The sequence below is a fragment of the Salvia miltiorrhiza genome, chromosome 1 (assembly GCF_028751815.1).
Source record: "Salvia miltiorrhiza cultivar Shanhuang (shh) chromosome 1, IMPLAD_Smil_shh, whole genome shotgun sequence".
Lineage (NCBI taxonomy): Eukaryota > Viridiplantae > Streptophyta > Magnoliopsida > Lamiales > Lamiaceae > Salvia > Salvia miltiorrhiza.
In genome coordinates this window covers 60,666,881-60,731,513 of record NC_080387.1, presented here as the reverse complement: position 1 = coordinate 60,731,513, position 64,633 = coordinate 60,666,881, and the positions used below count along the sequence as shown (strand labels likewise).

Genomic DNA, 64,633 nt, shown 5'->3' with positions numbered 1-64,633 from the left:
ACAAAATTGTCGGATGTTCCTTTAATGTATACACATTTATCACATTCATTGATTTTGAATCCGTTTGCCATCATTGCTTGGTCAAATTTCTCATGCCACTGTTTGGGAGCTTGTTTGAGTCCATACAAAGACTTTACAAGTTTACAAACTTTCTTTTCTTGACCGGGAATCACAAACCCTTCGGGTTGTTCCATATATATCTCATCTTCTAAATCTCCATTTAGAAATGCTGTTTTTACATCCATTTGGTGTATCTCAAGATTATATAATGCTGCTATAGCAAGTAGCATTCTAATGGATGTAATTCTAGTGACTGGAGAGTATGTATCAAAATAATCATACCCTTCCTTTTGTTTGTAGCCTTTAACTACCAAACGTGCTTTATACTTATCAATAGATCCATCGGCTTTATATTTCTTCTTAAGAATCCACTTGCAACCCAAAGGTTTATTTCCCGGAGGAAGATCAACAATAAGCCAAGTGTGATTGGATAAGATTGACTCGATTTCACTATTGATAGCTTCACGCCATAGATCGGCATCAGGACCAGACAATGCTTCCTTGATTGTCTTTGGTTCGTCTTCTAAAGTATAAACTACGAAATCCGGACCAAAGGTTTTCGCAGTTTTTGTTCGCTTTCCACGTCTTGGTTGCGGTGTTAGTTCACGTGTTGGTCCGTTATTCTTAAGCGAAATTTCATCATAAGTTCTCTTTTTCGAACTTATGTCATTCTTCTCTTTCTTGGGGAATATTTTTTCAAAGAATATGGCATTTCTTGATTCTATAATCATTCCCTCATTCATATCGGGTACTTCCGATTTGTGTACCAAGAATCGGTACGCACTGCTATTGTTTGCATATCCAATGAAGATGCAATCAACAGTTTTTGGTCCTATTTTTATTTGTTTGGGTTTAGGTACTTCAACTTTTGCTAAGCACCCCCACACTTTTGTATATTTATAGGACGGCTTCCTTCCTTTCCATAATTCATATGGAGTTTTTTCTTGTTTCTTTTGGGGTAATTTATTCAAAATTTTATTAGCCGAAAGAATAGCTTCCCCCCACATGTTATGTGATAGGCCTGAGCTTATCAACATAGCATTCATCATTTCTTTCAATGTTCTATTCTTTCGTTCTGCAACACCATTTGATTGTGGAGAATAAGGTGCAGTCGTTTGATGAATAATGCCATTTTCACGACAAAATTCCTCAAAAGGTGCAACGTACTCGCCACCTCGATCACTTCGAATCATTTTGATCTTGGTGTTAAGTTGATTCTCAACTTCACTTTTGTATGTTTTGAAAGCTTCGAATGCTTCGTCTTTGCTTCTCAAAAGATACACATAGCAAAATCTTGTGCAATCATCTATAAATGTTATAAAGTAATTCTTTCCACCTCTTGTTTGCACAAGTTTTAAATCACATAGATCGGTGTGAATCAATTCAAGAGGTTTCGTTGATCTTTCCACTGAATGAAAAGGAGATTTTGCCATTTTTGCTTCAACACAAATTTCACATTTTTGATGTTGATTGAAAGACATCTTTGGCAATAAGTCTAAATTTACTAAACGACGTAGTGTATTTAGATTTGCATGTCCTAATCTATCATGCCATAAATTAGGAGACTCAACCAAGTAAGAAACATTTTTCTTTATTTCATTGTCACGTACAAGTACAGGGATAGCATTAAGCTTGAAAAGGCCATTATCTAGGTAGCCTTTTCCTATATAGTGACCATTCTTGGTCATTACAACTTTGCCTGCTTCAAACACTAGTCTAAATCCGGCGTTGCACAAAGCGGATCCTGAGATCAAGTTCTTGCGAATGTCGGGAACATGCAGCACCTTCTGTAGGGTTATCTTGAGTTCCGACGTCATCTTGAGCACAATGGTTCCAACTCCGATGATAGAGGATGAGGTAGAATTGCCCATATACAGCTTTCTGTCGCCGGAGAGAGCTTCATACGAGGAGAACATTGTTTTGTCGGCGCAGATATGCCGGGTAGCACCGGTGTCGATCCACCATCCTTTTGGACTGCCGACCATGTTGACCTCGTCTATGACGGCACACAAGTCAAGTTCGCCTAAGTCGAGGGGCACAGACTTTGTCTCCGTCACGTGGGCTTGATGGTGACCATTGTGCTTGTCTTTCTTCGGTTTGCGACAATCTTTCGCCATGTGGCCGGGTTTGCCGCAGTTGAAGCAATCTCCTTTGATCCTCTTCTGACCTTTTGAGTCGGGATTTTTGCCTTTGAACTTGCGTTTCTTCTTGTTGCTAGACTCGGCTAGGTTTGCTTTTGCCTCCATGGAAGTTTTGTTCGTCTTGTTTTCGGAGATTCTATTGTCCTCTTCGATTCTCAAGCGAACGATCAAGTCTTCAAGTCCCATCTCCTTGCGTTTGTGCTTGAGATAGTTCTTGAAGTCCTTCCAATGTGGTGGTAATTTCTCTATCACCGCGGCCACCTGAAAAGATTCAGACAATTCCATACCTTCGGCAAGAATGTCGTGCAGGATCAGTTGAAATTCTTGCACTTGCTCCACAACGGTTTTGCTATCGACCATTTTGAAGTCTAGAAAACGACCGACTATGAACTTCTTCAAGCCGGCATCTTCTGCCTTGTACTTCGTCTCCAAGGAGTCCCATAGTTCCTTGGACGTCTTGGCGCTAGAGTAAACATTATAGAGAGTGTTGTCTAGCCCATTCAGAATATAGTTGCGACACAGAAAGTCGCTATGATGCCATGCATCATATGCTATCCGCAGTTGCGAATCAGTCTCGTCTTCCCCCACAGTTGGAGGAGATTCATTCACAAAACGAGCCATATTCAAAGTAGTAAGATAAAACAGCATCTTAGACTGCCAACGTTTAAATTCAGAACCTGCGAATTTTTCCGGCTTTTCGGCAGCAGCAGGTGCTGGAGCATGTGCAACGTTGGTCGGAACTGGTGGAGCATTGTTGTTGGGCGGAACATTGTTGTTGTTGGTGTTGCTTCCTGTCGCCATCTTTTCACACTAATTTTGCCTTACGATTGTTATTGGGTAGTGTAGAAAATAGGATGACGATAAAAGAATTAATGCAGAACCGAGGCGAGATAAAATCTCTCTCCGTAAGGCAAAATTACTTCCGCTCTTGTGCTTGCGGATCTATAGTAATTGCCCCCAAGATACAACGGTATAGGGTCGATAGACGATTCCTTAGCACTAGGAGATCGTTATCCGGTCGAACGGCTCGATACTCGGGACTTGAGTATGAACACTAACTAGTATGATAGGAGATGATGTGAATGGAATGAATTGAACCACATCCTGGAGGGCCTATTTATAGTATGTAGAGGGGTGCGGTGGAAGGGTGCGTCTGTTGGGAAAAGGCCTTGACCGAACCATCACAGCCATTCGGTCAAGGGGTGCCATGACCGAACCATTGCAATGGTTCGGCCCAAGCAGCCGCCCAGCCTCATCCGCCATGTCATGGAACCGCCTGTGCCACGTCAGCGTCCGCCCACCCTGCCACGTCACCCGAGCCACCGTTTCATTTGTCAAAACTAAAGGCTCCTCAATGCTCCTCGCGACGACGCGAACGAGCGAAGTGCAAAGTGCGCCTACAAAGCGCCCATTGCGACAAGTGCGACGTGCACGTGCTCGGCCTCGGCCTCGGACTCGGACTCGGAAGGTGCTTCGCACCTTCCTCGTAGGAATCGAGTTTTAGCCTTAAAAGGCTAAGTCAAAACCTACTTGGGTGCACCATAGGTCCACCATAGAGGAGCACACTTGATTGTTCCTTTATGGTGGAGAGCACTTTATAAATAGCTTTACACTTCCTTAATTTTCCAATGTGGGATGGCACTCCACATTCCCATCTTCAATGGCTATCTTTGGGCATTAATTACTCATTCAATTCTTAATAGATTTGAACAAGTAAATATACCAAATTAATCTACTCAAAATGTAGATTCCAAATATACCATTTAATTCCATTAATTACAAAGTAATTATGGACTAATAAAGCCATTTATTCCAACAAACACAATGCTCGATTGCTAAACGTGGTAACAGATCGTTGGAAGTAGCGGCGGCTGAATCCCAGAGACCGTCATGAGCAGGCAATGCTCCATAGAAAGATCCCATATCCTTCAATCTTTCTGCAAGCAGGGTGAAGTGTCGACCTTTATCTTGTGCCACTTTCACAAAATCTGTGAAAAAATCTCTTGGCATTGCCTCTTGCTTACCAAATCAAGCAATTATGTCCTGTACAAAACATATTCAAGAGAGACTGTATTAACACCACACTGCAACAGACCAATACATCGATAAAATCAAATGGTGGAAGCAATTTTCTTGTATTTAAGTTCTACAACCAGCAATGTAAACATCCTAACATTCTTGAAAAAAAAAGAAAATCAAGTTCTTATAACATAATTTATGGAAATAGTCTTCTCTGGAATCAATGATGTAAGACGATCCTGCACGTTTCACTTGACACCCTTCTTGTAGTACATCAAAACAGGAAGAATGACAATTCAAAAATAAAAACAGAGAACTAATATCACTAAACACCGCGAATTCAAAAAAAAAATCCAATCTTCAACACGGATAAAAAGGGGAATTGCAAAAATAGCACAATTTCACAGCAAGAAAGAAATTCAAAAATCAAAGCAGAGAATTGATATCACTAAACACCGCAAATTCAGAAAAAGAAACAGAGAGGGGTTTTTTTATATGTTGTATTGGTTGTGAAAAAGGAAGAGAGAGGAGGGTTTTATCTGCTGTATTGGTTGTAGGCTGCTACAGGAAGAGAGAGTAAGTCAGAGAAACGACGGGAGGGAATCGCGGCAGCGCCGACTTAGGGCTGGAATGTGACGAATCACGGCGTGGGGGAGGAGTCTGGTGTGGAGACGGGGCGGTAGCGCCGACTTGGGGCTGGACTGCGACGAAATTTATCTATGCTTCTTCTCCCATTAAACAGTGCTTCAAATTCGAAAACAATTGCAGAAAAAATGAATAGCAGTTGGAGAAATCTATATATTTAAGAGAAATAGTCGTTGTTCCAAATATATTGTGACAGAACCGTGAGAGAAGAGTGAGATAAAATCGGTGAGAGAACCGTGAGAGAACCGTGTTAGAGTGGGAGAGAGAAAATTGTTGTAGCTAGAGAACGTGTGAGAAAGAGAGAAAAAAGTTAACTGCTGAAAATTGTGTGTACATATAATAGATAGATATAAATTTGCCCTTTATGTTATTTTATTTGCTAAATTGCCACAAACTGTGTTTTCATATAATAAATAGATGTTAAGCTTATAATTTAGTTTTTGGCAACTGCCCACTAAGTACTTTTGTACTTAGCCCTGCATATGTTTATGAATGTGCAGGTTGAGCTGTGATGAACGATAAAGTGTTGCTGAGTGGAGCTTTTGTCGAACTTAGAATAGGCTCAGAAAGGATATGTGTCTGCATACATGTATCTCAGTCTTGCCTTCCGCTGCAAACACTGATTATGATTTAGTCAAGTCTATAACTATATGCCAATTACTCTTCAAAGAAATATCTAATGCTTACTCGGGTTCATCGAGTATTTTTTTTTAATTATATGCGTCAATGCTTCAATGTCTTAAATTTTATTTCAAGAATTAATGCTAGATATTAATGTCTATAATCGAGTTATGAATGAGTCAAATGTGCCCTTTCTAACCCCGCTTCTTAAATCCCTTCCCTAGTCACGATTTCCCGGATTAATTATCTCTAATTAAGGCCGGTCGTGACACACTAACACGGTCTTGGAATGATACTAACACTATTTTGTTTTACAAATGACACTAACACTACATGTAAATGACATTAACAGTGTATCAAAATATATAACACTAACACTTGACATTAAGGTAGGATAATCCAGTTGAATTAGATCTGGGTCAAGATCCGGGATGAATACGACCTGGGTGTACCGTACACCCGGATGTATAAGAGATTTTGTGTTGATTTATATATGTTTGACCTAAAAAAAGTAAATTTTATCTAACTCGGATTTCATTAAAAATTGGCAAATACGGAAATGTACGTGACAAATAAGGGAAAATTGCACCTAAATACACAAACTTTGTCGAAAATTCATATTTGACGCGAAGTTAGGATTTTACATTTTAATACACCAATTTAAGAAGTTGTTCAATTTTGACACAATTTTGAATTCCGGCGACCGGGATATTGACGTGGCAGCCGGAATCGCCACGTCATCGCCATGTCACACACACACCCCACCCTCTCTCTCTCACACCCCACTCTCTCTCTCTCTCCACACGTCAGCTTCCCCCCCACCCCCCCCCCCGGTCGGACCCCTCCCCCTCCCCCAGAACTGCGTCGCACCGCCGCCGTCGAGCCCCCAGCCGCAAACCTTCCCTCCCGCCGTCAGCCACTTCCCCCTCCCAGAACCGCGTCGCACCATCCGCCACTTCCCTCACCGGCTTCCCCCACCACCATCACTCTCTCTCACCGCCTCTTCCATCGCCGCCCCTGCTCTCCCCACCACCACACCTCTTCCTCCACTTCCTTCACCCCTGCCGCTGGGCGGCGACATCTCAGCGGAGCTCCGGCTCCTGCGGAATTTCAAAATCGTGTACCTCCGGAGGCTGAACGGCGACACGGTGGTCGCAATGTGGAAGAAATCGGAGGCGAATTCGGGGGCTGGGCGAGTGATTTGCGGCGGCAGAATTGGGGGTGAGAAGAAGGAAGCTGCATTTTTTATAAGACATCTTTAAGATATCGTATAAGACATCTTTAAACCCGTAAATCGTAAGATTTTTATGGAGTTCGAATATCTAATATTTGAATTTGGGATAAAATTGCTACAAATATTAAAATTCATGTATTTTTTTACACCTTTCAAAGTTCATGTGCAAAACTAATTAAACTACCCCCAAAGTTGGTATATTTAGGCGTTAATAACCCTTTGTTTTTTAATTTAAACTAACAAACTTACAAACATATGCCTTTTATATGTGAGTATTTGATTTCTTCAATTGTAACCAGGCTTTGACCATTTCTTGGCAAAATATTTAATCAGCAATTATCCGACACATTCAAATTAATTGTTAAGACTTTCCATGAACATCTTCCAAGTGCCATGCAAGGACGGCTTTTCCTAGTACTGATAAAAAAGAAAAGGACAAGAAGCTTAATTAAGACAATCAAATATTTATCTAATTAAACAAACCTCTATAAATACTAAAACGCAAACTGCAAATGCACTTCATCATAAAGATTTAGAAACAATAATAGTATCAATTTTGTGATCGAGCTTCTGAATTTGTTGTGCATCAATCATGGCTAACAACGTAGTTTTATTAAGCCTGCTACTGGGAGCCCTGTGTCTTGGCTTCCTGGCATCTGCCTTGGAACCTAGTCCTTTGCAAGATTTTTGTGTAGCTGATGACACTGCCTCAGGTATTAAATTCATTAACATAGTATGATATATTGTTGTTTTGGCATTAAACTAGTATTGTATATGCTCACAAACTCGTATAATCCAAAAATTTCAGCAAGAGTGAATGGGCATGTCTGCAAGAACCCTGGATCAGTTGGCGCTGAGGATTTCTCCTTTAGCGGCCTGCATATGCCCGGCAACACCTCCAACCCTAACGGCTCGAGGGTGACCTCGGTCACTGTTGCCCAGTTGCCGGGGCTCAACACCCTCGGAATCTCCATGGTGCGCATTGACTACGCCCCGTGGGGAATCAACCCTCCCCACACTCACCCCAGAGCCACTGAGGTCTTGACCGTCATCGAGGGCTCACTTGAAGTAGGGTTTGTGACCTCCAATCCCGACAATAGCCTCATCACCAAGACCCTTCAGAAGGGAGATGTTTTCGTGTTCCCGATTGGACTCGTTCACTTCCAGCGCAATGTGGGGACTAAAAATGCAGTTGCTATAGCCGCATTGAGCAGCCAGAACCCTGGGGTCATCACCATTGCTAATGCAGTTTTTGGGTCGAAGCCCGAAATTAGTAGTGATATTCTTGCCAAGGCCTTCCAGGTCGAGCTGAGCGTTGTGCAGAAGTTGCAGGCTAAATTTTAGAGAGCTGGGGAGTGGCTCCAAGCTAAACTTTAGGGTGATTTGCAATGGTGGTGTGTTGTAACTCGTTTTATTGATTTGATTGTTAGTTTGTGTGTTGCATAGTGATTCTACTGAGTGATGTAATTAGCAATTATTCATTGTAATTGGTTTTGATTCGTTGTTTTGTTAGGGGCTATTCAAAATCTGTTGCACGAAAACAAGAGTGAACCATCTCGAGAAAAATAATTGACAAAAACTATCATAGGAAACAACATACCAAACACTAACTTTCTATTGCACAAGGCAGAAACAAAATTTGGAGATTTTTATGAATGTACACTGTGACTGCTAGTACAACAAAACTTCCATAGAAATCGCAGTAACTACAGTTATATGTTTCTAACCATGCTATAAGATCTGGTGTTCGGATGCAACACTAATGATGCCTGCGTACCTTGGCACGAAGCTGCTTCGCTTAAGCACCAATCTTTCATTTATAGAGCTACCGAACCTGTAAACACACACGAACTTCTGAAATCTTGTAGCCACGGTCACAATGCCAGGATCATTTGAGGGATTCGTCATGAAGAAGATTGGCCGTAAAACATAACCCTGATAGGTGGAATATAAAAGAAATTAGAATTCCGCATTTGAAGTATGTTCTATAAAGGAAGGGACCATCCTAGATGAGCTAGAATATGAAGTCAACTAAATAATGGTAGATAAAACAAGATCAAGAAGAAGAGGAAACTGGGAGTAATTAGTAAACTGTGAATATATTCTAGGTATCTAGTAGTTCTTTGGCCGTTTCCTCCCTCTATGAATACATTCTAGGATTTTCACCATTTCATTACTGTGAAACCATCCAGAGTAATGATTGTTGTAATTTGTAAAAGATAGTTCGGTACACCATACCTTCCACTTAAGAATCAAAGTGAGACCCGAAAGTGAGAGCATGGCATTCGAGATTTCTCAAGTTCAACTGCATGAGCAAAAGATTTACTTTTAGTGACAACGATCTACTGAAACATATACATACCAAAGATTTAAGATATTTGGACGCAAACTTCCTAAATCAGAATAATTGTAGTTTATGTTGTAACATTTTACAGAACTTACCATCACAGCTGTTCCTGTCTCAGAAAATTTAGGAATGCAAACGAGTCTTACCACTTGTCCATCAGATCCTGCATTTTAGGGAAAAGCCCCAATTATCCCCAATTATATTTCTCCGTTCTAGAGCAAAAAACAGCAATAGTTAGAAGGAAAATAATATTGTGAAACATTACCCTTGAACACGCTAGCATCAAATTTGTCTTGATTCCCAACAAAGTAGACATGAGGACACATCTCGATGAAAAATGGATCTCTATCAGTAAAAGGATAACACCCTGCAGTAAGAGGAATAATATTGAATTGGACAATCTTCATAAACATATGTGCTTGTGGGATAAAAATATAATACTCATATCACTTGGCTATCGTTAAGAATCTGAAATATGACATATCTTTATGCCAAACCCTTTATTAATCAGCCATTCATACAAGGGAAATTGCAGAATAAACACCAGAAATTGAACAAAGTTGAACTATTGCATGAAGCAGCATTAACCTAGAGTATTCGGGGCTGTTGGTGCAATGTGTCTCCATCTTAGTGTCCTTTCAAGGAACTTCAGTTTACTCGTCGCATCAGAATATTTTGCAAGATCGTCAATGTTCTGGCCCGATGTCCCAAGAAACCTGAAGTATGTTCAAGATTGTGAAATTGACTCCTTACGATGAAAACTTGGTCCAAATGGTATTTTTCCTACCTCACATTGTCGAGCTCAAAGGAATGAGGGTTAGTGCAGGATCTGAAAGTGTTGAATTCTGCTGATCCAGGAAAAAGGCATCGGTGCAATGGCTTACAAACAAATGGGATAAAAAAGTTAAAGTTAATAATAACAGCCTACGTGAATGAAGCGGATCCACCAAAACGTGATTAACTTAACAGACACCTGCTGAGGCAACGCAAAATTTGCTGGGTCAGCTTCTCCCGGCATTATATCCACAGGTATACCTGCAGCAATCTGCACGTAGCATGAGGTATTAAAAATTGTAGCTAACCAGAATTTGTGTTCAAGGAGAAGTATAGACAATACCTGAGTAAGAAGGATATCGAGCTCTTTTATGGGCTCTGACAGTTTTGACTGATCCCTAGGGCCCAAGTTCTACCAACCAAAAACTTTTAGATAAATTAAATAGTAAACTTCAAGTGATAAATTATCGAGACAATGACATCTAGGAAAGATCATCTTACAGTATGCTAATGAGCATAGAGATTACCTGACCATTAAGAAGCCCGCGAGCAAATTCAACAGAATTACCAGCAATAACAACTTGAACAATCTGAGCTGCCATTCCTTGTTCCTGATACAAAGGTAAATCACAGGCTTGTGAAAATCAGATGGATTACCATTCAGTTATGGATTCCCAGATAGGTGATACAGAGCAGATAAGAAATATGCTACCTCTTCATCTCCTAGATGTCCAGTTATATGGTCTACAAAGAGCTGAAAATGGAGAGGATTTGCTGAGGTGCTCCCGACACTTAAACCCGATACAAAGACAACAAATTTATCTTCACCTGTTCCATTTAATTCTATAAGTTGCATAGACTCATCCATAGAGAATTAGCGGTGTTCCAATAAAGAACGATATCTATCATGCAATAATCATGTAGGCCTAAGAGAAGTGACAAATTTATCTTCACTTGGTTGTATCATTATGTTTTATGCATTCCTTCACCCAGCCACTCATCAGAAGCAATGAAAAAACTGACTATGAATGCAGCTTAAACAAGAATGATTGTCATGAATCATAGTAACATGGAAGTGGTGTGGCTTCTACCAGAGGTAAGTGGACGATCTATCTGGTGAGGAAGGCCAGCTTCTAAGACATCTTGAACCTCAAAATCTCCAGCTCCTGTTTCTTTTCCATGCAGTGCGACCACTATCCCTTCAGAAATTTCAAACAACAAAGGTTGAGATGCTTTACAAGCAAAATTACACTCACTTCCCTCCGACCAGCAAGTATATGACCCTAAAATTTAGACTCAGTTCCCACCTACCAGCAATTATATAGGCTGAACTATCAGAAAAATAGTTGGATGTGCAGACTATGTAAAAAATTACACTCACTTCCCACCTACAAAGCACATTCCCAGACTGCCTACTCTGAAATTCAAGGGCAGCTACTCTTACCTGTTACATATACAGAAGGCGAAAGAAGGGCCCCACGAAGTTTAACTCTTCCACTCTCGTCTTCAAGAACTAGATAGTCATCTGAGTGCACAAAATTGTGGGGTTGTACAAGTGGAATTGCTGACCTCTGTGTATCGTACATTTAAAGAAACAAAATCAAGATGTAGAATGAGGAATACTACACACAGTCAATCTATATTCTATAATGACCCGGTACCTCCTTTGAATACTCATCAAGTATAGAAGGTTTTAGCTTCATGTGCTTATACAGTGTTCCAACAATAATACACTCCTTTTCTTGCTCCAGTTGCAGCACAGTACAACCTGCATCAAATAAAAGTGAAGTATATTTCAGTCCATGAAAGCTCAACAGTTAGGCAAGCGCTCTTAAATATGAAGGCTGAACCATACTCGTTAACATGTGATATATGTCAGAAAATATAAAGAAGCATTAAACAATTTACGCTAAAATCTAAGGCAAACCAATTAGCTGCCCAAAATAAACAGTATATATCAGGTTACAAAATCTCTTCACTTCAGTCCTCCAAATGAATAACTGAAACTCAAGAAAACGAAATCATGGTTGATGCCAAACACGGAAATTAAATCGCTTCTACAAGTATCTCACCTATTTCACATAACAGATTAATTTCTCTAAATATGTAAAGACCCAAAAATCCCCACCCAAGCAAAAGCAAGCGAATTTGAAGAAAATAAGAGCTGAAAATCAACAAAATCAGGAACTTTACTCAAAGAAATAGAAAAAAATAATACTTGGTAAATGGGATTTCCAGGTGGGTAAAAGAGAGTAAAGCATAGTTCTCATAAGGTGAAGCCTTGCAAAGTAAATTTGACTGTATTGTTGCCCTCTGTAAGTCTCCTTCTCTATCAGAAAGGTCTCGTCCTGCAATAAAAAGAAAAATGCCCCAACAAAATCCCCCAAATTGTAAGTTCAACAGTACGAAAAACAAAAGAAGGAACAAAACAGCCTTAATTTCATGGACACGGAGGAAATTGAGCTAGTTCTAAGGAAGAAAACTGGAAAAAAACTATCACGAAAAAGAGAAATAAAGTATTTTTCTTCTCGAAATTACCAGAGATTTGTATGTCGATTGTTTCCTCTGCAGTAACCCATTTTCGGAGTCCACTTCCATGGCGGGAAAATAGTCGCGAAAGTGTAAATGCCCTAGTTTATAAGGAGGATAGGAGCTGGGGTGGCAACTGTGAAAAATAAAAAACATTGGACCAAATTGTAAATAACATATTCTTGAGTGACCGAACTGTGAAAACTTTAAATTCGGGGGGTGGACTGCAATTTCTGCCCCAAATCGTGGTTTATTCCGTTTACTTTGACTGAGGAGAAACCTCTGCAGTCTGCAGCTCCAAATTTTCAAGTTTTATGCGCGTATATCAGTATATGTATGTAATATTTGTGTGTGTTTGTTTTACAAAAGTTCGAGTTTTTTTTCTTGCATTTGCGATTAGAAATGGATAATCATTCGCAAACGAAGTACCAACACGCGGCGTTCGACGGCAGCAAGCTCGCCGATTCGCCGGGTTCGTACACCGGCGATTTCAGTTTCGCAAAGAGCACGGATCGGCGATTCGCCTACTTCCGCCAAGCGTCTCTGCTGCGTCAGAACGCTGCCGTCGAGCCCCACACGCCGCATCATGAGCTGGCGCGCAGCGTTTCGAGCATTGATATTCCGCCGGGCAGTTATTTTCCGGATTATAGGTTTTCGAATTCGAAGGGAACGGGTGATGGAGTCTCCGCGTTTTCCTTTGTTTCGTTGATTTTGGGAGGATTGAGGTCGGGAAACAAGCAGATGAGGCGCTTGTTCGTGCTGATTTCGCTTAATGTCGCGTATTCTACTACTGAGTTGTTCGTCGGCCTGTTCTCCGGGCGTATCGGTATGTATGTTCGGGTTTAGATGATTGTTTTTTATGTCGAATGTTGAATGAACCTACTTCTTTTTGCTGTTACTAAATGATTGATTTGTGTTAAAGATGGCGATTGGATGTGTTGAAGCAGTGATGCAGTGTTAATTGAGTTCAGAGTCTTTCTCTTGCTCGGTTTTTAGATGGATATAACATTTGAGAATTTGAGTTCTGAATTTTGTGGCTTTCAAATTGAAATGTATGAAGGACATCAAGCGTATCTATTTGGTATTTGACTGACTGTGTTTCTTGATGCATATTTCTGCTGCATTACTATTGAATGAACTCGTAATCGATTTTATAGACTGTGATTATATAGTCAGAAATGAGTTTTTAAGTGTGTGTTATATTTGAGATGAAGCTTAATTGGCTGGATTCTTGTTGTTCATTGATAAGCTTCTATAGTGATTTGCGTCCTACGTGTGGTTTCAGGCTTGGTATCGGATGCATTCCATTTGACTTTTGGCTGTGGCCTGTTGTCATTTTCATTGTTTGCAATGGCTGCTTCTCGACAAAATCCAGATCGCACTTACACATACGGGTAAGAGTTGTAGTATACTATATGTTTTACTCTCGCTTAACCTTTTCTGGATTAGAACTCAAGCTACAGCTAAGGGATGATTTGTCGTGACTGGGGAATCCTTCTACTATGTATGGATTGCTCGGTCCTACATGATCTCAGATGCTTTACTCATCCTAATAATCCAAGTTCTGATTATGAAATATGTGAAATTTACGCACAAATCCTGCAGGTACAAAAGGCTAGAAGTTTTATCTGCTTTTACCAATGCTGTAAGTACAGTACCTTACTTATTTGTTCTAGGTTGATTGTTGAATTTTTCTGGTGTTGTTTGGTGTGAATTAATGAGTATCATCTGCAATTAATTTATTTCTTTATCTTTATTTTCCTTTCTGAATATTTGTCTCTCTCCCCTCTCGCTTTCTCTCACCCTCACTCACTCGCCTGTATGTTGCTTGTTTAGACAGCTATTTCTTTTATTTATGTCGTTCTCCTTAGCTGTGGAAGCACTTCACGCGTTCATACAAGATGAGTCGGAGCACAAGTAAGTTTGCATTTCATCATATTTCTGATATCTAAGGTTCTTCATTTTATTGTAAACTTCAGGCAACTCATTTTGTTATATGAAATATAATGTTTATGTCACTTAATGCAAATGAACACTTGAGCCTACCTAGTGCTTACCACATCATTCTTCTAAATATAATTACTTAAGGGTGAAAATTTCTCCCAACATCAGAATCTTGCAACCTGTATATCTTCATCGTCTGCATGTTTCTATATTTATATAATTTTGTTGGGCTATATGTTAAAAATCATCCCTGATCTATTTCATTTTCAGGCATTACTTAGTCATCTCAGCTGTCGCTAATTTGCTGGTAAATCTCATTGGTGTTTGGTTCTTCAGGAATTATGCCCGAATCAGTATTGGTGCGCTTCTTGCCCATGTTTGAGTTATTTTCCTTTTCAAACTTCCTTCATATATCTTTTGTTAACTTCTATAATTTTGGAGAACAAGTTCTGCTATTTCTGTGGAGGCCTGCCTTGCCTTTCTTTAGCCAACATCAGTTAATTTTTCAGAATTACATCCCTTTTTTAATCGATGTGAACTAGAACAAAATATTAATGTAGTGATGCTTCTGCTAGGTTTTACTGATATGATGAGTACACGTCACTTATAACCAATTCGTTGAAAAATTAAGCTTGTCAACGCTACCAACACGCTGTATCATCTCATGGCATGTAATTGAGATCAATTCCTATTTATTTTGCAGCTTACAGAAAAGCTGAAGATATGAACTATCACTCTGTTTGCTTGCATGTTCTGGCTGATTCCATTCGTAGGTATGACAAACCATGCATCTTTTCCTTTTTCTGGAAATGATTGTTTACTGGAATTGTGTTGTTAGATATTAAGCTCCCATACTTCATTTTTTTTCTCAGTGCAGGGTTGATCCTAGCATCCTGGATGCTTAGCCTTGGGTAATCTTCTTGCAATCTGCAGAAAATACAGTTTACTTGAGTTCCATTCTTGCTCGATTACTCATTTTATACTTGAAACTTTTGTTGTAGGGTTGCCAATGCTGAAGTCCTGTGTTTGGGACTAGTCTCAGTGACAGTTTTTATGCTCGTCATGCCACTTTTCAAGGCCACAGGCGGCGTCCTGCTACAAATGGCACCACCTAGCATTCCCCCTTCAGCTTTGAGCAAATGCTGGAGACAGGTAAACTCTCATCATCATAGTGTACATCCTCTCGAATAGTTATCCCAGAACGCATCATCATGCAAACACTCTCTTGCCATTTTTATTAGGTTAGTTCACGTGAAGACATTACAGAGGTTTCTGAGGCTCGTTTCTGGGAGTTGGTGCCAGGGCACGTCATTGGATCCATTTCACTACAGGTATCGTCTCTATCTATCCGCCTACCCAAATCTTGTAGGGCTTATTGTTTGCTTTCTGTTGATTCTCTTAATGTTGGACTGCATACAGGTGAAGGAAGGAGTCGATGATCGCTCTATACTCCAATATGTCCATAGTTTGTACCATGATCTCGACGTGCAGGATTTGACAGTACAAACTGAGTATGCTTGACTCACAGTTTTGTACACTATTAATCACCTGAGACCAGTGATTTACAGTTGAAAACCAGTTTTTGTTTTATGCAGAGGCAAAGAATTTTATGCAACTGTAAAGAACTGTTCGGCTTATTTAATGGTAGGAGCTGCCACACTAGATTCTCAATTGCTTTTCTGTATGTTGGCTTGTAATTATTTGAAAATTTTTGTAGATTTCACAATATTATACATACATGCATACATACATACATGAGGGTTTTTATTGAACAAATTTTGAATTTTTGTCTCATCAATTGCAGTTGTATCATTTTGAAGGATTAAGATATCAAAATAAATAACTTCTAAATTTATATTTTTATTTAAAAAAAAAGCGACGTGATAGTATAAGTAAAAACTGCACTTCCGTGGATATAAAAGACGAATGCACAAGAAGAAACCCAATGGGAAGTTTTCATTTTCTTTGTGGTCATCATCACTGAGAAAATCTGGAATTTACCAACACACTAGCTTTAACTATTTTGCAATGCCAGTTATTTTGCTATGCTATTAACAAGACAATAGCATAGTATTTCTTACGTATTATGAGTCCAGAAATTCGTTTCCAGCTTGCAAGCCATTTACAATAACAACAACTTGTGCTCACTAATAGTTATTACAGAACAGCCAAACCGGATGTTTGGTTCATCTCTTCACGCATATAACTAACATATATATTTGAGAGTGGAATGTGCTATTTTTTCCCAAGCTGACTGTTTAGGAACTCCAGCACTGAAAGGCGCTGTGCAAGCAACAACAAGGGTTCAATCATCAAATTTAAGTAGTGAGAACTCAGGCTGGTGAAAGTAAAACTACAACCGAGAAGGAGGATTCATACCCGTTTTTCGAGGCCAACTTCTTCAGGACTTACTGTTAATGATTCTAACAGTTTAATGGCCTCTTGGAAACCTGCAACTGCTGTGTCTTCATCGCCCAGATTTCTATCTACATCAGCAACTTTGGCAAGGGATACAGCAACATCTATGACCTGATTAAAGAGAAACATTAAGTGCATAGTAGATACATTGCACCACGAGGTATTGCATAGATAGTCCGAAGACATAAAATGATTCAGGAAAAAAACATATCACAGCTATAATCACCCTACTAATGCTGTGTTGGTTGAATGGAAAAAGATATACAAAGAAACAAGCATCAATAGAAAGACCCAAACCGATTAAGGCAATAAGGCTTTTTCTTGAAAGCCGTCTGCCTTTTCCTACAGTTCTTTTGGCTCAATACAGACAAACTTTTCATAAGTCCAACCTTACGAGTCTGTGACAATAATACTGATAATGGGTGAACACCAAAGTTCAAGCACTTCATGATTTGAATAAATTGGTAGCTTTCTTAATCAACTTCAAATTGATTCAACTTTATGTTAACTACTAGTATAACTTAAATAGCTGAGCCTTTGAAGGAACAAATAATCACAAGAAATGGAAGCAGTTGTTTTACGTAGGCCCACCTGAGAAGGAACAGTTGAATTATTCTTGATCGCACTGCGGCGAACATCCAAGGCCTGAAAATAGTAGGACCTCGTCGCTTGTAAATCCCCTTCATAGTATTTCAGATCTCCAATTTTATTTAGAGAGACAGAAAGTGTGTGTATTATCTGCACAAATGCAAAAAAAAAAAAAAAAGAAAAAAAAAAAAAAGTCAAGCTACATTAAACTGCAGTTTCAAGAAAATCAACAACTTCCAGGTTGAATAATTTTGTCTACCTCCAAATCATCCTTTGGAACTTTCATAAGGAAATTTACACTCTCCTCAAAGTAAGAAACTGCAGAACTAGCATCACCAGTAGTTCGACTGAAATAAACAGTGTCGTTCATAGATATGTTATTATACACACATTTGAAGCATCTTTCACAGAAAACAATACTCCTATCTAAACCTAAGGTTATTTTTTAATAGGGAGGACATACCAGCAATCACCTAGCATACCCAATACAGCACCCAGCTGAGAGCATAACTCGGGAGTATTTCCACTCTTTTGCAATTGCTCTCTAACATCTTCAGCACATACACCAAGCCTTGATTTTGCACTTTCTATGTTATTGGCACGAAGAGCCTACACATATGACAGAGACCACGTAAGGGGAAAACAGCTAAAAAGAAGCACAAAAGTAACAACATGAACCATTCCCGGCAAAGGGACTCAAAAGCTCACCCTCATGGCCTGCTGCATCAGAAAATCACCTCGTTCAAATGAGACATCCTCATATATTACTGTTTTGGTATCAGCTTCTCTTTCCTCCTTGTCTGTGTCAATCTGAGACCTCTTGATCCTAGCATGGCCCTCAATGAAGCGATCAACGGTCTTCTGAAGATCCGGATCATCCTCGATCTTCTCAATGTCAGCGCCACATAGAGGACAATCGCTGAACCTTGAAATGCATACTCTGGTTTTCATAAAAAGAACCCATCAGCTTTTTTTTCCTAAAGGAAGCAACCAAACACTACTGTCAGAAGAGTTAAACAGGACGTGTTTTGCTAGATAGTGCTTACTTGCAGAACACATGGGAACAAGGCACACATTTGCTGCATTGAAAAAGAAGTGCTTGGCAAACCATGCAGCTGAGAGGACCCAACTTAAATGTCTGAGAATCATATCCAAACGGGCATTTTGGTGAAATCACTGCATTTTGCTGCGACTTGTTATCAAAGGGGCATTTTGCTGAAATCGCTGCATCTTGCTGCAACTTGTTATCACTAGACGCCTGCTGTTTACTCTGGTTTTCACTAGGTTTCTTTCCAGATGCATCATCAGGCCGAGAAGCCTTGTTAAAAGGGCATACAGGCGTCATTGTGATCTGCAACCAGGAAACGATCAAAATATTCCGAATTACAATATAGATCTCCAAATTCTAAACAGAAATACTGCAAGAAGAGCAATTTATAACCCATTATGTACTCCTTGAACTTTTTCCTTAGTATAGCGTGTTTCAATTGTTAGCTAGGCCCATCACTACAATTTGTGTCTCGTTGTATCATAACTCCAAAGTGGCAATAGTGTAGGTATAACAGAAAGGAACCAAATTGAATGCAGATTTCACCTAAAAACAATTACCACATTTTCTATAGCATGATTAGCATCCCCACTAACACCCTTGCTAAAGAGTAAAAGGAAAGCTAGCAAATTAAGATTCTGAGGTGGGAACAAAGAAAAAGCTTGCTTGATTACATAACAGGAAAAAGTAAAAGGAAGCATTAATGCGAAGGCATCACCTAACAACTAATCAAGAGCTACCCCAAATCTTGATATCCGTAGCAAGAAATTAGGTCAAAATATAATACAAAAGCAAATGGATTCCGAAATTGTGCAAGTAAGATTTACAGTTAGGCTTCAATTAATTCAGCTAGAAGGGGGCAACCGCCACTCACCTAAATTCTTGAATTTTACTCGAATTCCAGATTTTTCTTAGCTTCTTTGATATCAGATAGATATACCAGTATATTTTCTGAACCAAAATGCTCACTTACCAGAATCTATAAGGGGAAGAATGAAAAGGGAGAATTTTCTAAGATGAGGAAAAATCATGCGGAAAAGAAAATATCCTTTTCCTGTTGTACTTCGTCGTTTTGAAAAGTCTACATAACAATAGTGTTTTTCTTGATGTAATAATTCTTGAATTATTGAGCTTATCCGTTCTAAGCTAAGTTTATTGGGCTTATTCAGGCCCACATTCTCCACTTGAAAGTGCTCATACCAACTGAAGAAGGTGATCGTTGTTGCAACTTTGGCCCAACTCTATAAAAATTAATTAATTAATTAATTAATTAATATCAGATGTAAGCAGACTAACTCGACTCGAAATAAATTGATAAAAGAATATGTAATATTTAAAAAAAAAAAATCACACATTAGGAGGTGGATGTTCGTAATAATAGACGTAAATTGTAATGTATGCGAGTTGATTCTTGATCAATTGAGGCCCTGTGTAATAGACTAATAGTGGTTCTTTTTCAAAAAGAAGGAAAGGTACAATATGCTTAAATGAAGTGCCGCAATAAGAAAATTGTACTTACATATTGGATAATTTGTTACAAATCCAGCAGAAAATTGGAGAAGCAACTCTCATTATGGAGTTATAAGTCTAATAGAGAAACACATCTTTGGTTACATTATTCAAATTTATGTCTATGCAATCATTATTTGGGAATGTTCTTACTCTATCTGCTTCTCTCTCTCCATATGCAATTTTTTGAAATTTTGGAGAGGTGTTGGTGTAAAAGTTTTAGCAAGTAGATAACCCTAATGTGTACATGTCCAACTTTTCTTTCTATGTTTGCAAGTTGTTATATGAAAATGGTAATAATTAATATATAAATTATGACAGCTTGAAACAGTCTTCAAAATGGTTCTTGTTAAACTTGATGAGAAAATGCATTTGTAGAAAAAGAACAGGAGTTGACTAAAAGAGCTACACCAAATCAAAGACAAATACACATCAAGATTAATAATTGTTCTTTATCAAACAAACTAGCATTCAGCTGAAGTGGAAAATATTTGCTTCAGTTGAATTTTTGATTCAGATGTAGAAGACCACCGGAGCTTGGGGCTGCTCCGGTGCATCGTCCTGATACAAGCCCAGTTTAACCTCAGCCGTCGCGCAGAAGGTGTGGACGCGAAAACTGCACTCGGCCTTATCACAGAGATAGGACCAATGCTTAGAGCTGAGCTCTCTTGAGCAAATCTTGCAGCAGTAGTCCTTTTCATGTGTTGTTTGGAAAGTGATGCTTATCTCGTGCTCGTGGCTTTGGTGCTTCACCTTAGGGGGCAGGTATGCGCATGGCACATGCAGATCGACCTCACACAAGGCGCAGCAGTAGGAGAAGGTGCTGCCGGCCACACCACAACCGTTGCACAAGAAGGAGCCGCTGCAGTAGGTGGGAGTAGGCATGAGGATGAGAGGGTGCTGCTTGTGGGAAGGGTGCTTTACAAATCTGTTTGCATTGCCGCAGTGCTCGTGGAGGAAGAATTTGCAGCTCCAGCAGGCGAAGATCGAGTCATGGCAGAGGAGGTGGCAGCCGTGGCAGTGGAGCTGCTGCCCGGCTTGGACTTTGTAGAGGGTCAAGGTGTGCTGGTGGCTGAAATGCTTGTACTCCATCTCTCTCTCTCTCTGTTTTCTCTCTCTCCGGTTTATATAACCAGTTGAAGAGCTGAATCAGTCAAGGTTTGAGGCAGATTGAAGATTGGAGTTTGGTTGTGACAGCTTGATTGATCATGGACCTAGCTGTTTATACATAACAAAATCTTATTGCAGAATTTTGGCATTGACTTGAAGAAAAACTTCACAAAACTATGTCCCAACATGTGTAGTTAGTTGACTTTGATCTTGGAATTTTAACTAGCCATCAGAGTCAACCAACTCTAGTTTGCTTGCTTGTTATGTTGTTACATGAATCAAATTTTGTATACAAGTAATTCAGATTCTTGAAATGTATACAGTTATGTCATTTATCATTTTCCTTCTCTCTTGCCTTCCTATTTCTTACCCTTATCCCCTGCTTGATGTATACAAAATTACCAATTCTGGCAATCAAGAGATAAAAATTGGACTTTCAAGAATAAGTTTCCCACACGTGAGTTGACTTTAAGCTTCAAATTGATATCATGATTTGGCAATTAATCGGAATTCATGTGGGAAAAAAAAAAAAGAACATCCAACTTAGAAAAAATGATGGATGGATAGAAGCATATTAGAGAAAATGGAGGCCAGTATGTGATGGTATCCAACAAAAAGATGGGTCTTTCCTCATTCCCCGTCTTACATGCTCAGCTAGGTAGATGATTTTGTACAAGAATCTATGTCGGCCTACACATTGGCCAGCTGAAGCTACAACCTTAAAAAATCTCAACATTTTTTATGTTGGCCTGCCTGAAATCTAGACTTTGGTTGTTGCTTGTTGGGGAGTCTCTTGATTCCATCGATATGGGCTTGCCAAATGGTCGTTTTATGGACTGTATCATCATATCTTAATCCTTCCAAATTTACACGAAAACATAAATAAAACTCCAAAGCTGCTTCTGCTTTCACAGCAACCTTTTCTCATTTCAGTTTCTGCGAGATTAAGGTTCAAATTCAAACAAACATGGAACAGCCAACAACGTTGTTGAAACACTTCAGCCATGAACATCCACTAGAATATGTTGAGTCGAGTTTTGATGGAGATCGCGTATGCTCAGCTTGCAAACTTTCTATAATGCCAAGAAATTTCTTCTATGAGTGTAAGCTCTGCAGATTCTCCCTTCACAAGGTCTGCTACAGCATGCCTAAAAAGGTCATGCACCCTGCTGATCCGAATCACTGCCTCAAGCTCTTGACCTCGTCTACTGTCGCAGAAAAATCAGACGAATGTGAGGCGTGTGGGAGGCACATTGCTGGATTCCACTACAGCTGCACCAAATGCTCCCTTTACTACCACATGCTGTGTGTGGCATTGCCCCTCTCACTCAAAATGGAGTCGTCCCACCCTCACGTGCTCAAGCTAGAGCTCAAGCCTCTCTATGATTTCGAGTGTGATGTGTGTGACAGGCCTAGCTACAATGGATGGTATTACCATTGTAGAGTATGTGATTTTGATGCACATGTTTCATGTGCTGTTGAAGGGACTCAGCCGCTATTGAAGGATGATGGAACGAACGAGTCCAAATCCCACCAACACGAACTGATGGAGCTGCTCTCGCAAGGGATGAAGCGTGTTGAGGTTCATGATCATCATCTCCGGCCTCTAGATCAGTCGATTGCAGTCTCCGAAGCTTTCACTTTGCCAAGTTTTCAGTTCAGCGATGCTTGTTTCTCCCTTGATATATCGAAGTCTATTCCTAGTGAGAGAAACAGAAATGAGGCTGGCATAGAAACACAATGGACTCGGTGTGATTCTAAGCAAAATAGTGAAAAGCTTCAACTTCTCAAAAGGCAGAGTTTCAGTTTTGGTGTGAAGGACTTAAAGAGAGAGGTCACTCTAGCGCCCTCCACCGGAATCTGTACTCCCGTTTGGGATCAATTGGGACGAGAAAACGGAAACAGAAACGCGAAAGCAGCTAATGACATGAAGCTGTTTACGGGTCGGGCTACAGAAACAGAAACTGTAAGAACTGCTCTACCTTTATCTATTTGGCTACAATGTTTGGTTTTGTGTATGCACAAGGCTGATCTTTCAAGTTTTCTAGGTGAATCTGAGGCGTCCATTTTGGTCGAAACTTCTCACGTGTTTCTGATGCATTCAGACGTTGGAAGATGCTGCAGTCTTGACAGATGTGGGATACGAATCAGAAATTCTAGAAACATTAGGATTTACATTGTAATATGAAATTCTAATGTATTTTGTTTAAAACTTATTGTATAATGCAAGTTCATTTTTTCACGGATTGAGAAAATTTCTTCAAGAGAAGTAAAAAGGCTTTCACGTCTAAACATAACCCACAAATCTAACAGAGATTCAGTGTTGCCTTTCATACAAGGCCATAAAGAAATTTTGGCATATATCCACAAACTGACAAATTTCTTAAAGAATGAATCTTCGAGACCGGACTAACAGAATATGGGGTCTCGAACCATGACATATTCAAGGCAAAGATCGTCATATCAGGCCTGCAGTTTTGATGAACTTTTGATTTTATTTTTTGTCAGAAGCATGAATATTCTGCAGTAGTAGTTAGATAAGATCAACTAACTCTTGAATCATCACATTGGCTACGACATTGACAGATACTATTATTTTATAGGCCAATGAGACAAACATGTAATTTTCCTTGGCCAGCTGATGTGAGGATCAGAGATGAGACCAAGTCTTCACACGTTTTTTGCTCTGTCCTATTCACGACATGAGTCCATATTCTGTCAATCCGGCCTTGAATATAAGTTACACATACTGTCGTCTGCATCAGTTGTTCAAACCAAGACGATAAGAGATGGACATAGTTGAAGTACAAACAGACATTCACCATTTCAGCCACCAACACTCTCTCAAACTGATTTCTTACCCAAATTCAAACACGGAGAAAATCTTGTGTTCTGCATGTACCAAGGAAGCCAAGGGATGGAGTTACACCTGCGAAACCTGCAAGTACTGCCTCCACAAAGCTTGCTCGAAACTGCCACAGAAACTGTATCACGGATGTGACAGAAAGCACGCGTTGGTTCTGCTTGCCTCGCCTGCCTATGGAGATGGAAAGTTCGTGTGCAACGCATGTGGTGCCTCTGGTACTGCCTTCTGCTACCACTGTGCTCAGTGCCAGCTTGATCTGCACCCCGTCTGCGCCTTTATGGATCCATCCTTGCTGTCTAAGGCTCATGACCACGCCCTCGATCTCTGCTATGAGCCTCCATATGAAAACAAACTTTTCTCATGTGATCTTTGTGAGAAGCCGGGTTCGGATCATTGGCTCTACCGTTGTGGAAAGTGTGAATTTGATGTTCATTTGAAATGTGCAAAAGCCACTCAAGAGCATTCTTCTATGTAGTATGTAGATTGATCATAGAACAAAATAAGTTTGAATTTCTGATGTTCTCATATTTGTAAGCCTTCATAACTTTTGATGTTTTCATGTATCTGTAGAAAAATTACTCTCTGAGTTTGTTATTGCATTCTTACAACATTCGATAAGAAAATTACACATTGATAATTAACATGTTTGGTGTCAGAATTAATTGTATACTGCTCAAAGAAAAGCTTCCACCGAAATCATGTGCAATTCAAATGTTACAATCCGAAATGAAATACAAGATGCTGGAACTGTTTACTGCAAATTAAATTCAAATGTTGGCTAAATTCAAGTGATGGTAAAATTCCACTAGAAAATATTGTCTTAAACGTTCACATTTCATGCACGTTGAAAACTCACAAAATCATATCGATGTCTCTTTCAACAATGGAAAACTCAGCAATCTAAAAAATGTTGTTTAGGGTCGTATTGAAAGATCCATCCATGAACGACATATATTCTTGGTTAATTTAGAGTATACGAAGCAAACATATTCACATTCTATTTGATGTTCACTTGAAATGTGCAAAAGCCACTCAAGAGTAGCATTGAACCTCAAGTTGGAATGATATTCTTCTATATAAGATGATTATAGAACAAAATAAGTTTGAATTTCTGATTCTCTGAATAAGATTGATACTTAAACTGAGCTTTTGTTTATTACTTTGTAAGTCTTCATAAGCTTAATGCTATTATTCTTGAAAGTGATTATCTCAAGAGAAATTAATTGCTATCCAAGTTTGTTATTCCATAATTATGATTGTATTCTTACAACATTTTGATCGGAGAATTACACATATAGATCATGTTTGATGTCAAAGACAAGCTTCCACCTGTCTTCCTAGAAGAAATAAAGTCATGCTTACATATCCAGATTAGGCCAAGAAATCATTACTATAATTTAATCCAATTCTTGGCTCAATTCATCAAGTGATGGTAATTCTGTTACAATTATTGTCTTAAACCTCAACGTTTCATGCACGTACACACAATGAAAACGATGACTGCCAGCCATATATGGTGTCTGTAGCCAAAACAAACCTTAAAATACTCACAGATCATATCAATGTCTCTTTCAATCATGGAAAACTCAGCCACCTAAATGTTGTTTAAAGTTGTTTCTTCCTTCATATTGAAAGATCCATCCATAAACGACATATATTCTTGGTTAACTTTGAGGATTCGAAGCAAACGTGTTCACATTCTATTAGATTCCAAACTTGGACTTCATATAAGTGATCATCAGCAACAGAAGCCACAACAGCAAGAAAAATGGGCAAGATTGAGGCTGAAGCCCATATCACTCACTTCAGCCACCCTCATCCCTTAAACCTAAAATCCATCAACTTATCCGATCCAAACACAACCAAATGCTCGGCCTGCCAGAAACACACCTCCGGCCTCGTCTACACCTGCGATCCTTGTAGCTACAGCCTTCACAAACTCTGCTCCGAGATGCCCGAGAAACTCAACCACAAGGCTGACCGGAAGCACGCCTTAACTCTGCTTCCGGCCCCGGCCTACTCAACAGGATCCTTCCACTGCAACGCTTGTGGCGTGGTGGGCACGAGCTTCTGCTATCACTGCGGAGAGTGTGAGCTCGACTTGCATCCAGCGTGTGCGTTCACGAAGTCGTCTGTGAAGGGCGGAGCTCATGAACATCCCCTTCAGCTCTGCTTTGAGCCGCCCTATGAAGATAGGACCTTCATCTGCGATGTCTGCGGCGGATCAGGGTCGAACCACTGGCTCTACCGGTGCGAGGCGTGTGGGTTCGACGCGCACCTCAAGTGTGGGAAAGCGGATAAGGTTCGACGCCAGCAAGCTAAGACTGAGCAAAGGCCACAATATTCGAGTTCAAGAAGTGTCAACAGCCAACAAGCTCGTGTTTCTAGGTCTCAAAGTGTTGGTGGTCCAAGTCCAACAAGTATTTATCAGCAACAGCCATGGCATCAACTGCAGAGATATGAAACTGCACCGGTGGGCTATGCAGCGCCGGTGGTCTATGGGGTGCCCAACTTCATGCAGCCGCCTACGAGAAACGACGCCGTGCAGAATGTTGTCAATAGTGTGATTGAAGGTTTGATAGAAGGAGCGGCTAATCAGTTAGGCCAAGCTTTGATGCAAGGCGCACTAGGGAATTGATTAGTCTATTAATGTGGCATCTTGTTTATTGAAAAGTTACCTATCCAATTGCATATGTCGCACACACAAAAAGCAAACGTGCAGCACAAAGTATCAACGAAAGTAACAACACTGAACACAAGAGTTGTTCACCCAGTTCGGTGATAAAACACCTACGTCTGGGGGGCCACGCCCAGGGTAAATTATCATCCACTAGTGAAGATAAGATATTTACAGGACTTATGCGACAGACTCTCTAGCCTTCTAGCCTCAATATCTTCCCAAACCCCCACAACGATGAATAATTGAGAGAAGAACAACGATCAACTCTCTAAGCGTGAATACTACACATTCACCACCTAAACCCATGAAACTATCATCCACCAACAGGCTGGAGAAAGCAACAAACGAATAAGAAAACACTACCCCAACAGATTGCTCAATAAACCCACGAAAAAGCAATCGAACAAGATCACACACTCACGAAATTGTATGATCTGAAACCCACGAAATTACTCTCCAATATGTAGAAGAATATCAATGAAATCCGCCACCAAAAACGTCCTCCTTCTCTTCCTTAAATAGGCAAACCCTAGAAAGAGTTATATCTTGAGTAGAACTCTAATAAAGATGATATACTCAATCTATAATTATAATCCCTCAATATTTCGAGCATATTGCTGATATAATGTGAGATATAACCATAAGAGACGTGATATACTCAAACACAAATAAGCTGGAAAATCGCAAAGCTGCTGCTGGACACCTGCACAAGAAAGTATCAGCCAAAGTACCAGACACTGAATGGTACTTTGCTTATAATCAAATCTGAACATCATGAGATACTGCTGGTACATTGTCTACATAATACAACAAAACTTAGAGTATAGAAATACTCTAACAATTTCCTACAGACAGCTTATGTATAATTACGAGTGAAGAGCAAATTTAATTTACTAGTTTAGTGTTTCTTTTGTTTTGGTCTACGTTGATGTTGTTTGAATCTTCTTAGCAAACAAATAAGTCAAGTCGCCGAAATTATTTGACTCTGTAAAAAGAGACTCCGTCATCATCAAGTCCTCCCATTTCTTCCCCAACTTTTTCTTGAATACTGCAATCTCACCATTGCACAATAGATCATCAAAAGTTAGAAACATGTGGACATCCGTGGTTTCTTCCATTTCCATGTTTGTGTTCCTGGCGTTGATCATCCCTGCAACAGTCTCACTCAACTTCAACATGTCTCCCATCAGTAGATCAGACGGCGGCAGCTTCAACTTCACGGGCGACGCTTACATCACCGAAGACGGCATCCAAGTCACAACCAACGAGCGCGACCCAGCGCGGACGGAGAGAGCCGGGCGAGCCACCTACCTTGAGCCGCTGCACTTGTGGGACAAGGCTTCACAGAAGCTGGCTGACTTTTCCACTCATTTCTCCATCGTCATAAACTCCTACGGCAGCGACAATTTCGGCGACGGCCTCGCCTTTTTCTTGGCCCCACAAGGCTCCTCCATCAAATCATGGTCATACGGCGGCAGCCTCGGCCTCGGCAACGGCTCCTCACCGGTGGATTCGTCTTCCTTGGAGATATTCGTTGCTGTAGAGTTCGATACCTTTCCCAATCGTGGCATCGATCCACCTTATGATGGCGGCCGCGTCGTGCCGCATGTGGGCATCGATCTCAACAGCATCACCTCCGTAGCAACCACCACATGGTACAACAATATTTCTGCAGGCTGGGAAAACGATGCTTGGGTTACTTACAATTCTACTACCAAGATCTTGAGGGTCGATTTCACTGGTAACTCCGGCGGAATATTCCGACAACACAACCTCAGCTACGAGGTTGATCTTAGAACTTACCTGCCTGAATATGTTACTGTCGGATTTGCAGCTGCCACTGGAGCCTCATTTGAGAAAAACAATGTTAAATCTTGGAATTTTTCGTCCACTGATTTGAGCCCTAATATAGCAGGAAAGGAGTCCAACAGTAAAAGAGCACTCATTTTTGGATTGAGTGGTGCTTCCATATCACTACTCATTCTTGCATCAGCTTCCGTATTCTGTTTCTTATCAAGGAAGAGGAACAAGATGGAGAAGGAGAAGCGGTACGAGGGATTAGAGGAAGATCAGCTGTCCGATTCCGCTATGGATGATGAATTCGAAAAGGGAAACGGACCTAAAAGGTTTTCCTACAATGAATTGGTTGTTGCAACCAACGATTTCGCAGCGGAGCATAAGCTTGGAGAAGGGGGTTTCGGCAGCGTCTACAAAGGCTTCCTGAAAGCGACAAACACCTTCATTGCAGTGAAGAAGGTGGCAGAGGGATCCAAACAAGGCCGAAAAGAATACGAGGCGGAAGTCAAAATCATCAGCCAGTTGAGGCACATGAACTTGGTGGAGCTCATCGGGTGGTGCCATCGAAGAGCAGAGCTTCTACTAGTCTACGAGTTCATGCCTAATGGGAGCTTAGATTCCCACATCTTCAAACTAAATTCATTGCTGACATGGGAAATGCGATACAGAATTGCACAGGGGCTAGCTTCAGCTGTGCTGTATTTGCACCAAGGGTTGAGACAGTATGTAGTGCATAGGGATATAAAATCGAGCAATGTGATGCTCGACAACAACTTCAACGCTAAGCTGGGTGACTTCGGATTGGCCCGGCTGGTTGATCATGATAAAGATCTGCATTCCACCGTGGCTGCAGGGACCATAGGTTACATGGCTCCTGAGTATGTTGCGGAGTGGCGGGCGAGCAAGGAGACTGACATGTACAGCTTGGGCATTGTTTTACTGGAGATTGCTTGTGGAAGAAGACCTATTGATCATAGGTATCCCCAAGGCCAGATTGTGTTAGTGGAGTGGGTGTGGAAGCTCTACGGAGGTGGGCAGTTGCTGGATGCAGCTGATCCCAAACTGGACTCATCAGAATATGGGCAGTTGCTGGATGCAGCTGATCCCAAACTGGACTCATCAGAATATGAGGTAAGCAAGATAGAGCGTTTGATGGTTGTGGGGCTGTGGTGCGTTCATCCAGATAGCGCCCAGCGCCCCTCAATAGGCCAAGTTGTGCAACTTCTCACATCCGAAGATCGCCTGCCCGACCTCCCTCTCGCAATGCCCAAGGCTGTCTATAAAATTTAGATGGAGTACATGTAACATTTTTTTTATAATACATGTAACAATTTTAAAGAGTTAAAATTGTCCAATGTTATAGTGTACACTAGAGTGTAACCCATCGAAATTCGACGGGAATTATTTGATATTATAAATTATAAATTAAAAAGTCTACATCGCTTTCATAATATATTTATAAATAATAAATATTATTGAATAAAATAAGTGTTAACATGACATACGTCTACGTTACATATCAAACTAAAATGAAAAAATAAATTAAAGAAGACTTTCATCCCTAACATGGCTTAGAGAAACGTATATTTGAAAAAATTATTTGTCACCCACTATTATCTGCCACCCATACCCGCGACCTGCGGATACCCGCCACCCGTTGGATATCCACCACCCGCTACCCGTCACCCACTACTCGTCGGATACTCGCCGAGATTTGAAAGGTAGGGGCACTGCTGCTTCTCTGCGTTGACATCCTGCAATCAACCACCCAACAAATAAATCACCACGAAATTGTAGCAAATTTTAGAGAAAATTTCAAATTCTTGTGCACTACTATTTGTCACCCATACCCATGACCCGCGGATACCCGTCACCTGTAGGGTATCTACCAATCTGCTATTCGTCGGATACCCGCCATCCGCTACTTATCGAATACCTGTCGAGGCTTGAGAGGTAGGGGCGTTGCTGCTTCTCGGCGTTGACATCCTGCAATTAACCACCCAACAAATGCAATAAATCACCCAACAAATAAATCACCATGAGACTTGATCTGCAAATTTTGGAGAAAATTTTAATTTCTTGTACACCAGTGGGATCTCAATCCTCGTACACGCCATTTTTTATATATACACAATCATAATTGTGTTCTCTTTCACCTATGTTGCTATTCATGCTTTATGTTTCTTGATTTATGTATGCATTTCTTTCTCAATGACTGTATAAATTCCCAAGTGTAAGCAATATTGTACTCTATCACAACCAATTGTCGGTGATGACACCGAATATATGAAGTTAGGCTGTACTGCACATCTACTCATGATAAACCTTTTAATTACTTTTAATTAAAAATGTTTTTTTTTTTTTTGGTTTGACACTATACAAACGATCGTTGCATCTACTCTTGATAAACCTTTTAATTAAAAATGTTTTTTTTTTTGGTTTGACACTATACAAACGATCGTTTTTAAATAACATATGGTTAGTATAATAATAAGGATAAAAAAAATAATTTCATATCTTCTCCTTTTCCCTGTACAACTTTATCATTGTTTTAATTGATCATTGATCTGCTGAGCCATGCTCCTGTCTTAACAAAGGATAAACATGTCAAAATGCTATATGTATCCAATAACAAAATTCAACAAAGGTTAAGATTTGCAAAATGTATCCAACAACCAAATTTAACAGAGGTTAAGATATGCACAACACAGATAACTAATTAATCAAAGTGTTAGACATCCAGTTGGAGATTCATATTGCATCTCTCTCCTCTCACAAACAATATTAAAGTAATTAATACAGTCATTGAGAAAGAATTGGTAGGGGCGCTGCTGCTGTACCTCAATAATAGCTGGTCATGAGCCATAGGCAGCGAGCAATTCTTTCCAAAAATTAAGGAACATCAAACCTACTACCCAATAAATTTCACCTGTCATTTGCAAACATATCAAAATTCAATTGTAGACTTTCAACGGATTCACAAGCTGTAGTATGAAAATGTCCAGGTTTTAGAACATAAGGATATGAGCTAAAGCGGAGAAACACGAAACTTGAATCAGTCTTCTGGCGCTTATGTAGGCCATGAAGAAACCCAAAAAAAAATTGATCTTTATATATTATCTACACTCTATGCAAAGGGGAAAGTATCAATCCTGTTGGCACTAAAGAGAACGCAGCACCAACAAAAATCAAGGCAAAAATGATGGTAAAAGTCAGCTATAACATAAACAAATATAATCAAAAGTTATCATTGATTTACACCACTGACAATCCAATAAAGCTTAATAAATCTATATAACCAATCAAGAAAATAAATCCAAAAGAAAGAAACAACAACTAAATCCAATCTGCAACACGGAGATAAAGGTAAATTGCGGCGATCTCAAAACACATTTGGGAAAATAATAATATTTTAAAAAAATAAATAATGAAATTAAGCTTACTTTGAACCAGAACGAAGAGTGGAAGCCGCAAATCACCATTGATTGGCTGTAAAACTCTCTATCATTTGAACTAATGAATTTATAGCTAAAACCTAGATTATTAAGTTTCCATTGTTAATTTGTATCTAAAATTGGCTGATTATTGATTGATAGGTAAATCATATAATCGTATTGCATAATGATTCTTTCCAAAATTTGTTCTTTCTAAAATTCACACTAATCATTCCATATTCATAATAATCAAATATAATCTTTCCTAATAGAATACTTACCATGGCTAATCAAGAACTGTTTCGGAGCCAAGTAATGTCCGACGGATTGACGGCGGTGGTGCCAGACGCAAGGCAGCCATTGGCGGCAGCGCCGACTTGGGGGTAGGGCTGTTGCGGGAAGAGAGAGCTAGGTGTTGAAACGGGAGGAAGGGGCGGCGACACTGACTTGGGGCCGGACTGCGGTGAATTGAAGCGAGGGAGGGAGACTCTGGTGTTGAAACGGGGAAAGGAGAAGGGGCGGCGACGCTGACTTGGGACGGCGAATCGACACGGGGGAGGGAGAGTCTGTGAAATTAGGATTTGGGAATTTTGGGGGAGAAAGAACCGGTGTGGAAATTGGGGGGGGGGGGCAGATCGCGGCGGGGGAAGGGGACGTAGTGGTCCGGCGAAGCAGATCGCAGCGGTGGGAGGGGCGGGGCACGGTGGGGGAGTAGAGACTGGAGAGAAGGGGATGGGATGGGTTGGATGAGATTTGAGAATCAGCATAGAGAAAATATTCTTGTGATGTATTTTAAAATTGAAATAAAATAATTGTGTGGAATTATTTTGCCACGTAGGAGATATATTTTAAAGCTAGAAGCTCTAGAATTGCAGGGATTTTGAATGGTGAATTATTAGAGATGTCACGTACGACCCCGGATTAAGGAGAGACCAAGATTCTCAAACCGTATTATATAATGATGATTTTACTTATATATATTTTGAATTTAAAACACTAATTTTTTTCAAATATCAATTATCCATGAATGTAATAGCAAATGTCACACAAATTGAAATTGACATTAGAAAATTTGAATTTAAGATTTCTAGTCATTGAGTTTTTGCTCCTCCTATAATTAACGATATGAGATTTAGTGTCTCGTAATTTTGTGTGTTTAATTATATGTATAATTTTTACGGCGATCGTGAAAAAAAAAGTGAATTTTCGGTATAAAAAAATTAAAAAATTTGAAATTTTTATTCCTATTTTACCACTGCGTGTATTTTGCCTAAGAAGCCCTTGGAAGGCATCTGTATCCTATATATATAGTCATATATAAAATCTTAAAAAATTACAAAATTGTTAGGGCATCCACTATGGGGGTGCGGAAGTCGGTGCGCACCCCCTCCCCCGCTTAGGTGGGCGCGTGTAAATGTAGAACTCGTATGAATTCGTTGTATAAAAATGTACGAATTGCGAAAAATAGTTTTTTTACTATCTATGAGATTCGAACCCAGGACCATGAATTTATCCAACAAGGTGATGAATCAACCGTAGATCTTGATGATCTAAGGGCTGAAAATGGTTCTTATTTTATATTTTAAGAAGTGTTATAGTGCATATTTTAGTATAATTTTGTATAAGTTATTTTAATATAATGTGTGTATACTATATCAACTTTAATTTGTCAGGTCAGTTTTAATTTGGGTGAAATTAAGATTCATGGCAAATTTCAGAATAGACTAAAGTTTATGTATTTAAATTACAGTTTTATTCAGTTGGAAAAATACTACACTAATAGTTTGTAGATTTTGTCACACCCCAATTCTTGAAGTAATAACTATAACTGGGGTACGACTAATCATTAAAATGAACAAGGGAAAAACCTTGTGAAATCCGAATTGAAGGGATAACAATCGGGCATCGCCCCTTTAGATGAAAAAAGACAAGTATCATATTGATACAAATCAATCAACAAACATGACAAACGTCAGGATCACAAGTTTAATTTCATGCTTCAGATAACCAACATTCCTTAATCAAAATACATGAGAGTCAAAAATCTAGGCTCAACAAAAGATATCGTTTAGAGTCATAACATAAAGGTCTTAAGTCAAGAGAACGAAAGACAGATAAAGGCTAATACTACAGCGGAAGTCAAAACACGGAGTTGAACCCTAGCCTCAGCTCTCCCCGTCAACACCAGCCATCAACCTGAAAAACATTTGAAAATATTTGGGCTAAGTACTAATGTACTTAGTGGGCTGCAACTTTTAAAACATTTCACAATTTGTAAGAGCAGTTTATCCAATTATTCATGACATAACTTAGAAGGTTTTAAAGTAAAGGAACTTCTAAGCATGTTAAAATATTTTATTTTATTAGCGCGATGTTGTCACACTCTGTTCTGTTACTCGCTGTGATCCCGGACCTTTTAGCCACCGACGGATCCCTCATTCCCATGATACTTGCCCTGAGGACGTAACTCAGACAAGTTGAATTGACCTCGGGACGCTACCCAGGCAGTCCTTACATGATACATGCTTTGGAACACATCCAGCCGAGCACCCTTATAACGCCTCTTGCATGAATTAGTGCCCGATGGAGATCAACCCACCGAAACAACTAACAAGTGTACACAATTCTCAAATAACGTGTTAGGCCATAAGAGAACCTCGATCGATCCATGAATTGCGAGCCTTAAACATAACAGAGCGCACAAAAATATTTATTGGATAAACAATTTTCATTTCATGAAATATTTAGAGCTTAATAACTCAATCGTACATTTGGAAAGTAAGCCCACCTGATCTTCGGTGCGGAAGATAGAGATGATCTTAAGCTGTGACACCGTCCTGCGGACCAATTCCTACAAGACGAGTTCTTAACACTTAGCACGTATCATGGATAACGAAAACCGTTGTCTACTTAAGGTCTCTAGGTCAACCTATTCCCGGACTTACAACGCAAAATCGAACTAGGGATTATGCATTTTACATACGCTAGCCTATCTTGATGCCTTATCTAGGTTAACTCACTCATTTTCATGAAAACTTTGCACAAAACATATCCCAAACTCGCCATGCACATATACATAATATTTCATGAAACATCCTTTAAAACCAACTTTCAAATTTAGAAAATAATTCAACGACTTGAGCTCTTAAGGGGCTGTTTTGCAACAGACACCAAATTTGTCTCGGGTCTCTAAGTGAGGATCCAAATAACATTCTGAAAACTAGGCATTTCAAGGATCATTCTCCAATTTGAATCGAATGAAACAGAGTTCAAACGAGCAAGATATGCCCACTCAAAGATGGGTATTTAACAAGCAAAAATCTGAAAATTTCAGATTTCCAGATTAGAACCAAGTCAGTGGGCTTTCTTTAAAAATTTATATCCCCCTTTACAAAACTCCACTGGGAACCCCAAAGGTCAATCCGAAAACTAGGGAGAGAGTGTAACACTCTACAGTTGTATTTACCCCAAAAAGGTTCATGGTTTAGGAGATATTAACACCCAAAGTTCAGTGCACAAAAAGAGTTCAAGTTCGGCAGATTCAAAATTTAAATCAGAAAAACCACTTAAGGCTTCACCAAAAATTCTACAAATGAATAAATAAGTTCCCAACATGTCAATGAATATTCAGTAGAAAAATTGGCTTGAGAATCAAAGATTTAGGTTGGCCTTTGCCACCTCAAAGTCGTAGGTTTGTAAAACCTACTGGATGGTACAAAGAATAAGAACTAGATTTCAAGAATTTATACTGGTTGTTTTCCTTACTTAAAAATGGTGAGGCCGATACCAAAAGAAAGACACGGGAGTCTAGAGTGACATATTCAAGTTTCAAAGGTTTTCACCGATTGAAACTTGACTTATGGCCTCCCAAAGATTGTTTACCAGAAATGCATTCCAGACAGGCAGTGATGTTCAAAAATTCATAAATAAATCATACGAGCTCCAAATATTCTGAAATTTTGCCATAGTATAGAAAACATATTAAACACAATATAAAATTAATTTGGGAATTTTTGGGAACCGTTTGGATGGCTGGAATCGCCTTGCAAAACGCTGCCGGAGCAGTGTGCTTATGGCAGATTCGCTGCCTTACCTCATGCACGGTTTTTCACCCAATAAACTCTACCAAAATAAACATCCAAAATCATAAAACATATCCTCACATAATATATCACACATATGTGTAAAAATCCATAGTCATAAAGCTTTTTCAGTTGAGAAAATCAAAGAAAAACTCACCCTCGAAGCACAACATTCACTCTAACTTTACGCCCTAATTTTTCCACGCTCTCCCTTGCTTTGATACTTCTCTTGGGGCTTCAAGGGCTTCTATGGAGTGTGATAATGGTGGGAGAAAAGTTGTGAGAGTGGGGGAAAAGAGGAGGGACGAAAATGAAGAGAGGTGGAGAGAGTGAGAGCTTTTCTTGCCTTGGTATTTTTCTTGGAGTGAAATTGAGTGAGTGGGAAGAATTATCAGCCAACTCTTGGCTTTAGGAAGGGGTGGGGCACGAAATTTAGGGTAAGGTAGAGGGGGGTGGCTTCCACCAATGCATGGATGCATTGGAGGTCACATTCTACTAGTTCTCATGCACTTTTAATCATTATGTTGGCAAAAATAATAAAATAAGGGTGGCTGATCACATGTGGGCTTGGACTTGAAAATTGGGCTGATATTTAACTAAATAATGGGGCCTAAAATAGGCCCAAGGCTTGTCCAAAAATCGGCCCACCCTTCGGCCATTTCTACGAGCCCGTTCTCGCTCAAACCCGTTATAAAAAAAACACGTATTAAACTAAATATGCACTTTGCTTTTCATACCTTGAAATAAAAAGTATGCATGTATATACATAATGATTTAAATCAACATCACACGGAAATATAAAATAATCATCTTCTTATTTTCCATTTTTCTTAAGAGAAAACCTAGGCATCAAGACTCATTAAATCATCGCGAGGATAATTATTCTGTTTAATCGGGAATTAGGGACCTATCATATCCTAATAATATCAATATGATATTATGAATCCTAGGATCAAAAATTCGGGGTATTACAGATTTATAGTCAATTAACGCCTCGAAAAAATATGTTGTAAAACATAAATATATTAGAAGTTTCAAAAGCTCTTTCTAGACTAATAGAAATTTTGAAAGAAAAAAATATTTAGATATTTTGATGAAATTTTAAATAGATAATAGTGATCATTAAGATAAATTTTTTTGTCAAGATCTTGGTCATTCATGTGATCCGCCTCCAACTATAAAATGAATTGATTTTATTGATTAGAGCTATTTTACATAATATAAATAAATCATCTAATTTATTATCTAATTATAATAATATAACTAAGAAAAATTTCTCAATTATATTATTGAAAAATATCCTCAATTTATAAACGTGCATCGCACGGGAGTAATAAGACACAACTTATTGGACATTTCAAAAATCCAATAGTACAAATACAAATTAATAATAGAATAAGTTATCTTCTAAAAAGTGATCTGAATGATAGAGATAGAATGATGTTGTTTTGTTGTCAAACCAAGCTGCTGTTTGTGCAGATGTCTCAGCGCCAAAGGGACTTGGAGTGCAATCAATATTTTTGGACCCTCTGCAACCAATATTCTTGCCCTTCAATTTAGTCCAATATTCTTGCCCTTCAATTTAGTTGTTGGGACCCTAGGGGAGCATCTATTTCACAAGAAGATAAGTTTAATAAATAAACAAGAAATCAATTGAATCAAAATAATTAAAAATAGGCCATGTTCAACAATAACCGTAAATAAGACTTGCCAAAGACATGGAAGGCATCAAATCGGTGATAATATATCTTTTCTTACCGAATATGCAGAACCCTATTAAACTAACAATATTCGGGTGGTTCCAAGTTCCACAATTTGATCATTGTTGCGCAGAAGCAACATATTTTTAAATTGTTTAACAACATAAACCTATAAACCTACAAAAGTAGTAACTTAAATTAGCACCACATCTTCCCTCAAAAAATAAAAGCACTACATCAAACAAATAAAAGCCTTTGAAAAACAAAACAGATAATTACCTTATCTTCCGCAAAAGTTCCCTTGTAGACTTTCCACCAATTTCAATCCTCAATAAGGTATTTAGAACTGAAATTGTTGGTGGATCAATGAGTTGTGTGAAAACTCAATAGCCATAGCAACTGCTTCAGTTTGTCTCTGTAGCAGATGATCTTCCAGCGAATCCGCAATTTCAGACATAGTGGGCCTCAATTTTTGCTCAGGCTGATGCGTTTTAACAAGAAAGAAACAAGTTATTACTAACAAGAATGAGACAAGTTATTGCTGAAGTAGATCCATGTAATATGATGGTCATTTAGAGTGGATCAACATACCTTAATATAAAGAGAGACACTATATCAGCAGTGTGTGACAGCCAGTCAGAGGGAATTAGTCTTGTAATAGCTGGATTAGAGCTGGCAAAATGGGCGGGCCGGGTTGGCCCGGCCCAGCCTAGTGGGCTTTTGAGATTTACCAGGCCGGGCCAGTCGATCGAGCTGCCAATTTGCAGGCTCAGTCTAGCCTCGATCGGGCGGTCGGACCAAACCCGCCCAATGATATTTTTTCACTAAATTCTATTTTTATTTTTACAAAAAATTAAATAAACAAAAATAAATTCAAATAATAATTATAAACACACGAACACAGCATATTAATAAGCAAAGAAATTAGAAATTTCTCAATTGCGATGTACTGTTACTAATCATATTAAAGAAATATTAATATCAATTATCATCCATTATCATCCATTTCTAATCATATTAATACCAATTACGAAAGCAACATACTAATCATATTAAAGAAATATTAATATCAAAGAAATTAATATTAATATCAATTACAAACACAACATATTAATATCAATTATCATCCATTTTCATTTTATCTCATCTTCTCTAATCATATTCCTCCAGGCTCCCTCACGATGTACTGTTACTATTGTATAGTGAGTTGAAATATAATATACATACAAGAAATATAACGGAGATATATATGATGTATTAAAGTGCTTTGTTTGTCAAGATTTGGAATATATTACACATCTAATATAGTTCCTTAACACAAAACTGCAGTTGCTCAAACAAAACACTCTGCGCCGCCCTACCCAGAGCCTTCTCTGCGTGGCCTCACACGTCGGACATCGTCGGCTAGCCGGCAGCCGCTAGTCCTCTCGCACCTCCCTCTCCATACGGCTACGGTCCTACCCAGACCACCAAACTCGAAAAAACAAGAGAACAGAACACACCTTTTTCATTCGACATTTAGGCGTAGGTAGGTTTTGTTGGTCGGCGGCACCACGGCGGCTCCGATGATCGGCAACGGGGTGGTGTGCCCGTGTAGTAGGCTGGTAGCGCCGCTGGGGCAGATAGAGTTTTAGGGTTTCAATGTTTCACGTTTTGACTTTTGAGGAAGAGTTAGAGAATCAACAAATAAAATTAGATTAATAAAATTAAAAATAGAATACTTAATTAAAATTAAATTAATAAAAATATATTTTAGAAATTCAACCGGGCGGGATTTTTAGCCCGAAAACCCGGAGCTTTTTAGCCCCGGGGCCCGCCCAGCCCGACGGGCTGATTGGGCGGGCTTTTTAGGCCCGAGTTTTTTTGGGCCTACATTTTGTACAGCCCAGCCCAGCCCTAAATGCGGGCGGGCCGGGGCCAGCCCGCTGTGCCGGGTTTATTTTGCCAGCTCTAAGCTGGATCAATCTGTAGGAATATTAATTTTTCTTAATCAGAAAATTTTGATTTATGTAGGTTGAATAATAAGAAATGAGTCTCCACTATTAAATTTAATTAACATTCAATTTACCCGATGATCGTCTCTTGGATTATTTAAATTCACATAGGGATTTAGAAATACTTGAAGAATACGCATGAATTCATCATCTAAATTGTTGAACAAGACATCATACTTCAACGCCTCGTTTAACACCTCAAATGATCCCCAATTGCATTTTGCCTAGAAATACGACTTCTTCGTTTTCGAAAGAGCTTTATGTGGTCGCCTGTTTCGCCTGAATTGGAAATCTGTAGACAAAGTTACGGTCGTTCTACGAAGACTTCCAGAAGGTGATTTCCTGCAAAAATTTGACTTCAGCTCTGATCTTCTGGATTGTATCCTGCTCAATTTCCAATGTCGGATGAAGGACGATCTTCGAAGATTCTCCGGATAAAAACTTCTATCGATCTTCGAAGATTCTCCGAAGAAAAACTCCCACTCAATAGGGTCGCATAACGCTCACAGAAAACTTAATTCTCTGTAATATGAAATTATATAATAAGTCTATTTTCTGTTTAGAGTTGATATGTATTTATAATTATAAACACGGGATATGGGCCAGACTTGTGAGTTGGGCTATTTTTTGTCTTACTAGACTTGGGAGTCTTTGGGCCAGCCCATGAATCAAATACAATGAATAAAGATGTGCATCAAATGAATTAATTCTTATGATCAGCCCAGATCACAATTAATTCATAAATATTAATTCACTCCACTAGAGAATCAATTTTGACTTATCCATTTATTGCCGATGATGAGTTGGGGTTTGTATTAAGACTTATCGAACCCCCGTATTTAAGATATCCAACATCCATTAATTAATTAATTAAAATTTCTAACAACTTATATTAATTAATTTCTTATTAATCCTTAAGTAGTAGCACCCAACCTTATTATGCACCTGAACTTAATCCACCTACGGGGTTTAATGCAATAAACATTTTGAACTTCTTAAGGAGATGTTATCATCATATCATACCAAATACAATCACATAATACAGATTACCAACTGTCATATATAAATTGTTATTACCCAAGCTACAGAGTGCTCAAGTTAATATGTAACTCTCACCCATAGTAAATCAAAGTGATATACAAAATTATATATACACCTGAAATCTTATTAGGATTTTAGATCCCGTTAAGTCAACGAGATCTTGATTCTTCACTTAGGTCAGATAGAAGAATCTCAAAAAAACGGTTTTTAGTGGCAACAATACGAGTGACGATCATATTTCTGTCACTACAAATAGCTTTTCAGTGACAAAAAAAATCATTGTCACAAAATAATGTATCAGTGACAAAAAAAATTATTGTCGATAATTTTTGTCACTATATATCAGTGACGAATCGAGTGTTGTAACTATAAATATGCATGTAGTGACGGTACGATATACCGTTGCAAAATAGTGTAGTAGTGACATATTTAATTGTTGTCAGTATTTATTGTCACTACATGTTAGTGATGATCTTATTTTTATCACTACAAAACATATGTATAGTGACAATATTATGTATCGTGACAATATAATGTAATAGTGATAAATTATATTGTTGCGTATATTTAATGTCACTGTATAGTAGTGACAATTATATTTTTATCACTACAAGTTTGAAAATAGTGACAACACGTATTAATATCACAAAATAACATAATAGTGTCAAATTTTGTTGCTGTCATTATTTATTGTCACTATATATTAGTGACACTTGTTAATTTGTCAGTATAAATATTTTTATAGTTACAATAATTTATTTTCGTCACAATGATTATAACAGTGATGAATTGTATTATTGTCATTATTTAATGTCACTATACGTCTGTGATGATTGTTAAATTTGTCACTGCAATCATATAAATAGTGACAATATATTATGGTGTCACCGCAAAGTGCAATAGTGACATACGATATTAATTATTCTTATTTATTGTCACTAAATTTCTTTGTTAAGTTGTGACAGTCGTTTCACTCGTCACCAAAAAAATTCATTAGTGACAAACTTAATTGTTGGCTGGATGTATTGTCACTATATGTCACAAAAATAACAATGATATTATAAATATTAAGAAATGCGATGATAATATACAAATTAATTTGTATTTTAATACGAATTAGTTTGTAATTCTTCAACCACACTACTGCACATTAAACGTGATCACGTTTATAATAAAAAAGCATAATGCAATGAATTGATATGCTAATATCAGGCTTTGGTTCACAAAGATTATTGCTCAGAAGACATGATCAAGCTAATTATGAAATATGTGTATTGCTCAGAAAACGTGATCACGCTTATTATGAAATAAGGAGTATTGCTCAGAAAATGTGATCACGCTTATTATGAAATAAGGAGTATTGCTCAGAAAATGTGATCACGCTTATTATGAAATAAGAGTATTGCTCAGAAGACGCGATCACGCTTATTATGAATACAGTATTGTTCAGAAGACGTGATCACGTTTATTATATATGAAATAAGAGTCAATCTTGTTTAAATAATTCTCGTAACAACAAATATATTAAAATAGAATTAAAAAAACATCATAAATCATCTTCGCTGTCGTCAATCTTCTCCTTCTCTTCATCCTCCTCCTCCTCATCATCATCATCATCTTCTTGTTCTTCTTCATCTCCTTCTTCTTCTTCTTCTTCTTCTTCTGCTTGAGGATGCTCTTTTCTTGGTGTTATTGCTGTTGTGGAGATGGTTGATCCCGGGACATCATTTCGACACCATTCGACAAAATCATTATTAGGTTGAATCATGCCGATTGTAGAATGTGATTCATTTTGCTGATAAGACCCATTACTCACTACACATTCATCCTCCTTATTCTCAACCACATTCCATATATTGCGGGCTTGTGCTCGGATAACAACTTTCCAATCATTGCCAAGTTTTATGTCATTAACATAATAAACTTGTTCTGCTTGAGTTGCCAACACATATGGCTCATTTGTCTTCCATGGTTTTGATAAGTTGACACTTGTATAATTGTGTTTGTCCTTTTGCACTGACTTGCCTTCATACCAATCACACTTGAACAACGTCACCTGATTATTTCCAAAATAGTCCAACTGAACTATATCCACCAACACGCCGTAGTATTCTTGAAATCCCATGTCATCTTCAACTTTCACAACCACACCACAGTTTTGAGTTTTTTTCCCCAAGATCATGTCGCTTAGTATTAAACCGCAACCCATTCACTGTACAACCCTCACAATGAGTTACTCTTTTATCAGGACCACTAGCCAAGTGTACTAAACCCTCATGAAATCGTTCTTTTTCTTCATCTGATGCCAATGTGATCTAATGGAGAACATAAATTAGATGACGAGATAATAAATAATAACAAGGGAAATATTAACTACACTTACTCGTTGGTCGAACCATTTTGTAAAAGTTTGATCATGCTCCTTTTCCACATCAATACATCCATTTCGTATCAGCATCTCCTTATGCTCACTACAAATATTACACATAATATTAGATTGTCTTATGCCTTATTTTCACGTGCTAAAAATTTAAATTAAATCTCTCTTCTACATTAATTTTATTTTATTATTAGGAGTACTTAATAATTTACTTATGATAATGAATACTAAAAAATAAATGGATAAGGTACGTACCTAATAAACTCCATCACTTCATCGCAATTCTTTAAAATATAGGTGTGCATCTGCTTTAGTGATATGTCATCAAAATAGTCATATACACCTTTTCCTAAGATACGAGTGTTCTCAGAAAAAACAAACAAGCTGTTTTGTGCTATATCTTTGCGTTTTTCATAATTACGCTCCACTTTGTTGAATTGTGTCTCAATATCATTCATATACATAGAGCAAAATGTCATGCATTCTTCAGCAATATAGCCCTCTGCCATTGATCCTTCTGGATGTGCTCTGTTAGTAACATATTGCTTCAATCTATATAAGTACCTAAAACAAATGTTATAAAAATAAGCAAAATAAAATAATAGTTTTTTTTATCATGAATTTAAAATATAATGTGAATAAAAATGTAACTTCTAACCTCTCAATAGGATACATCCATCGGTATTGTACTGGTCCCCCTAAAATTGCCTCTCGTGCAAGATGAATGGGTAGATGCATCATAATATCAAAAAAGTTTGGAGGAAAAATCATCTCCAACTTACATAAGGTCATCGTGACAAACATGGATTTCATACCTCAATATCACACGAATTGTTGTCATTTTTCCCCATGAATTGATTGCATATATGTGTTTGTATCCCAATTTTGAGTTTTGATTGCTTGGTATAGTTTTTGAGTATTTTCAGGGCAAATCAAGAGTTGATTGGAGAATTGTGAGAGCATAGGATCAAAGTACGTCTCGAGAGGAATCCATGAGCGTGAATGGCGCCCGAATCGGAGCTCGGACGAGGGAGAACGGGGCCGACAAAGTCAGCCGCGCACAGAGGCCGCGGCCGCGGTCACGCGTCCGTGGGGAAGGTATCGCCCGCGGTCACCACCCGCGGCCGCGGGGTGGGACCGCGGGCTAAGTGCTCAAGTCCAGGGGTGTACCGCGGTCACCACCCGCGGCCGCGGGCTGGGACCGCGGGTCCCCCCACGGTCACCACCCGCGGACGCGGGGCGGGACCGCGGGTTCCCTGAGTTTTGCCCACGTTTGAGCACCACGGGCGCGGGCCATGACCGCGGGAAAAGAGCGGAGTCGCGTTTTTCAGCCCTTAAACCCCATTTTTTCCCCTTTTTTCTCTCATTATTCTTCTTCTCCATCACTCATCTTCCCCAACACTCCACACACTAAACCCTAGCCTCCTTTAACACACCCATCTACCATTGAAGAGAAGAGAAGGAAGAAGAAGCTCATAAATAGGATTTGTCATTTCTTACTCTCTCTTTCATTATGTACACCTTTAACTTTGATTTATTGTGTTTGAACATGTTAGGCTAAATTTCTCTTTGATTTGGGGATTAGGCTAGATGATTATTGTAATGGATTGATTTTTTATGCTCAATATAAATCTTGTTTATTCATTTGCACATTATCTTTTCAAACCCTTGATTTATTTCTTGTATGGATTGTTGGCCACATTCTATGCATTTCTAATTTGCACTTTGAATCGGGAGAGGATAATTGCAATAGATAAGGTGTTTGAAACATATCAATTCGATAACCGGGAGGTTGAGAGTTGGGTGAGAGTATGTCGATCTTTGTGTGCTTTTGGGAGTTATAGGTTAGAAGTTGACCGGGGACGGCAACTATGACCCGTAATCTACCGCTCTAGTCGTCCGGGAGGGGGCTAGAACTAGTTGGGAGATCACTCTAGATAATTAGGATTGTCAAGATTAATATTGAGCTATAATTGAAGTCTTTTGCTTAATCATCGATGCCTAGTCCCTAAATCGCCTTAATCATCTTATTAATCCACTTACTTATTTGGTTTTATTTGTCTTTGCACTTGTTAAGTAATTAGTAGATAATCAAACCAATCACTCCATTGTTTAGTCTAAATAGCTATAGCATAATGACTTAGGATAATCACTAGATTGAACTACTAATCCTTGTGGGATACGACCTTGCTTCCATATATTACAACTACCCGTATACTTGCGGCGTGGTGAAAATAATAGCGAACAAGTTTTTGGCGCCGTTGCCGGGGATTAGTTTAGTTTCTTTGCTTGTGATATTTTGCTTCATTGTGCTTAACTACTTTAGACATTTTACTTGCTTTAATTTTTGTTTTCTATTTTAAGATTGTGTTTTGACTTCTTGTTCTTGTTGGTTGATAGGTAGTGTATGAACACAAGATCTAAGGGTGCACCTCTTATACCTATAAACCTTGAGGTTGAAGCTTTTTGTCGACACAACAAAGCAAGAACAAAAAGAGATAGAGAGTTGGAGGAAGCTATGGCGGAAAATCACGACTTAATCCGTCAACTTCAAATGCAATTAGAAGCCATGCAAGGGAAAATCAATGAGCAAGAAGCTCTAAGAAATGCACCTCCACCACCACCTATTAGCAATATGTTCCAACCCATTGTCCAACAAGGAGGAGTGCATGCCCCGAGAATCAACGCCACCAATTTTGAGCTCAAGCCGGCCCTCATAAATATGGTACAACAAAACCAATTCGCCGGTCTTTCCCAAGATGACCCGAATGGACATCTTGGAAACTTCTTGGAGATATGCGGCACCATCAAGATAAATGGAGTCCCGGAGGATGCCATTCGACTTCGACTCTTCCCCTTTTCGCTAAGGGGCATGGCCAAGACATGGTACCAATCTTTAGAGGGTGGTTCTATCACTACATGGGAGAACATGGCTCAAAAGTTTCTCAACAAGTTCTACCCTCCGGGTAGAACCATGAAGATGAAGAAGGACATAGTCCAATTTCACCAATTTGATGGAGAATCCTTCTACGAAGCTTGGGAGAGATTCAAAGAGATGCTAAGGAAGTGCCCTAACCATGGTTTAGATCAAAACACAATCATTTGTGTATTCTACACCGGGTGTAGTGGTGAGATGCAAAGAGACATGAATGCATCGGCCAATGGAGCATTGTTGGAGAAAAGCCACGCGGAGGCCGCTCACATCATAGAGAACTTGGCCACCAATTGCCATCAATTCCCAACGGAGAGGATCATCTTGAAGAAGGTGGCGGCTACAACAAGCTCGGATCCGATAGCTCTTTTGACGGCTCAATTGACCGCCATGAATAGCAAGATTGATGCTATATCAATGTCAAGGGTAGAGCCCGTGGTTGAAGAACAAACTAGCTTCGAGGATGTGAACTACATCAACAACAACAACAACCGAGGCTATGCGAACTTCCGGCCCCAACAACAAGGTGGCTACCAAGGGCAAGGGCAATACACTCAAGGATTCCAACCTAACCGCCACCCTAACCTCTCCTATAGCAATCCAAACAATTTCTTGCAACCACCGCCCGGATTTGCGGTGAGCCATGGCATGATCAAGGAAGAGAAGAAGCTCAACCTTGAAGAAATATTGATGAAGTTCATGACCACAACTCAAGCTCACATGACAAGAACGGATGAGAAGTTAGAGGCTCAAGCCAAGCAATTGAAAATGCTTGAGATACAAGTGGGACAAATTGCCGAGTCTATAAACAATCAACACCAACAAGGGCAATTCCCAAGCAACACAATCGTGAATCCCAAGGAGCATTGCAAGGCCATTGCTCTAAGGAGTGGGACAACATATGAAGAGCCCAAGATGCCCGACGAAGAAGATAGAAGTGGTGTTGTGGTTGAAGTTGGAGATGGCAACCCTTCAAAGGAACAAGGAGATAGAGGAAAGAAGAAGGAGGTGTACGTGGCTCCACCACCTTATTGCCCACCAATCCCTTTTCCTCAAAGACATCAAAAGAAGAATGTGGAGAATGAATTCTCCAAGTTTCTTGAGATTTTTCGAAAGGTGCACATCAACATTCCACTTATTGAAGCTTTGAAACAAATGCCCTCCTATGCAAAGTTCCTAAAGGAGGTCATATCAAACAAGAGGAAGATGGGAGAGAATGAGACGGTCAATCTAACCGAAGAATGTAGTGCCGTTCTCCAAAGAAAAATCCCCACCAAAATCAAGGACCCCGGGAGCTTCACAATCCCTTGTGATATTGGGAATGATCGTTTTGGGAAAGCTTTGTGTGATTTGGGAGCAAGTATAAATTTGATGCCGCTCTCAATCTTCAACAAGCTAGAGATTGGCACCATCAAGCCAACCACAATTGCCCTTCAAATGGCAGATCGTTCCGTTTCCTATCCAAAGGGGATAGTAGAAGATGTCCTAGTGAAAGTCAACAATTTCATTTTCCCGGTGGACTTTGTTGTTTTGGACATGGTGGAAGACAAAGATGTGCCTTTGATTCTGGGGCGCCCTTTCTTGGCAACGGGGAGAGCCCTCATTGATGTTGCTAAGGGCGAACTCACCCTTAGAGTGAATGACGAGAGCTTCACATTTTCAATCCACAAGGCTCTCAAGTACAAGGAGGAAGAAGAAAAGAGGGTTGGTGAATGCAAGATGATGCAAGTGATAGAGTCTTGCATCAACATGGAGGAGTACCACATCTACAACAATCCAATGGACACTTGCCTCCTAAACCCTCTATTCTCTTTTGTTGATAATGATGAGTTTAATGCTTCTAACTTATTTATTGAGGCTAATGAAATGAACTTTGTGCAGAAAATTTCACAAGGAGAGGCATGTTTCTTGGACTTGAGAAATGGAGAGCCGAAAGATGAAGGAGTGGAGAAGAAGACTCCCAGCTTGGAGTTAAAACCTCTCCCTGAACACTTGAAATACGCCTTCCTTGGTGAGGATGAGGCGTACCCGGTAATTGTATCATCCTACCTTTCTCCTCATGAGCTTGATCAATTGCTAAATGTTTTGAGGAAGTATAGGTCCGCTATAGGATGGTCAATTTCCGATTTAAAAGGGATTAGCCCATCCATTTGCATGCATAGGATTTTGATGGAAGATGATTTTAAACCTAGGAGGCAAGGCCAAAGACGGTTAAACCCTATTATGCAAGAAGTAGTAAGAAAAGAAGTTCTCAAATTGCTAGATGCGGGAATTATTTTTGCTATTTCGGATAGTGAGTGGGTTAGTCCCACTCAAGTTGTTGCTAAAAAGGGGGGGATAACCGTCATAAAAGATGAGCATAATGAGCTAATTGCAACTAGGTTAGTAAATGGATGGAGGATGTGTATTGACTATAGGATGTTGAACACAGCTACTCGAAAAGATCACTTTCCTCTTCCTTTTATTGACCAAATGCTTGATAGGTTGGCGGGGTATGAATTTTATTGTTTTCTTGATGGGTACTCCGGGTATAATCAAATCATGATTGCCCCGGAGGACCAAGAAAAGACCGCTTTCACTTGTCCTTATGGCATTTTTGCTTATAGACGCATTCCATTTAGTCTTTGCAATGCCCCCGCTACTTTTCAACGATGCATGATGGCCATTTTCCATGATTTAATTGAAAATGTAATGGAAGTTTTTATGGATGACTTTTCTATCTTTGGCAATTCTTTTGATCATTGTCTCCAAAATCTCATTTTATGGTTAGGGATGGAATTGTGCTTGGACACAAGGTCTCCAAAGCCGGATTGGAGGTGGATCGAGCAAAGATAGTGGCCATTGAGAAGCTTCCACCACCATCCAATGAGAAAGCCGTGAGAAGCTTCCTTGGACATGCCGGGTTCTATCGAAGATTCATCCAAGATTTCTCAAAGATCACCAAACCCTTATGTCACCTTCTTGAAAAAGATGCAAAGTTCAACTTTGATGAAGATTGTTTGGTGGCCTTTGAAAAACTCAAAAAGGCTTTAGTGAGTGCTCCCATCTTGATCACACCGGATTGGTCACAACCGTTTGAGCTCATGTGTGACGCAAGCGACATCGCCGTCGGGGCCGTGTTGGGGCAAAAGAAAGACAAGCTATTTAGAGTCATCTACTACGCTAGTAGGACTCTAGATAAGGCTCAATCAAACTACACCGTCACTGAAAAGGAACTTTTGGCGGTTGTGTATGCCTTCGACAAATTCCGCTCCTACCTCATTGGCACAAAATCTATTGTTCACACCGACCATGCGGCCATCCGATATTTATTTGAGAAGAAAGATGCCAAGCCGAGGTTGATAAGGTGGATCCTCCTCCTTCAAGAGTTTAATATTGAAATCCGAGATAGGAGAGGATGTGAAAATGTTGTGGCGGATCACCTTTCAAGACTTGAGAATCCCGTGGAAGGGGAAAATGCCGATGTGCCCATCAATGAGAATTTTCCCGATGAGCAAATCTTGCAAGTCAAGACCCACACCCCATGGTATGCGGACTACGTCAACTATCTTGCATCCGGCATTCATCCACCAACCGAGTTGAATCGTTACCAAAGAAAAAAATTCTTTCATGATGTGAAATTCTTCTTATGGGATGAGCCGTTCTTGTATCGACGATGTGCCGACACCATCATCCGGCGGTGTGTACCCGAAGAGGAATGGGGAGCTATTATGAGGGAGTGTCATTCTTCCCCTAGTGGAGGGCACTTTGGCACCAACCGAACCGCTTTTAAGGTGCTTCAAAGTGGCTTCTATTGGCCAACTATTTTCAAGGATTGCCACTCATTTATTTTGAGTTGTGATCAATGCCAAAGAATGGGAGGAATATCAAAGAAGCACGAGATGCCCCTTAACAATGTGATTGAAGTTGAGCTCTTTGACGTATGGGGCATAGACTTTATGGGCCCATTCCCAATGTCTTTCGGCTTCCAATACATTTTGTTGGCCGTGGAGTATGTTTCAAGATGGGTGGAAGCAATTCCTACTCAAACCAATGACTCCAAAGTGGTGATCAAGTTCCTTCAAAAGAATATTTTGACAAGGCATGGAATTCCAAGGGCCTTGATAAGCGATGGAGGATCCCACTTTTGCAACAAGTGGATGGAAGGACTTCTAAAAAAGTACGGGGTGAAGCATAGAGTGACAACGGCTTATCATCCCCAAGCCAATGGTCAAACCGAGTTGGCAAACCGGGAGATTAAACAAGTGCTAGAGAAGACGGTGAATGGGAGCCGGAAGGATTGGTCTCTCTTGCTTGATGACGTACTTTGGGCATATCGAACGGCGTACAAGACACCGCTTGGCATGTCACCATACCAACTTGTATACGGGAAGTCATGTCATCTCCCCGTAGAGTTAGAGCACAGGGCATATTGGGCGGTCAAGAAGCTCAATTTTGATTTCAAGAAGGCCGGCCAAGCTAGAGTCTTTCAACTCAATGAGTTGGATGAATTTCGAAGTGAGGCATTTGCAAGCTCAAGCCTCTACAAAGAGAGGACCAAGAGGTTTCATGATAGGATGATCCACAAACGGGAATTTGCACCCGGGGATGAGGTCCTTCTCTTCAATTCCCGCCTTTCACTCTTTCCGGGAAAACTCAAGTCCAAATGGTCGGGCCCATTCCTCATCAACAAGGTCTCCCCCAATGGAGCTATTGAATTGAAGGGCAACGATGGACGCACTTTTGTGGTGAATGGCCAACGCATTAAGGCATACTTTCGAGCCGAGCCACGAGAGAAAGTGTCCGTCATCATTCTCGCCGAACCAAAGACATGACACCATCATGAAGACGTCGAGCTCACGACGTTAAACTAAGCGCTAGTTGGGAGGCACCCCAACAAGGTATCTTTAATTTTTGCAAGTTCAATAAACACACATATACATAGGTATTATATATTCATCTATGTATATATTTTTATGTGTGTGATTTCTTTTGTTTGGAGTTTAATTCTCTTTATCTTAAAAAAAAAAAAAAAAAAAATTGAGAGAAAAACGCATAAAAATTGAAATTTTCAGAGGTGAGCACTCCCAGGGAGCCCGCGGTCACCACCCGCGGCCGCGGGGTGGGACCGCGGGCGAAACGCTCAATTTCAGAAATGTCCCGCGGTCACCGCCCGCGGCCGCGGGCGGGACCGCGGGCCTCCTGGCCCGGGGTTGACCACCTTTGACTCGGGTTTTTAACCCATTTTTCACACTTCTCTACTCACTTTTCACTCTCTACTCACACACCCACGAAATTACACACTCTTCCTCCTCACTTTCACTTCCAAATCCAACTACAAGGTATGTTTTACTTGCTCTCATTCCTTCATTTTTACATTCTAAGCATGATTTAGAAGATTTTTACCGATTATTTTGTGATATTTTGCATTCTACATGTTTATATGCAATTAGGGCTCAAAATTAGGATTTTTCCTACATTGTGCTACATTGTTGAATTGATGCTTTTAATTGCTTCTATGCATGTCTAGGATGATGGGTCTTTCATTTATTCGCAATTTAATCGGTGAATTTATGCTTAATTGACATTCTTGCTTAAGAATTTGCTTGTGTTGGGTGTAGATAAATGTCTAAGTTTGGGGGGGAGATTTTGGTGATTGTGGGCTTAATATTGATGCTATGTGTTGTTGTGAGATGCATTGTGATAGTGTGATTTATTTATGTGCTTTTAGAATAAGAATTCGCCCGTTTCCCGGGCTAAATTGCTTAGTTAAGTTGATAGTTAAATTGTTTCTAGTATCTTATTGTTGTCATTGTTGTGTCAAATAAAGACTCACACTTGGTTTTGTAGGCACCTTTTGCTATGGCACCACGTGTAACAAAGGGCAAGGGAAAGGGGAAGGCCAGTACCTCCCGCGCCGATGAGGTGACTATCACTCGGCACAATCCTCAATTCTATGGGATTCAACTTCCTACTCCGGACTCCCGCGAACGTTGGGAGCAACTTTGTGCCATTCCTCACCGGCAATGCCGGTATATTTGCTCGGAGACTATCGAGGCCATGGGAATAGCCGAAGACATTTGGTCTTTGGCGGATAGAGGCGGATGGCGGCGAGTAATCACCGGGGGATGGTTAGCATACCGAGGGCTCACTCTTGAGTTCCTCTCCACATTCCAGCTCATCAAGTCCAACGGAGCTCCATCAAGAATCTCTTTCCAACTCGGGAATGAGCCCCGAGAGCTAACTATTGATGAGTTGGACGAGATTTTGGGTTGCCCCCAAGGAGGAGCATACGCCGGTGGGTTAGAGTTCAATCCCACCCGTATGTGGGAACGATGTCACTTTCGAGGCGTGGAGGAGATTGCAGGCTATGATTCCCGGCGATCAAAGGCGGCGTCATTGCGCAACCCGGTTATCCGCCTTACCCAACGGGCCTTCGGGTTCACTTTCCTAGGTCGGGAGAATGTGGGCTTTTGTCGGTCGAATGAGCTCTTACTCATTCAAGGCGCCCTCACCAACATCTCCTTATCTCTTGGGTGTCTTTTGGCCGACCAATTCGAATCTCAAGCTCACACAAGAGGGGGCAAAATATGCATTGGAGGCATGATCACCCCTATAGCGACACATCTTGGGGTGGCTATTCAAGAAGACCCCATCTCCCGTGACATCCTCCTCGACCGACGTTGCCTAGTGCAACAACACTTTCTCGCCTCCGGGAGACGGCTTTTGTGGATCCTCAAGGGGGACAACGGCAATGTGTACCTTCCATTGCCCAATCCGGCCCTTACCACCATCATAGGCCCCGGGGAGGCCGCTAACCTAGGCATGCGTCAGCCCGCCCACTTTGCCGCCACCATTGCTCACCTCCAAGGCGCACATGAGCAACAACACGCCCCCGAGGGCGAGGAGGAAGAGCAAGCATTTGAACAAGGTGGTGAGATACCTCAACCACCCCCGGCGTATCCCGGAGGGGGTGACAGATTTGAGGATAGGATGATGGGCCGCTTTGACTCCTTCCAAGCCGCAAACATGGCCCGCTTTGATGCAATCCAAGAAGAGCAAAGAAGGCAATATGAAGCCTTTTTGCAATACCAAGAGGATGAGCGGCGCCGCTATGAAGAGCACATGCGCCACTTCCATGCCTTCCATGGCCCCTTCCCGCCACCGTAGTCGTGCCCGTACCATTGTGAGTCCGAGCCAACTTATCCTTCTCTTTTCCTCCAACCTTATTTCCACTTTGTGTGAAATAAGTTTGGGGGGGAGGGGGAAGATGGATTAGTTGTCTCGTTTATCTTGTGTTTTTGCATGTTTTGTTTTTGTTATGTTTTGAATAATTGAAAGACTTTTTGATGTTTTGATTTTTGTTGGGATAATTGTAACAAATTTTGTGAGGATGATTTGTTTGTTATTGGGCTTATGATATGATTGTGTTTTTGAAAAGAAATTGTTATGTATCACTTGTTGATTTTGCATGAAGAGTTTGAACTTGTGATGATGAGCTAAATGTTGTACCTCCAAGAACTTGAAAAAGAAATGAGCTTGTGAGAATTGAGCCTTTGATTGTCATACATTTACAATCTCATTTTGTTCTTGAGTGTAAATCATTTGAGCATGTGTGTTGATCTCTAGAACTTGCCATGAGTCCTCTCTTGAAAATAAAAGTAGATGTGTTGTTAATATTGAAGTGATTTAAGGTCATCTTTGTTAGCCACTTAACTCAAATTGTGTCCAAATTCTCATATGATCCTAGTTTACCCCTTTTGTGCCTTGTAGCCTTTCTTTGAATAACCAATAATAAAGGGGTAGAACCTAGAGTGTTGGTGGTTGCTTTGATGAAGAAAAGTTTGGGAAATGATTGAAAGTGCTTATCAAGCTTTGATTAAGTGAAAATCACTAGTCCCCTATGAGCTCAAAAAGAAAAAGAAATGAAAATGAATGTAAATAAAAGAGCATAAAGGGGAGTGATTTGCCTTTTGAATCATGGCCATGATAGATATCACTAAGGATGAAATGCAGGGATTGTGGTTTATGTTTGATAAGAGAAATAGTGAAGTCGATTTGTTCATTATGATTATTTGATCGTGGGATGAGTCACTTTGCCTAAAAACTACTCACCTTACCAAAGAACCCTCATTACAACCCAAGGAAAGCCCTTTTTGATCTTTATTTATAACACATTGAAGTATAAAGAGTTAGGATAAATGGCAAGCTTATGGTAGATTGCATGCATTGTTTCAAGTTGAGTGCAAACACGTCCATTCTAAACACTTGAGAGTTGAGTGCACCATTGAAACATCCACCTTGTGAGGATTCAAGCTTGGAGGCTATAATGTTGAACTTACTATCACTTGTGACTTCTTGAAATGCATATCTACTTGTGATACACTAGTGAAATATTTTGAAAAAATTGAAGCCCTTGAAATGACATCAATTCATGCTTACATGTTTGTTTACTTTTATTTCTTTCTTTTTGTCGTTTGGGGACAAACAACGCTTTAAGTTTGGAGGGTTGACAAACATGGATTTCATACCTCAATATCACACGAATTGTTGTCATTTTTCCCCATGAATTGATTGCATATATGTGTTTGTATCCCAATTTTGAGTTTTGATTGCTTGGTATAGTTTTTGAGTATTTTCAGGGCAAATCAAGAGTTGATTGGAGAATTGTGAGAGCATAGGATCGAAGTACGTCTCGAGAGGAATCCATGAGCGTGAACGGCGCCCGAATCGGAGCTCGGACGAGGGAGAACGGGGCCGACAAAGTCAGCCGCGCACAGAGGCCGCGGCCGCGGTCACGCGTCCGTGGGGAAGGTATCGCCCGCGGTCACCACCCGCGGCCGCGGGGTGGGACCGCGGGCTAAGTGCTCAAGTCCAGGGGTGTACCGCGGTCACCACCCGCGGCCGCGGGCTGGGACCGCGGGTCCCCCCACGGTCACCACCCGCGGACGCGGGGCGGGACCGCGGGTTCCCTGAGTTTTGCCCACGTTTGAGCACCACGGGCGCGGGCCATGACCGCGGGAAAAGAGCGGAGTCGCGTTTTTCAGCCCTTAAACCCCATTTTTTCCCCTTTTTCTCTCATTATTCTTCTTCTCCATCACTCATCTTCCCCAACACTCCACACACTAAACCCTAGCCTCCTTTAACACACCCATCTACCATTGAAGAGAAGAGAAGGAAGAAGAAGCTCATAAATAGGATTTGTCATTTCTTACTCTCTCTTTCATTATGTACACCTTTAACTTTGATTTATTGTGTTTGAACATGTTAGGCTAAATTTCTCTTTGATTTGGGGATTAGGCTAGATGATTATTGTAATGGATTGATTTTTTATGCTCAATATAAATCTTGTTTATTCATTTGTACATTATCTTTTCAAACCCTTGATTTATTTCTTGTATGGATTGTTGGCCACATTCTATGCATTTCTAATTTGCACTTTGAATCGGGAGAGGATAATTGCAATAGATAAGGTGTTTGAAACATATCAATTCGATAACCGGGAGGTTGAGAGTTGGGTGAGAGTATGTCGATCTTTGTGTGCTTTTGGGAGTTATAGGTTAGAAGTTGACCGGGGACGGCAACTATGACCCGTAATCTACCGCTCTAGTCGTCCGGGAGGGGGCTAGAACTAGTTGGGAGATCACTCTAGATAATTAGGATTGTCAAGATTAATATTGAGCTATAATTGAAGTCTTTTGCTTAATCATCGATGCCTAGTCCCTAAATCGCCTTAATCATCTTATTAATCCACTTACTTATTTGGTTTTATTTGTCTTTGCACTTGTTAAGTAATTAGTAGATAATCAAACCAATCACTCCATTGTTTAGTCTAAATAGCTATAGCATAATGACTTAGGATAATCACTAGATTGAACTACTAATCCTTGTGGGATACGACCTTGCTTCCATATATTACAACTACCCGTATACTTGCGGCGTGGTGAAAATAATAGCGAACACATCGCAATTTGATCTTCAATACTATCCAAATCCATTCTTTTCAATGTTCTCGAGCATATTTGTCGGAAAAAATGGTTGATTTCATGCAACGCTTCATACACACTGTTATTTAACAAACCACGCACTGAGATCGGCAATAATTGCTGTAAAATCACATGACAATCATGAGTTTTCAGTCCTGTGATATGACATGTCGAAGCGTTAACACGTTTTGACAAACTCGAAGCATACGCATCAGGATACTTTACTGAGGCTAAGAATGAACACAACTTTCTTTTCTCAGTCATAGTCAGTGAATAGCATGCTGGAGGAACCATATACGAATTTCCTCTTAACTTTGGATGTAATTCATGCCTTATGCCCATTTCCTGCAAGTCAAGTCTAGCATTGATATTATCTTTTGTCTTCCAACGCGTGTCTAACAACGTACCTAGAATACTGTCGCACACATTCTTTTCAATGTGCATAACGTCTAGGTTGTGTCGTAAGCTTAGACTTTTCCAATATGGTAGCTCAAAAAAGATACTATGTTTTGTCCAATTCAAATCAACTTCACGTTTTCTCTTCTTTTGTTGTGACCGTCCCTTTCCAAATGTAATTGGATGAATGTTAAGCAACTGTTGTGCGACACCCTCTCCATCCAAAGGAATTGGTTTACCTCTAGTTTCCTTATTTCCATCAAAACCAATTCTGTTGCTACGCCACTTATGATTATGAGATAAGTAACGTCAGTGACCCATGTAGCACACTTTTTTTCCATTTGGCAACCATCGACTGCATGTGTCTTTATTACACACCGGACATGCTAAATATCCTTTTGTACTCCATCCTGATAAGTTTCCATATGCTGGAAAGTCATTTATGGTCCATAATACTGCTGCACGCAAGGTAAACATAGCATTGGTAGAGGCATCATACGTTTCAATGCCATGATCCCATAATTCATTCAATTCATCAATGAGTGGTTCTAAAAAATGTCAATGTCATTTCCAGGAGATTTTGGTCCCGGAATTAGCATTGATAGAATGAAGAAAGGAGCTTTCAAACACTTCCAAGGAGGAAGGTTGTATGGCAAAAGTATCACTGGCCATGTGCTATGAGTCAAACTCATGTTAGAAAATGGATTAAAACCATCACTGGCTAAGCCAAGTCTAACATTGCGAGGTTCTTGTCCGAAAGATTCATACCTTTTGTCAAAGTCCTTCCACTCTTGAGCATCAGCTGGATGTTTTAAAACTCCATCATCAGTTCGTTTTTCTTTGTGCCATCTCATATCTTCTGCAGTCTTTTTAAACATAAATAACTTCTGCAATCTCGGTTTTAATGGAAAATAACGTAAAACTTTTTGCGGGACCTTCTTACGTGTTTTTCCATCTTTCTTATCCTTAGCAACATCAACGAACTTATATCGAGGTTCTAAACAATTTGGACACTCTTCATCATTCTCATGCTTCTTCCTAAATAACACACAATCATTAACACAAGCATGAACCTTCTCATAATTCAATCCGAGTCCTTGAATTATTGTTTTAGCCTCATAATATGAGCTAGGGAGTGACTCACCATCAGGTAGTGCCTTTTTTAACACTTCAAGCAACATGGAGAAAGATTTGTTGCTCCACCTACTAATTATCTTAATGTGCATCAGTGTCACAACAAATGACAGCTTACTAAAACTCTTACATCCTGGATATAACTCCTTATCAGCATCTTTCAATAATTTCAAAAAAGTCTTAGACTCAAACTTCGGCATAGAATTCTCATCACTTGTAGACCCCTTAGCAAAAACAGTACTCCTTGTTGAAGCATGAACATCTTCTAACATACTCTGTATATCAACAAAATTTTGGCCGCCCATATCACCTATAGTTTCTCCAAACTCATCATCAGCCATTCTACCATCTTCATCAGAATCACTATATTCTTCACCATGAAGAACCCATATGACATACGATTTGATAAAACCGTATTTAAATATATGATCTTCAACATTATTTCGATTCTGAAACAAAACATTATTGCACTTTTTGCATGGGCATCTAATCGTTTCTCCTTTTTCTTTAGAAGAATATGCAAAATCTAAGAACTGACGAACACCTTCTTCGTATTGAGTGAGCCTTCTATCATCGAGCATAATCCAAGTTTTATCCATTTCAATTTCTACACCTTCCATCAATGATACAACGAACACATATATATTAGTAAGTTATTCATATATTTACTTAAATCTTGTGCGAACTAATTATATGAAATCCTATCATACGCTTATTTCATTTTAAGCTTGATCACGCTTAGGAATGTATGGTGCTTATTTCATTTTAAGCATGATCATGCTTAGAATGTATGGTGCTTATTTCGTTTTAAGCATGATCACGCTTAGGAATGTATGATGCTTATTTCATTTTAAGCATGATCACGCTTAGGAATGTATGATGCTTATTTCATTTTAAGCATGATCGCGCTTAGAATGTATGGTGCTTATTTCGTTTTAAGCATGATCACGCTTAGGAATGTATGAAGCTTATTTCATTTTAAGCATGATCACGCTTAGGAATGTATGATGCTTATTTCGTTTTAAGCATGATCACACTTACGAATGTATGATCACATAAAAGTCATGGAGACATTTTGACAAACAGTTTAACTACAATTTTAAACTGAACAATAAATTCACGCCCATAGTATAAAATAACTTTGAAACAAATCAATTGAATACGTTGAATGTATGTATTCTATCTAAAAATTATAATACCATAATTTTGAATACCTGATTTGAGAGTTCGTACAATCCCTCCTCCAGAGCTTTGCAACTTGTGATATGTAAATGAACGAAGTCCTTGCTACACGAGGCTAGCTGATGGGCATTGGAGAATACAACGATATCATATTAAGACGGGTAGATGATTGAGAATTGGGAAGAAAATAATCTAATATTGTCGATCTTAAAAGATTTAATAGGGTGTAGAGTTTGATTTTATTGTGAATATTAATTAGTTCGTATATATTATTTAAATAAATTTATGCACAATTAATAAACGTGATTTTATTTATAATATATAAATAAATCGACTGATGCCAATATCACGGGTTCACAAATTCTACAAAGACTATTCCACATAAAAAGTGATCACGCTTATTGGATTGTCCAACAATAGACATGATCACGCCTTATATTACCTAATTATGAATGACCACTTTTAATCTTATATTACCTAATTAGGAATGACCACTTTTAATGTTGAAAATTAGAAAGAATTAACTAGCATATAAGCATGACCACACACTTCAATTTTTATTTTTTGTTTTAAGTTTTTTTTTTTTACCGTCAATACTTTTTTATTTTTTACTTCAATTTCTCATTTGTTTTTTACAGTCAATACTTTTTTATTTTTTACTTCAATTTCTCATTTGTTTTTTACAGTCAATACTTTTTTATTTTTCATGAATAAACATCATGTTTATATATGTTTTTTTTATACCTACCATGACAGAAGACCTTCAAGTATCAACAGCTTCTTTGTTAGAGTAGTGAATTTTCAGAACTGTTGAGATGTCGGCTTCAGAAGCTCCAACAAATTTAAATCGCCCCACAACAAATTTAAATTCATAACAGCAAAACGGTAAGAAAAGTAACACAAAAACAATCTCAATAAGAAAAAATTATAAATAAAATCATCAAGAAGATAATTCATGCTAAGACTCCAAAATGGCACTACTAGTAAGCAATGCAGATCAAGAAAGTTGTCCGAGATTAACCCGTCAGATATAGCAAACTATTTCATTACAAACCATGTATGAACATAGTCACTAGACATCTAAGACGTCTATAATCGCAAAAGCTTCATCTTGATTATTTTGCATCTTTAACACGTATCTTTGGGTCCTTCTTCATTCTAAAACATTCCTGTATTTCCATCGACTTCCTGCAAATAAAAATTGTAGTAATAAAAGTCATAAGTACAACACAACTAATTGAGAGAAAGCTCTTTCAATATGTACCTTATGAGAATCAAGGAAAGCCTTCAAATCCGATTTCATAGATAGCCTTCAAGTCCGATTGCGATCATTGCCTAACTATTTGATCGCGACTAGGAGGTCGAACTTTACGGAAAAGTTTCTCTCTCCACTTTGAGAGAGCATGCGCAGCCCACGGGCTTGACCTTTAAGCCCTCCGTTTCCCATCTGCCGGCGTCCGGACCGTCCCCACCGCCACACGGCGTTCGGCCCCTCAGCTGCCGCCGCCGTTGACTTGCTCCGATCGTGAGTGGGGCGCCGCTGCTCCAGAATCCGCTCTCCACTCAAGGCCGCTGCTCTCGACTCCGGCTCTCCACACAGGAGTCGACTCCGCCCCTCCACGCAGCGCCGCTGCTCTAGATCGTGAGTGGTGCGCCGCTGCTCTCGACTCCGCCCCTCCACACAGCGCCGCTGCTCTCGACTCCGCTCTCCACTCAAGACCGGACTGGTGCGCTCCTCCACTCCGCTCCAGACGACACGGCGTCCGATCGTGAGCTGAGCGCCGCTGCTCTCGGCTTCACTCTCCACTCACGGCCGGACTGGTGCGCTCCCCACCGCAGCCTCCAGCCGTTTGACGTCGATCGAACACTGTGCGCCTGCTGCACCTCGACCCCCTGCTGGTCTGGTGCGGCTTCGCCGGACCACAGTGGCTGACCCAGCAGTCCATCGAGAACAACGACGCGGCGTCTGGACGTCCTACGCAGCCTCCGTCAATCCTCCGGAACGGATGATGCGGTTCTCGTCCTCTCTCCCCGATCGAAAAACCTTGTAAGCTTGAAAAGTCTTTTATTTTTTGTTGAGGTGCATCGTTTATTCAGTTTGTTTTCCTTCTTCTTTTTTTCGTTGTTTGTTTGGCTCGATTTTGCTCGATCTGGTTCATTCATCGTGCTCTATTCTGATAAATCGAGCATTTGCTGTTTTTAGTTATCGTGTTTGAATTCTGCTGTTGCCCAAGTAAGATTTCCTTTGGATGACATGAGCAACCCTACCCCGCCTGCTTCCATGACTTTAGATTTTCCTCCAATCTCCAACAACTTTGTAAGGCCTTTGCCTGCTTCTTCCGGTAAGAACCAAACTCGGCCCTCGGAGGTTCCCTCGGAGGTTCCCTCGAGTTCCACTCTCAAAACCGCTTTTGAGAACAGCAAGAGTCATTCCGAAGCTCTTGTCAAATCGACGCTGCATGGAATATCTAGCCCTAGCACTGAGGCGAAAAGGAACAAACTCTCTTTTGCGCGAACGGTCCAGCGATCAGTTCCCAAACCAGCAGATGTTTTCGCCCAGGACTACAACGCTCTTCACCCTGTAAACATTGGCAACAAATCTATTCTTCGGATTCCAGAATCCCTGTATCAAAGTAAACTCAAGGAGTTTGAGTTCGCTATTCACGCCAGGCTTTTGCTGAATAAGGGAGACGCCCCCAGATTTGCTTCTGACATTAAACAAGAACTCATGGCTTTATGGAAAACCTCGGATGCCATCCGTGTGGTGCCACTTGGAAAAGGTTTCTTTTCGATAATTTTCGCGAATGAATATGAGCTTGCTACGGCAAAATCTAGGGCTACTTGGAAATTGAGCAAAGGTATTATTCGAATCAGGGAATGGGTTCCGGATTTTGACCCATACAAAGAATCATCTGCTCTCTCCCAAGTCTGGCTAAGAATCTATTATCTTCCTCACGAATACTGGCATCCGGAAGTGATAATCGGCATCGCCAGATATGTCGGTCTTCCTATTAAACTTGATGGTTTTGCGTTCTCTGGGCAAGTGGGTCACTTTGCTCGTGTTCTTGTTGACATGGATGTCTCTAAGCCTATTCCCGAAACTCTCACGGTGGATAAGGGGACGCGCTCGTTCGAGGTTGAATTCGTATATGAAAATTTGCCGCATTTTTGTGGCTTTTGCAGACTTGCAGGTCATAACATTGCTCAATGCCGCCGCAAGAAACAGCAGGACAACAACACTGACATCACGAATCCCACAAGCTCGGATCAACCTTCTCTCAAAACCATTCACAACAAAACTATGGGGAAAGAATGGCAGAAAAATAAAGAGATTCCTATCGGTAATTCTTTCGATGCTTTATCTCAAGAACCTTCCGGAGATGAGGACGTCAACCAAGAGCCTCTTATTGAGAAGGAGAGGACTTCCATTATCAGCGCTTCGGAGCATATTAATCACACTCCCGCTGAGGAGTTTCGTCAGACAGATGGGGCACAGAATTTGCCCCAGCGTAAAGAAGGTTTGTCCGGACCTGATTTGCTTGCAGTTGCGTGCAGACCCGTTCCTTATTCGAACACCGTACCACTTATAATATCCGAAGATGATACTAATAACAAGAGCACTGAGATGGGTACTTTTACTGACAAGGAGGTGGCCTTGGGTAACATGATGAAAGTGCAGATTTTAGAAACCTCATTAACTCAAAATCAAAAGGCTGATAGTGCTAGTGAAAGGCAAGAACAAGAGACAAACTGTCGAACAGTTGGTGCCATTAGTCGTACTACAAATGAGATGATTGAAGCCGTACCACTCAAACGGGGGCGGGGTAGGCCGCCTAAGCAAACTGTCGAACAGTTGGTGCGCACGGCTACTCCGACTATAAAAGATCGTCTTCGGCACAATCAGGCCGATACTATTGGGGATCAGGTAGGACAACTTCAGGGGACCACGACAGAGTTTAACTCTTTGGTTAAGGAAGCGGTGGATAAAGGCGTCCAAATTTCAGAGTTTCTTATCTCTCAAACTTCTTCTGCTGCTGGTAAAAGTATGGACGCCGCTTCTTCACGGAAATGGGGTGATTTGGTGGATGATGATTACGATCCTCAAGAGGAGGACGAAAATATCCACCTTTCTCAATGAATATTCTCTCTTGGAATATTCGTGGTATGACGGACACAGCACGTAATTTGCTTCACAATTACTGTCATGTTCATCATCCTATTATTCTAGGCATTATTGAGCCTAAGACTAACTTTCTTCATATTCCGGCCTCCTTCTGGAACTCTATCAATTTGACTCCTTTCCATCAAAATGATCGCGCCCCTCATGCTTCCAACATCTGGATTCTCATCGCCAACGGGGTTACCTGCTCGTTGATTATGTCCACGGAGCAGATGGTTATTTTTGACATCTTGTTTTCTAGCTATTCTTTCAGAGTGGCTATTGTTCACGGAAGTTGTAATTATATCACTCGCAGGATTCTTTGGGATGATATCTCTTCTTGTATGGTCCCTCAAATGGTTATTCTTGGGGACTTTAATGCTGTGCTTGGAGCTCATGAGCGGCGTGGACGCCGGTTTCCCAGCCGTGTTTCATGTAGAGATTTTCAAGCTTTCATTGATCGTCATACTCTCATTCAAGCTCCCACCTCTGGGCCTTTTTTTACTTGGACAGACAGGCGTAAATTTCCTATGACTACTGAGTCTGTCCTGGACCGCACTCTTTTCTCAGAGGATTTTGCTGCGCAATGGCACTCTACTGAGAGCCGGGTTTTGCCTCGTCTTGGCTCTGACCATGCTCCTATTTTGTTTAAATGTTCCACTCCTCCTAATACCTCTGGCGCCCGTCCTTTTCGTTTCCTGAACATGTGGAGTTCTCACTCTGATTTTATTCCAATGGTTCAGCGTTCTTGGGCTCCTGTTGTTGATTCGAACTGCCCCATGGTGCGTATGATGCACAAGTTGAAACGTTTGAGGAAGGAGCTCAAAATTTGGAATAAATCCACTTTTGGGAACTTCAACACTTCGCTTGAGGAGCTCTATAATAAGCTCTCTTCTCTTCAGGCAAATATCGATAATGTTGGTTATTCTGAGGCGCTCTTTGATCAAGAAGTTGAGCTTGAAGCCTCTATCTCGGTCATGCTCTCTCGGCAAGAGGACCTAATTCGCCAGAAAAGTAGAATTCGATGGCTCCAGGATGGAGATCGAAATACTCAGTTTTATCATAACATGGTGAGAATGAAGCGCGCTAGCCATACTATCAAGCATCTTGAGATTAACGACGTCCTGGTTGAAGATCATAACATTTTGGCGTCTCATGTGGAAAACTTTTATAAATCTCTTTTTGCGGAGAATTTCAATCCTGGGGGCGATCTTTCGTGGATTAGTAATTATATCACCAGTAGCCTCAATTTGGATCAGAAATCGGCTTTGGTTACTTGTCCGACTGCGACAGAGATCAAAGCGGTGGTCTTTGCTATGGACAAAGATAGCGCTACCGGCCCGGATGGCTTTGGAGGTACTTTCTATCGTTCCGCTTGGGAAATTATTGAGCATGATTTCACTTCCGCCATCAGAAGATTCTTCACTCATCATTATCTCCCTTCGGGTCTCAATTCCAATACTCTGAGCCTTCTTCCCAAGAAAGTTAATGCCAAGGTTATATCTGATTATCGGCCCATCGTTCTTGGCAATTTCTTTTACAAAGTTATTGCCAAGATTCTGGCAATCCGGCTGAATGCTACTGCCGCCAACATCGTCTCCAAAAATCAATTTGGGTTTATTTTGGGACGTTCTATTCATGAGTGTATCACTCTTGCCTCAGAAGGGGCGAACTGCATGGAGAGGTCTTTACACGGCAAAAACATGGCTCTTAAAGTCGACATTCATAAGGCCTTTGATACGCTTAGATGGGATTTTCTTCTTTTCGTGCTTCAACAGTTTGGCTTCCCCAATATTTTTTGCTCTTGGATCAAAACTATTCTCAGCTCGGCTCGCATCTCTATTCGGTTCAACGGTGCTCTCTATGGATATTTCGAATGCGGTCGGGGAGTAAGACAAGGAGAT

General features: G+C 40.1%; 12 protein-coding genes, 1 long non-coding RNA gene and 1 other non-coding gene across 18 annotated transcripts; 8 read left to right on the top strand and 6 right to left on the bottom strand.

Moving 5' to 3' along the window:
- Positions 1 to 7,255: 7,255 nt before the first annotated feature.
- Positions 7,256 to 8,181, top strand: LOC131000678 (putative germin-like protein 2-1). Its single transcript, XM_057926708.1, has 2 exons — positions 7,256 to 7,433; positions 7,529 to 8,181. Exons 1-2 carry the CDS (start codon positions 7,313 to 7,315, stop codon positions 8,062 to 8,064), a joined length of 657 nt encoding a protein of 218 aa, XP_057782691.1. The 5' UTR covers positions 7,256 to 7,312; the 3' UTR covers positions 8,065 to 8,181.
- A 126-nt stretch (positions 8,182 to 8,307) lies between these two features.
- LOC131000587 (DNA polymerase delta small subunit) lies at positions 8,308 to 12,484 on the bottom strand. Its single transcript, XM_057926597.1, has 15 exons — positions 12,380 to 12,484; positions 12,060 to 12,189; positions 11,503 to 11,609; positions 11,286 to 11,412; positions 10,933 to 11,040; positions 10,554 to 10,669; positions 10,369 to 10,452; positions 10,185 to 10,253; positions 10,041 to 10,112; positions 9,855 to 9,946; positions 9,656 to 9,783; positions 9,333 to 9,434; positions 9,163 to 9,230; positions 8,959 to 9,025; positions 8,308 to 8,655 (listed from the first exon to the last, which is right to left on the bottom strand). Exons 1-14 carry the CDS (start codon positions 12,437 to 12,439, stop codon positions 8,966 to 8,968), a joined length of 1,323 nt encoding a protein of 440 aa, XP_057782580.1. The 5' UTR covers positions 12,440 to 12,484; the 3' UTR covers positions 8,308 to 8,655; positions 8,959 to 8,965.
- A 126-nt stretch (positions 12,485 to 12,610) lies between these two features.
- On the top strand, positions 12,611 to 16,090 carry LOC131000597 (metal tolerance protein C2). 2 transcript variants are annotated; one of them, XM_057926617.1, is made up of 10 exons: positions 12,611 to 13,196; positions 13,656 to 13,764; positions 13,976 to 14,015; positions 14,211 to 14,287; positions 14,585 to 14,673; positions 15,018 to 15,087; positions 15,187 to 15,225; positions 15,316 to 15,466; positions 15,556 to 15,645; positions 15,734 to 16,090. In XM_057926617.1, the coding sequence occupies exons 1-10, from the start codon at positions 12,773 to 12,775 to the stop codon at positions 15,833 to 15,835; spliced, it is 1,191 nt and encodes a 396-aa protein (XP_057782600.1). In that variant the 5' UTR covers positions 12,611 to 12,772; the 3' UTR covers positions 15,836 to 16,090. The 2 variants fall into 2 exon arrangements, with proteins under 2 accessions (XP_057782600.1, XP_057782592.1); XM_057926609.1 differs by having other exon boundaries at positions 12,642 to 13,196; positions 15,556 to 16,090.
- Positions 16,091 to 16,247: 157 nt separating this feature from the next.
- Positions 16,248 to 19,495, bottom strand: LOC131000612 (protein NCA1). 3 transcript variants are annotated; one of them, XM_057926637.1, is made up of 8 exons: positions 19,342 to 19,495; positions 18,367 to 18,671; positions 18,029 to 18,260; positions 17,784 to 17,929; positions 17,580 to 17,667; positions 17,324 to 17,470; positions 16,694 to 16,843; positions 16,248 to 16,597 (listed from the first exon to the last, which is right to left on the bottom strand). In XM_057926637.1, the coding sequence occupies exons 2-8, from the start codon at positions 18,663 to 18,665 to the stop codon at positions 16,550 to 16,552; spliced, it is 1,110 nt and encodes a 369-aa protein (XP_057782620.1). In that variant the 5' UTR covers positions 18,666 to 18,671; positions 19,342 to 19,495; the 3' UTR covers positions 16,248 to 16,549. The 3 variants fall into 3 exon arrangements, with proteins under 3 accessions (XP_057782620.1, XP_057782611.1, XP_057782625.1); XM_057926628.1 differs by having other exon boundaries at positions 19,243 to 19,488; XM_057926642.1 differs by lacking the exon at positions 19,342 to 19,495 and adding an exon at positions 18,762 to 18,947.
- An 895-nt stretch (positions 19,496 to 20,390) lies between these two features.
- On the bottom strand, positions 20,391 to 20,969 carry LOC131011074 (protein VACUOLELESS GAMETOPHYTES). The gene has a single exon (XM_057938830.1). The coding sequence runs from the start codon at positions 20,967 to 20,969 to the stop codon at positions 20,391 to 20,393; it is 579 nt and encodes a 192-aa protein (XP_057794813.1).
- Positions 20,970 to 21,954: 985 nt separating this feature from the next.
- LOC131011065 (protein VACUOLELESS GAMETOPHYTES-like) lies at positions 21,955 to 22,496 on the top strand. The gene is made up of 2 exons (XM_057938819.1): positions 21,955 to 22,415; positions 22,472 to 22,496. Exons 1-2 carry the CDS (start codon positions 21,955 to 21,957, stop codon positions 22,494 to 22,496), a joined length of 486 nt encoding a protein of 161 aa, XP_057794802.1.
- Positions 22,409 to 23,222, top strand: LOC131000767 (uncharacterized). Its single transcript, XM_057926836.1, has 2 exons — positions 22,409 to 22,953; positions 23,036 to 23,222. Exons 1-2 carry the CDS (start codon positions 22,534 to 22,536, stop codon positions 23,081 to 23,083), a joined length of 468 nt encoding a protein of 155 aa, XP_057782819.1. The 5' UTR covers positions 22,409 to 22,533; the 3' UTR covers positions 23,084 to 23,222.
- A 209-nt stretch (positions 23,223 to 23,431) lies between these two features.
- LOC131000760 (protein VACUOLELESS GAMETOPHYTES-like) lies at positions 23,432 to 24,452 on the top strand. The gene has a single exon (XM_057926827.1). The coding sequence runs from the start codon at positions 23,777 to 23,779 to the stop codon at positions 24,326 to 24,328; it is 552 nt and encodes a 183-aa protein (XP_057782810.1). The 5' UTR covers positions 23,432 to 23,776; the 3' UTR covers positions 24,329 to 24,452.
- Positions 24,453 to 25,256: 804 nt separating this feature from the next.
- LOC131000638 (protein VACUOLELESS GAMETOPHYTES-like) lies at positions 25,257 to 26,539 on the top strand. Its single transcript, XM_057926649.1, has one exon. The coding sequence runs from the start codon at positions 25,622 to 25,624 to the stop codon at positions 26,489 to 26,491; it is 870 nt and encodes a 289-aa protein (XP_057782632.1). The 5' UTR covers positions 25,257 to 25,621; the 3' UTR covers positions 26,492 to 26,539.
- Positions 26,540 to 27,379: 840 nt separating this feature from the next.
- LOC131011056 (L-type lectin-domain containing receptor kinase IX.1-like) lies at positions 27,380 to 29,620 on the top strand. The gene is made up of 2 exons (XM_057938808.1): positions 27,380 to 29,411; positions 29,460 to 29,620. Exons 1-2 carry the CDS (start codon positions 27,626 to 27,628, stop codon positions 29,618 to 29,620), a joined length of 1,947 nt encoding a protein of 648 aa, XP_057794791.1. The 5' UTR covers positions 27,380 to 27,625.
- Positions 29,621 to 37,106: 7,486 nt separating this feature from the next.
- Positions 37,107 to 38,149, bottom strand: LOC131000572 (uncharacterized). Of its 2 annotated transcripts, none has more exons than XR_009093749.1 (2): positions 37,826 to 38,149; positions 37,107 to 37,723 (listed from the first exon to the last, which is right to left on the bottom strand). It is a non-coding gene; the product is annotated as an uncharacterized LOC131000572 (long non-coding RNA). The 2 variants fall into 2 exon arrangements; XR_009093750.1 differs by having other exon boundaries at positions 37,476 to 37,715.
- Positions 38,150 to 45,938: 7,789 nt separating this feature from the next.
- On the bottom strand, positions 45,939 to 46,045 carry LOC131007383 (small nucleolar RNA R71). The gene has a single exon (XR_009096085.1). It is a non-coding gene; the product is annotated as a small nucleolar RNA R71 (small nucleolar RNA).
- Positions 46,046 to 46,613: 568 nt separating this feature from the next.
- LOC131011048 (uncharacterized) lies at positions 46,614 to 48,361 on the top strand. The gene is made up of 3 exons (XM_057938797.1): positions 46,614 to 46,901; positions 47,010 to 48,274; positions 48,325 to 48,361. Exons 1-3 carry the CDS (start codon positions 46,614 to 46,616, stop codon positions 48,359 to 48,361), a joined length of 1,590 nt encoding a protein of 529 aa, XP_057794780.1.
- Positions 48,362 to 56,802: 8,441 nt separating this feature from the next.
- LOC131011035 (uncharacterized) lies at positions 56,803 to 58,008 on the bottom strand. Its single transcript, XM_057938777.1, has one exon. The coding sequence runs from the start codon at positions 58,006 to 58,008 to the stop codon at positions 56,803 to 56,805; it is 1,206 nt and encodes a 401-aa protein (XP_057794760.1).
- Positions 58,009 to 64,633: the final 6,625 nt, after the last annotated feature.

Bases quoted from the DNA above. Each gene is read 5' to 3' on its own strand.
- LOC131011056 (XM_057938808.1), top strand. From the start codon at position 27,626: ATGTGGACATCCGTGGTTTCTTCCATTTCCATGTTTGTGTTCCTGGCG. The intron at 29,412-29,459 runs GGCAGTTGCTGG...CATCAGAATATG, and splicing joins ACTGGACTCATCAGAATATG to AGGTAAGCAAGATAGAGCGT.
- LOC131011065 (XM_057938819.1), top strand. From the start codon at position 21,955: ATGGAACAGCCAACAACGTTGTTGAAACACTTCAGCCATGAACATCCA. The intron at 22,416-22,471 runs GTATTACCATTG...GTGCTGTTGAAG, and splicing joins AGGCCTAGCTACAATGGATG to GGACTCAGCCGCTATTGAAG.
- LOC131011035 (XM_057938777.1), bottom strand. From the start codon at position 58,008: ATGGAAGGTGTAGAAATTGAAATGGATAAAACTTGGATTATGCTCGAT.
- LOC131011048 (XM_057938797.1), top strand. From the start codon at position 46,614: ATGACAAGAACGGATGAGAAGTTAGAGGCTCAAGCCAAGCAATTGAAA. The intron at 46,902-47,009 runs GTGTACGTGGCT...ATTTTTCGAAAG, and splicing joins ATAGAGGAAAGAAGAAGGAG to GTGCACATCAACATTCCACT. The intron at 48,275-48,324 runs GTTAGTAAATGG...TGTTGAACACAG, and splicing joins AATGAGCTAATTGCAACTAG to CTACTCGAAAAGATCACTTT.
- LOC131000597 (XM_057926609.1), top strand. From the start codon at position 12,773: ATGGATAATCATTCGCAAACGAAGTACCAACACGCGGCGTTCGACGGC. The intron at 14,016-14,210 runs GTAAGTACAGTA...TTGTTTAGACAG, and splicing joins TATCTGCTTTTACCAATGCT to CTATTTCTTTTATTTATGTC. The intron at 15,467-15,555 runs GTAAACTCTCAT...CATTTTTATTAG, and splicing joins TGAGCAAATGCTGGAGACAG to GTTAGTTCACGTGAAGACAT.
- LOC131000678 (XM_057926708.1), top strand. From the start codon at position 7,313: ATGGCTAACAACGTAGTTTTATTAAGCCTGCTACTGGGAGCCCTGTGT. The intron at 7,434-7,528 runs GTATTAAATTCA...CAAAAATTTCAG, and splicing joins AGCTGATGACACTGCCTCAG to CAAGAGTGAATGGGCATGTC.
- LOC131000760 (XM_057926827.1), top strand. From the start codon at position 23,777: ATGGACATAGTTGAAGTACAAACAGACATTCACCATTTCAGCCACCAA.
- LOC131011074 (XM_057938830.1), bottom strand. From the start codon at position 20,969: ATGGAGTACAAGCATTTCAGCCACCAGCACACCTTGACCCTCTACAAA.
- LOC131000587 (XM_057926597.1), bottom strand. From the start codon at position 12,439: ATGGAAGTGGACTCCGAAAATGGGTTACTGCAGAGGAAACAATCGACA. The intron at 12,190-12,379 runs GTAATTTCGAGA...TTTTTATTGCAG, and splicing joins AATCGACATACAAATCTCTG to GACGAGACCTTTCTGATAGA. The intron at 9,947-10,040 runs GTGTCTGTTAAG...TTTGTTTGTAAG, and splicing joins ATTTTGCGTTGCCTCAGCAG to CCATTGCACCGATGCCTTTT.
- LOC131000612 (XM_057926637.1), bottom strand. From the start codon at position 18,665: ATGACGCCTGTATGCCCTTTTAACAAGGCTTCTCGGCCTGATGATGCA. The intron at 17,668-17,783 runs GTATGTCCTCCC...TGTTTATTTCAG, and splicing joins GGTATGCTAGGTGATTGCTG to TCGAACTACTGGTGATGCTA. The intron at 17,471-17,579 runs GTAGACAAAATT...GCATTTGTGCAG, and splicing joins TTCCAAAGGATGATTTGGAG to ATAATACACACACTTTCTGT.
- LOC131000638 (XM_057926649.1), top strand. From the start codon at position 25,622: ATGGGCAAGATTGAGGCTGAAGCCCATATCACTCACTTCAGCCACCCT.
- LOC131000767 (XM_057926836.1), top strand. From the start codon at position 22,534: ATGGAGCTGCTCTCGCAAGGGATGAAGCGTGTTGAGGTTCATGATCAT. The intron at 22,954-23,035 runs GTAAGAACTGCT...CAAGTTTTCTAG, and splicing joins GGGCTACAGAAACAGAAACT to GTGAATCTGAGGCGTCCATT.